Source organism: Nicotiana tabacum, chromosome 3, assembly GCF_000715075.1.
Source record: "Nicotiana tabacum cultivar K326 chromosome 3, ASM71507v2, whole genome shotgun sequence".
Lineage (NCBI taxonomy): Eukaryota > Viridiplantae > Streptophyta > Magnoliopsida > Solanales > Solanaceae > Nicotiana > Nicotiana tabacum.
This window is the reverse complement of record NC_134082.1, coordinates 17,535,326-17,607,414: the sequence shown is the minus strand read 5'-3', so window position 1 is coordinate 17,607,414 and position 72,089 is coordinate 17,535,326. Positions and strand designations below refer to the sequence as shown.

Genomic DNA, 72,089 nt, shown 5'->3' with positions numbered 1-72,089 from the left:
GGCTAAAGTCTACAAAACTTCTCCAACCTACGCTGCTCGTCATCAGGCATGACTGGTACCACATAATTCTGAGCAGGTGCAACCGGCTGGCCTGGTCGTGCCTCCGGTGTTCGTAGTCCCTAAATAACCTACTCGGGTATACGAGTGGAGGGAGTCTGAGTGCCTCCCCCGACCTAGAAAGTAGCTGCTGTAGTAGAAATAGCATCCGCCTAAGAAGGACTAGTGCACACAGTCAAGATCTGAGATAAGGTCTCCTGAAGACCTGGGATAGCAATAGGCACAGCAGGTGCCTGATCTGGTCCCGCTGGAGCATCCATAACTGGGACTTGATCATGAACTGGGGCGGCTGGTTGATCTATAGGTGCTGCCCTAACTGCTGTGCGGGCTACACCCCTGCCCCTACCACGGCCTCGACCACAACCTCGGACTCTCGCAGCCCCAACTGGGGGTACTGGTGGTCGTTTGTCCTGACCGATAGTACGCGTCCTCACCATATGTGAGAGAATAGAATAACATAAGTTTAGTTACCAGAATCCACATGACAAGAATTCAAGAATGTGAAGTTTTCCTAAATGTTCTTCAGCCTCTCGAAGATAAGTACAGACGTCTCCGTACCAATCTGCAAGACTCTACTAAACCCGCTCATGACCCGTGCGACCTATGTAACCTAGGCTCTGATACCAACTTCTCACGTCCCAAATCTACCATGTCGTGATAGCGCCTATCGTGGAACTAGGCAAGCTGACTCTTTCACCAAGAGAACCCAAAATTTCAATTTAAAGATTTCTTTAAGCTATTTAATAAATAAAACTTCATAAGATAAGTCTGAATAACAAAGTGCGGAAAGAAAAGCCCGACATCAGGGTGTCACTAGTCATGAACAACTGCTAAAAACTGTCCGAAAATGCTAAGATTAATACAGTCTAGAAATCAACTAATAATATCTATAGGAAGATCGGAGTGATAAGAGCAAGGTTGCGATCTCCATGCAGCAACTTGCTAACTCCAGAGATCCGCGGCGTATGAAATCAACGCTTGCTAGCACGTCCAGCAACCTCTGAATCTGCACATAGGGTGCAAAGAGTAATGTGAGTACGCCAACTTAGTAAGTAATAAGAGTAAATAAAGATCGAGCAAAAGGAAACATATAAAGTGTACATCATGAAATCTTAGTAAGTACGACATGCTTTCAAATTAGTATGTGAGTCAAATCATCTCGTTTAAAAATCTAGTTTCAATAAAACCATTTACAACATCTTTCAACAATTTTTCCAACAAAGTGATGAAACAGTGAGTAAAAACGATGAAAACATAAATGGCCCCTTCGGCAAAACATCACTCGCAAACAGCCCCTCAAGCAAACAAGAATCATAAACAGCCTCTCGGGCAAACCTCACAATCACTCGTAAACAGCCCCTCGGGCATAACATGAATCAAGAACAGCTCTTTGGGTAAAATATCATATCACTCACTCAGGGTACCCGCATTAACTGGGGTTGTACAGACTCCGGAGGGGCTCCTACAGCCCAAGCGCTATAACAAGTCACCTCGTGGCATAAATCAATCAGCGACCTCTAATAATCATAAGTCAGTAACAATATGCTGTGGCGTACAACCCGATCCCATAATATCCTCACAAATATAGACCCTCAACCTCACTCAGTCATAAACCTCTCAAGCCACTTGGGCTATCAGTAAAACAGGGTGCTCAGCCCAAAATAGCATTTTATGCATCAAAATAGGGTAATAAAGACTGAGTAATAAAATCAGTAAATATAGCATGACTGAGTATAAATTTCCAATCAAAACAGTGAGAGGATAATAAGAAAAGGCCCGTAAGGGTCCAAACAACTCTGGCACAAGGCCCAAACATGGTATTCAGCCCAAGTTATAGAAATTCTTTCTAAAACACATCAGTATCATATAATTTTAGTCAAATACGCAACTTTATAGTTGCTACGGGATGGACCAGGTCACAATCCCCAACGGTGCACGCCGACACGCCCACTACCTAGCATGTGCGTCACCTCAAGGTAGTAAAACGATGTGAAATCTGGGGTTTCATACCCTCAGGACTAGATTTACAATCATTACTTACTTCAAACCGGTCAAATCCCTACTTCGCAATGCCCTTACCTCTATAATCGGCCTCCAAACGTCCCGAATATAACCAAAAGCAATACAATGTAATCAATATAGGCCAAGGGACCATTCCATACGAAAAACTATCAATTTAGACAAAAATCCCGAAATTCACCCAAACCCGACCCCCGACCCCACGTCTTGAAATCCGACAAAAATCACAAAACTAGAAAGCCCTTTCACTCACGAGTCTATATATAACAAATTCATCAAAATCCAACATCAAATGGTCCCTAAAATCCTCAAATCAAACTCTCCAATTTCCAAGCCTTAACCCCTCAACTTCATCCCTAATTTCTACTAATTACATGCTTAAACAACTAAAAATCACCATAATTACGAGTATTGAGCTCAAGAAACTTACCTCAATGGAAAACCCCCTTGATTCCCTCTTCAAAACTCTCCAAAAGCTTCAAAATCCGGATAGGAATGATGAAAATAACCCAAATTTCGCGAAGGGTTCCTTATATATCTTCTGCCAGACATCTCGCACCTGCGGCCCTTTTCTCGCATCTGCGGGACCGCTTTTGCGGTCCAAACAACCGCATCTGCGATTTCCATTGTACCCCAGGCACCGTACCTGCGGTCTCGCAGATGCGTCAAACTCACTGCATCTGTGTCTCTTCTCTTAGTCCTCCAATTCCACATTTGCGGCTTCCCTACCGCATCTACGACCTCGCACATGCGGTCCCCAATCCGCAGGTGCAGAAACATTAGAAGCAGCAGCTTCAACTGCACAATTCCATTTCCAATTCCTCCGTTAACCATCCGAATTCATCCCGAGGCTTTCAGGACCTCAACCAAAAATACCAACAAGTCATATATCAACATACAAACTTAGCGGAATCTTCAGAGCACTCAAAACTACATCAAAACACCAAGTTACCCTTGAATTCAAGACTAAGAACTTCTAAACTTTCGAATTCTGCAAACGATGCTGAAACCTACCAAACCTCGTCCGAATGACCTGAAGTTTTGCACACACGTCGCAAATGACACAACGAACCTACTCCAACTTCCAAAATTCCATTCCGATCCCGAAATCAAAATTTCCACTGCCGACCGAAAAATGCCAAATTTCCATTTCATTAATTCAAGCCTAATTCTACCACGGACTTGCAAATCACATTTCGAATGCGCTCCCAAGTCCAAAATCACCTAACAGAGTTAACCGAATCATTAGAATTCACATCCGAGATCGTTTACACATAAGGCAACATCCGGTTGACTTTTCCAAGTTAAACTTCTAAATAGTAGACTAAGTGTCTCATTTCACATCGAAACCTCTACGGACCCGAACCAACCAACACGATATGATGAAAAATAGCTGAGGAACACATAAAGAAGTAGAAATGGGCGAAAAGGGGCTATAATTCACGAAACGACTGGCCAGATCGTTATAGCTTAGGAGGGTTAGTCGCTATTTCTAAATGTATCATACCCCTCCCTTAGCCTACATTACAACCTTAAAGTTGTAATTGATCTTAGATTTGGCTAGGTTAAATTAGTAGAGATATACACTACGGGCAAGCTTATGGTACGACCACTAGATGCATATGAATTCTTTGTGAGAGTGAGCGAAATTTTCTCAATGGTGTGATGTCCTTAATTTATATTCAAAGGCATATTCGAATGTGTGGACTAGTCTATATGCACTCTTTCATTATTGGTGAGGGCACATGATCTCATGAATGATTGGTAATATTGTAAACTTCCTTATTGGGAGAGTACGTGATTTGAGGGTGCTTATTGGTTACAAGTCGGCTTTTGAGGTTGGGTGGTGACAAATAGGTTGTTGGAATTGACTGAATTGAAATGTTATACTTGGGAGTGCTTAAACAGGAAGAATGTGAATTTTTTTATGTTCATGCTTGTTTGCCGGTATCGATCATAGTCAAGGGTAGAGTGTATGGTTAAAATATGAAGTGTTCCTCTATAGTTGAGACTTGTACATAGTTGGGGGCTTATTTGATAATCCTATTGCTCGAGGACGAGCAAGAGTTTAAGTGAGGGGTGTTGATATTTAGCTTAAAGTATATATATTTATATGTATATCGCCTCATGTTTTACTTTCATTTCGTGGATTTAGGATGTAAAATGTGTTGATTTATATTAATTTGAAGTGTTTTTATGTGTAGGAATGATCCGTGAGCAATTAGGGGCGAAAGGTGCGATATTAGAGCAAAAACGGATGAAAAAGCAAAAAAGGGAATTTCTAGTGCCACAGCCAGTGCCCAAACGTTACCTGTGGCACCATAGACAGTATGCTTCAATTAAAAGCACTAGGGACAATGCCTAGCACTGGGCTAGACGCTGGTGGAGTGATTTCTGTCCAACTTCGCCCCGGACAAGGTTATTTTGTCCCAAGACCCCCAACTCGTATATAAGGAGTCCTAAACCTAATTTGGAAGATATCTAACATACTTTGACGGAGAATTCACGTGGAGGAACACATGCCATGCTTGGAGGAGGCTTCTAACTAGTTTTTCTTCTCTTCTCTTCTTTTAATCTCATAGTTTATTAGTTCTAGGGTTTTGGGTGCTGCATGAATATTGTGGTTTGAAGCTTGAATTGTTCTTATTATTTTATCATATTGGTTTATTTATTCAATCTTGCGCTTAATTATTTGTTTGCTAGATCACCAATTGAATACTATCTATGAATCTAGGATTGAACTCGGGAGAGAAAATTATAGATTGCATATAAGATTGAGTAGAGCAAGATCTTAACTCTGTGTGGGGGGGGGGGGGGGGGCGGATTTGCGGTTAGGATAGGAATATACCTAATTGCCTTGCTTGGTTACTATACAGGAATTATTAATTCATTCTTGTTAATTCTAATTCCAAAAGAATATAGGCGTTAGGTTAGCTTGAATAGGCGAGTTGTACTTCGGGAGAAGGCTACGAGTAATATTAACCCTGTCAACCAATAAACCAGATAAATTAATTAGACGATTTAAGTGAAAAACTCAACGGGATTGTTAGCTAATCGATAACTCTAGAATATTCACGCACATTGAATTCATCTCTATAATTCGCCAACTTATTTTATTTAATCTCTTAAATTATTACTCTAGATTAATTTTAGTTAAATATTCATATGTTAGGGTTTGCTTGAATAGATTAATTGTTTGGTTTAATTTAGTTGATAGTTAATCATAAGTCCATGTGGGTACGATATCTGGACTTACAATACTATATTATTCGTCGACCACATATACTTGCATGTGCGTTTGGCTGCAATACAATGCTATATAGCAGTTTCTCCACTAAATAAATGACAGTTGTTGTACAACTGTCAGTTAACTACTTTAACAAACTAACAACTCTTAACTAACTTGTACACCCTATACTTTTACTATGTACACTTTGAACCTTATATCCCAAGACAAGCCGATTGAAAAACTCGATTAGGTGTTTGATTTGGTTTGGGATTGAGCAAATAATTCGAACCAACCCGACATATAAATATATAATTTTTATATAAACTTTTAAGATTTTATATAGAATTTTCTTTAGAAAATGTCTAGAACTATTTGGAATTATCTCATGGGATGTAATATTTAATAGAACTTGTAAAGTTCATCCATATTTATTTACGTTAAATAACGAGATAACTTTCTTATCAAGTGTTATAGAAATATTTGGGATTATCTCATGGGAAGTAATATTTAATAGAACTATAAAGTGCATCCATATTTACTTAATAATGAGATAACTTTCTTATCAAGTGTTATTAAAATGCGTCAATCTCTTTGTTCTTTCTTGTTCAAATGTCAAAATCTATTAAATACTAATACCTTTATTGAATTTGAAATGGTAGTTCAATAATTTTAAAATTAAATAGAATATATAACTATTTAGGTTTCGTATTGATTTAATGCTTAATTGTTAAATTCGGTTAACCTTGAAGGCGTACATCAACGAAAACTTATTGTTAAACAACTAAGAAAATAACTATCAGTGTTACTAAACTAATTCACCCAAAAGAATATATTAATAGATCATTTGTTTGCCGATTTTTTTTTTAAATTTTTACTAAGCAAATATTCAATTATCAAAACTTTATCTATAACTTTAATGAAGTAAGATTGAAATCATATTCATATAGCAAAAAATCCAAAAACCCGGAATAAACTAACAAAACCGAACCAATCCAAACCGATATTTTGATTTGATTTGATTTTGTTAAGAACCGAACCAACCCTGTTCATGTATACCCCTAATTCTATTCATACGACCAGGTGATTATAAATTTTTTTTATCTTAAAATTTTGTTAAAAGTTTATATTTTATTAGATCAAATAAATTTTTCTTTTAACTTATGTACATAATATTGAATATCTTTAATATAAGAAAAGATTGGTTTAGGTCACAAAATTCAAGTCCTAGGTATGGTACCTTAATCTTTTTTTTTTGTTTACATATAAATTTTTGGCTCCGCGACTACATTGATAAGGAAAGTTTTTTCTTCTTTCCTTTTTTTCTTGTTTCTTCTCTTTTGGGTCTCAAGAGTTCACTGTCACCAGTGGCGGAACAAGAATTTTGCGCAAGCGAGTTCAATCAAAGATGAACATGTCTAATAGTATAAGTGGTGTTGAGTATGAAAAGTAGAGTTTGATCATTTTATTATCCTTTTTTGTTCTTAATACATGGATCTTGTCCGAAGCATTTATATATGGGGATGGATCTTCCCCCTGTTGCATTGGCCTTATACAGTTCTTAGTGACTAACTGTCAGTTGCTATGTATATATTCGGGATGGATCTTCCCTGGGCTGGATTGACCATATACAGTACTGAGTGACTGAGTGTGTTGAGTGATTGAGCATGAAGAGCGGAAAGTGTGAGACAATGAGATTGAGTACTCTGAGATTGTGAGTACATGAGTTCGTCTTTGAGATACATTGCATTGGCATGCACACTTGGCATACACATATAGAGATGCATTTTTCTCATGCTGTACGGTATCACGTCATTCATGACTTATCACACATATTGACATATAGTCATAGAGATGTATTTTTCTCATGCCATTTTAAAAATGAAGAATTTTCCTATTGAAAGCCTCTTTGGGAAAAATTACAGTTTCCAAACTTACTTATATTTTTGGCAATTTCGGTAAAAGATTTGGGTTTCCGATGATTTACTTGAAAAACGAATCTATTTTTCTGGAACTGTGAATGAGCTGAGCTTTTTATCTCTGAGTTTCCTCTTTCATTACTTTCGTTCTGTTGTTATGAACTGTTGTTGGCTATTGGTATTGGACCCGACCTTTATTCTAGCTCGTTACTACTTTCAACCTAATGTTAGGTTTATTACTTATTGAGTACATGGGGTCAGTTATACTCATACTACACTCTGCACCTTGCATGCAGCTGTTGGATGCTGATGTCGTTGTGATTGACGGGAGCTGGAATTGAAGACGTACCTGCATTCCGGTTGTAGCTGCCTTTTGTTCATGGCATCCTTAGATTTATAACAATCTATTTATGTACATTTCAAACAGATGATGTTTTTTGTTTCATACCAGCTTTGTATTCTAATCTTAGAAGCTCATGATTTGTACTATCATTCCTTCGAGAATGTATAAGATCCAGTTCGTTGGAATTAGATAGTAGTTAATTGGCTTACCTAGCGGGTTGGGTTAGGTACTATCATGAGTAATTGGGCTTTGGGTCGTGACAAGTTGGTATCAAAGCTCTAGGTTCATAGGTTCTATAAGTCATGAGCAAGTAGTAGAGTCTTGCGGATCAGTATAATCACTTCCATACCTATCTTCGAGAGGCTATAGGGCATTTAGGATAAACTTCCCATATTTCTTTCTTTATCGTGCGACATTGATTCAGCTTGAAGCGTAAATCTTTGAATTCTTTCCACGAATTGGTATGCTCATGTGAGCGCTCGGTATCGGCGGTGTGCCAACGGTTTGTGATTCCATGGATGAGGTGGTAGATGTGATTTTTGTGTGCTGATGAAGGGCCAGTCTGGAGGACTTGAGGCTGGGTTTTGACTGTAGATTGCGCACGAAGGTTTTAGTTGTGTAAGCACATGCTTTTGCACTTATACATCTGGTGTCATCCCTTTGAATGGAATTCGTGGCTTGATGAGTGGATGGATGGCTACGTGATGAGTAGATGTGACTGCGCAATATGTTTATATGGTTTGAATGTGATGAGAAGAGTTTGCTTGAGATGTAGAAAGGACCATTGGGTGTTTGATTTCTATCTTGATTTGACATATTGGCTAGAGTTATGGGTGTGTTGTGGGAATCATTCACGTTCTTTAATTGTGGAGTGAAATAGATTTTCATGTCTTGTTGTGAGTTCAGACTCAGGAAGATTAAGTGATTATGTAGTAGTTGTGGCTATAAAAAGTTATAAAGATGGTTGTTTACCGTAAAAATGGTAACAACAATTAAATTTGTTGATGGAACTCTAAAAATACGTGATCTATTATTATGCTAGTTTGTTAACTAGTTGATGCTAAACGTATGATATCTAAAGACGAAATGGAGTTAAGGAGGGAGCTACAATCAAACTGTTAGGCTAGCTACTCGGGGCCTGAGGCTTGTCGATTCAGAGCCTCGAGGTCGATCCCGGGGCTCGATTACGAGCTATCGAAGACAATTGCTATGTGACTAATAGTTATAATAAAATCAATGGAGGCTGTTTATGGTTAATGACAAACAATAAATGATGGACAAATATGAAGACAATAAATGAAAGCAATAATATCAAGAGAGTGTATGAAAGAGTGTTCTTCTATATTTCTTATGGAGGGGATGGAGCAATAGGGGCCTTACAAAGTGTCAAGGATCCCCTTTATATAGGAGGGGAAATCCCAACATAGTACAAAATACATTAATGATAAAGAAATCGGGATGGGACAGCCGGCTAACTTTATGATGCAGGCTCAGACTAGCTTCAGACTAGCCTGACAGATTTTGCCTATCCTGACTGCACTCTTTGGGAACTCCCCATATCTGTTAGGGTCGCGGCCACGTTATCCCTAGGTCAGGTGTCGGTGGACCTTGAGAGAGGGTACTCGATCCGTGGTCTCAAGCCTTCGAAGTGATCTTCCGAGATGCCTTATCAACGAGAAATTGGTTCCTCCGATTTCACCGTATACAGATAGTCCCCGCGTTTTTTAGAGAGGAGCGACAAGAAATGATTTTTGACATCCCACTCTTCGGGCTTCCCGTGATCACGTTATACTGATGATGCAAGCCTTCATGATTACCGAAATATTTCGTCATTTTGATTTTCCAAGACCGTTCAATGTGTTGCGGTTTCTCATTCTTCAGAGCCATAATGTCTCTATCGATTCAGCTCTTAGGGACGCATTGAATGCGCCTAGCGTTATATTGTTCAAGGGCAATAATGGCGCCGTCGGTTACATTGCCCCTTTTCTATAAATGGGGGCCTCCTGGGATCAGCCTTTTATCCAAGTATCTTCCCGTACCTATCCATTCCTCCTTTCTCGCTATCTTTATTCCTTGTCGTTCACCATGTTTGAGGCCCATGGCCTCAAGATTGTAGGGCGTTACTTTTATCAGGCATGCTATGGCCTATCTCCTGGACCTTCTCTGGTCGAGCGAGTTTACGCTGCTTTTTTTGTTTGTTGTTGTTGTCATCATTGGTTCGGGACAACGAAGCAGAGGGACAATTTCCTCTGACACAAGGAAATATTTAGATTATACACCGCTGCTCAAGAGAGGGCTCAGATTATACACCGCTGCTCACCTCCCATGATCCGCCTCACTCCCTTTGCTTTCCATGGGGTGAGGTGGTACCACCTACTAACTATTGCATCCCGCACCGGGGCAATGTCTCAAGAAGTGGCTTTATAATAATAGCTTGACAAAATCCATACTAGCCAATTTTTCACCCAGCCACTTTTTCATTTCTTCCTGCCTCTTCCACGTCACTTTGTTCTTCTCCATCGCTTTCCTCTTCGTCGTCTCCCCTTTTGAAGATGCCATTCTGGGGATTCGAGATAAAACTCCTGAGGGGATTGTGCTTGGAAGATATTGTCTTTGAGGACGTGTGCCTGAGGGGATGATGCCCGAAAATGTTGTTGCCGAGGACATACCTTTGAGAATAGTCTAGGCCCCTAGGCTTTCACTATACGTACACCTTACTGCTTCTTTTTTTTGTGTAAGGACCCTTCGTGGGCTTTTGTAATCATATATAAGGACCCTTCGTGGGCTTTTGTAATTGAATGTTCATGAATACAGAGATATTTCCTCAATTTTTATCTTTGATGCTTGCTACATTCCTTTACGTTTGTGGAGATTCTGCATGCATGACTCTGTTTATTGTTGCTAATATCAAACCCAGGTGCGAGTATTACTTCTGTCCTTTGGTTGATAAAAAACGACTTCCCGTGGGATCTTTTGTCGTTCCTTGGGCCAAACCTGGATTGATCTGTTATACTCGGGACGTCGGGACCCTTACTTTGAGTCGAAAAGAAGTAGGGCTTCGAACCCCTAAACTGAGACTCGACCTTTAGACCTTTGAGAATAGTCCCGGAGTGAGGGTTGACTCAGGGCATTTGGAGACTTATCATGAACTTAATGTGTGCAATCTTAAGGCATGGTAGATAGGTCCTGGACGAGGGACTGCCAGGTTTAGGATGATATCTGCAATGCTTTTTAAGGCTTCTTGGAGCCTAACTTCTTTTGGATGGAGATCCACGAGGTCGGATATTGCCTCGGGGCTGGCGATGATATTGTTGGCCTTTTAAAGCCTAGCTTCTGTATGATGGAGGTCCTCAAGGCCAGTTATTACCTCGGGATTGGAGAAGGCGTTATTGGCTTCCTGAAGCTTAACTTCTTTTTGATGGAGGTCCTCGAGGTCGGGTACTACCTCGGGACTGGAGAAGGTGTTATTGGCTTCCTGGATCCTGACCTTGTTTTGATGGATGTCCTCGAGGTCGGGTACCACCTCAGAACTGGAGAAGGCGTTATTGGCTTCCTGGAGCCTAACCTTGTTTTGATGGAGGTCCTCGAGGTCGAGTACCACCTCGGAACTGGAGAAGGTATTACTGGCTTCCTGGAGACTAACCTATTTTTAATGGAGGTCCTTGAGGTTGGGTACCACCTCGGGACTGGAGAAAGTGTTATTGGCTTCCTGGAGTCTAACCTTGTTTTGATGGAGGTCCCCGAGGTCGGGTACTACCTCAGAATTGGAGAAGGCGTTATTGGCTTCCTAGAGCTTAACCTTGTTTTGATGGAGGTCCTCGAGGTCGGGTACCACCTTGGGACTGGAGAAGGCGGCATCAGTCAATGTTCTCAACCGGCTTTGAGGCAGGCGAATCATTGCCGTTTTTTCCATACATAAGTAGGGTTGTTTCTGCTTTTTCGGGGGTTCCACCATTTTAAGCAATTTCCCTTATTTTCTACGCCAGCCTTTCGGCACTTCAACGCTAATGCGTCTGCACATATTCCTGCTTTTTATTTCTCTAATTTTGTCATCTCCACGGCCGCTATGTCGGGGTCTGTCCGACAGGGATGGGAGATCTCCGCCTCCGGCCTTCAGGACCAACGAGAGTATGCCTTGAATACCACTTCATTGATAGGAGAAGAGCAACTTGATTTAGTGAGAAAAAATTGCGGATGGGGGGAGAAAGTGATGTTACAGGCATTTTCCGTGGGTGAGGGCATCACGGATCGTGCCGATGGGTTCTTGAATGTGTACATGTATCCTTTCACACTGGGCCCCCTTGATAGGGTCGTTTTGGCAAACGGTGTTGATGGTGAGATTTTTTGCGGAGAAGGCGGGGCTTGAATTTTCGATCAGTCATCTTATTAGGCTGTACCAACCCTTTCACCATCGAGGTCTGCTAACCTTGTGATGTCGATCGACCACTCCCTTCGTCGTTGATGATGAGGAAGATGGAGATCGGGGATAGATTAGTCATTTTGTCCGAGTGGGAACTGCTGATATTATCCCCGTGGAGCTTATGCCATTCCCCGAGGAATGGAATTATACACGTAAGTGGTGCATTTCGTGCTTTCTCAGTTCTACAACGAGAACTGGTTTCATAACCGTGCCTTCATTGCTTCCTCTGCAGTGGTTTCATGGGCACCGGGCGACGTTCCTGATCTGCCGGATTGGGTTCAAGAATTGGCGACCCACTCGATCTGTGAGGAGCGCAAGTGGCGAGCTTTGTCCCGGGGCAGATGGGAAGCAAAAACCATGGTAAGTGCTGTTCTATCCTTTCCCTTCTTTCATGTGGAGAAGCATATCCCTTTTACACTTATTAAACTTTTGTAGGCATTAAAGAGCCTTTCGAGGTGAGGCCGCACTCCTTCAGAGAGGGGGAAGGGTTGCCAACTTCCGGGCTGAAGAACGGTAACAATGAATAAGAGGTGCTTTCACAGGGCGATGGCGCTCAAAGTAAAGCGGAGCGGGACCGGGGCTTCGGAGCGGAAGCATCATCTGAGCTTGTCATGTCCGTGGTTCCTGGTTCTAGAAAGAGGGTTTCTCCATTGTTGTCACCTTCTTTTTCCGTCGATAGCATTTTGAGAGATACTAGAAACTCGGGGTCGCATATACCGAGCAACCGTGCTTTGACTGGAGTAGGCTCTTTAAGGGGTGGTGGGAGTGGATTGGAAGGTGTGCGTTTGGACTTCGAGGAAGCCCAGCGGCTTCACTTTGTGGTGAGTTTCGACATAGGTTTTTCGAGCTTTGTGCCTTCCCTTCCTTATTGAGTTTTCTTTTGTAGGCATTCGACAAGCGTAAGTCTGTACTGCTTCATTGTGAAGCCAGGCTATGGAAATCTCTGGATGTGGAGAGAGCCCTGAGGCTCCTTTGTGATGAAAAAGAAGTCGAGTTGGTACATTTGCAGTATGAGGTGGGCTGGAGCTTGAATTACGAAAACCACCTAAAGGAGCAGGTATTTCCTTGTCCCGGGTGAGTGTGCATTCCGCCTCCTAGATCCTGGGGCTAATACTTAGTTTATTTAAGTTGCAGAAAAAGACGGAGGCCCTGGAATGCCTTCGAAGTTGGTCGGGCCAAGCGTGAGCGTGATGATTTGAAATCTTAGGCGGAGGCTCAGGCTTTAGGGGGAAGGATGCTCTGGCCAAAGTTCCTGCTTTTGAAGCTCAACTTCACCTAGCTCGTGATAATGCTTTGGTTTAGATAGTAATGATTACAAAGTTTGAGTCCGAGCTTTCAAAAGTCAGGACTGAGATCGTTGATGCCCGGGCAGAAGCTACGATGAGCCGGACCAAGGCTGATAGGGAGATGTCGATCTATTCAAAGGATGCTGCCGATGCTCAAGCTGAGCTAAGAAGTATCCACGATCGTGAAGGGAGGGTTGAAGAATATACTCGCTGCAAATCTCGATAAGAGACCCTCGAAGAGATCTATGCTAGGGGCTTCGCCCTCTCGAAGGAATTAGTGCTAGCAAGGACGGGCGACCGTGATGCTCGGTTGCTTTTGCCCGATGCCAAAGAAAGAAAAGATGAGGCCGGCAGGCCATACCCTCCGGGGGGAATAGATTTTGCCATCTGTATATAGCATTTTCGAAGCATGTTTGTAGACGGAGATTGCGCTTTTTCGCACATGTGTATGAAAGAAAACCTTGCAGCTTTATTTCCTTTGTATCTCTTGCTGTCTTGAATTTGGCCATCGGGCTGGTCTTCGAGTTGGTAGAAATCTTTAGAGTCGTGATATGGCCCTGGGGCTCATTGGACTGGCCCATAGGCTCTTACGTTTTTTGTCGATTCGCCCTTTTAATGAGGGCTGGCGACAATGGATCTTACGTCATGGGCCGATGCGACCTTCTAGTGTATGTGGGCTGGCGACAATGACTCTTACTCCTTGCTCTCGGGCATATTTAGTTAACTATTTCAGGTCCGGTCTTCGAATCGGGTTATGACTTGAGCTCATTTTGACCCTCAAGTTTTCAGATTTCAAGTTGGCGACAGTGGTTCTTACGGTTTAGGTCGATGTGACCTTTTGTGTGTATAGCCCTGAGGCTCATTAGGCTGGCGACAATGGATCTTACGCACTTGGTTGATGCGACCATTTATGTAGGCTTTATTTTCCTCTCGTTAAGGTCTTTTGAAGTAATTTTTGCCTGACTCATCATCGGTTCGGGAAGAACCTTGATTTCAAGTAACTTGCGGCGATGTTCGAGCAGCTCAAGAGGTTTGTCTCGGAGGCTGAGTAGCTTGAAGCCTGTGATTTAGAGCTGACATGGTCGAAGCTCTTTTGCCTATAATGAGGGTAGGTTGTTTAACCGGTTTCTTTCCGAAGTAGATTCAGAGTAATTTGAAGGCTTGTGTGGGCTGGTACAGCCGTATGACCGGAGTCACTTGTATTTGGCTAGAGACTTTGATCCCGAGTGAAATGGTTTTGGCACATATATCGAGGGTATGACTTTTTAGGGGTCTTACAAGTTCCATATATAATCGAAACTTTGGGATCGGGTCTATGCCTTTAGTGAGGTCTTACAAGTTTTACATGTTGTTGAGGTCTTACAATCTTACATGCCGCTGAGGTCTTACAAGTTTTATATGTCATTGAGGTCTTACAGTTTTACATGTCGTTGAGGTCTTACAGGTTTACATGCCATTGAGGTCTTAAAGGTTTTACTTGCCGTTGAGGTCTTACAGTTTATATGTCATTGAGGTCTTACAGGTTTACATGCCATTGAGGTATTATAGTTTTTACATACTGCTTAGGTCTTACGATTTTTACATGTCGTTGAAGCCTTACATTTTTTACATACCATTGAGGTCTTACAGATATAGTTGCGATCTTATATAGGTCTTACGGGACCGAGTCTGCTCGCTCGGGGTCTTATGACCTCTGGTTTTGATAAGTCGACGGAGATGACGCTTGATGGAGTCTCCGAGTCATTGAGGGTTTCTCGACTCGGGAGCCATTATTTGCAAATTCAGAATTGCCTCATCGAGGGCTTACGATTTTGGAGATCCCGACCCTAAAGTCGTGCATTTTTTTTGAGATTTTGATGCCAGTCCCCGAGTATTTGGGGTACTTTCGGATTTTGGAGATGTTTTGCAATTTCCACGTTGCCTTATCCGAGGGCTTATGATTTTGGATTCCTGACCCGAAGGTCGTTTAGGTGTTGAATCTTTAACTCCAGTCCCCGAGTGTTCGGGACATTTTCGGTGGAGGAGTTGTTTTTGCGAAGGTGCTGATCCTCTTTTGGAGCGTGAGATGCTTTGGTAACAAATATTCTTCAATTATTTGGTATAAGTGTACACGTTTTCGCCATCGGGGGCCCGACTATACTGACACGGTTCGTTCGACCGTTTGGCCCCATACATCATTTTCCTATAGGGACCCGATTTGGTGTCTCTTGTCTTTTCTAAGCGGATGACCTTTGGGGGGATGCCCCTTAGTGTTCGAAGTTGATTGCAAAAGAAGCCTCAGATACTTGTTGAGTCTCCCTTAGGTAGCATGCAGATGTTGCCTCGTTAAAAACCTTGCCGATAAAATCTTTTCGGGATAAAAACTCGGTCAAAGGAAAAAGTGAAATAGATGCTTTAAAACCTCAAGGTCTTCGAGCTGGGTTAATGTTCTTGACTACTTTGATCGGGTGCCTACATAAGGGTTAGTCTGAAATATGAAATAAAAAGGGAGATAGTTATACCTTAGTGTGAGACGCTCCGACGATGTTTTGAGGACCAATATGTTCCAATCACTCGAGATGAGGATGCAGTACGGTCCTTTATTTCGTTTAATTGGGCTTAATCGAGGGTGTGGCTTGATTACCCTTTGGCGCTTTTGCGAGCGGAAGTATGGGTACCGGTGCCATGTCTTGCACCGCAAACATTTCCCTTGCTGCATGCTGTTCCCCGTAGACGGTTTTAATCCCATCCTTTGTTGGGAATTTCATCATTTGGTGTAGAGTGGATGGTACTGCCCTCATGCAGTCTATCCGCGGCTGTCTGAATATGGTATTGTACCTCATGTCTCCTTCGATGACATGGAATTTGGCGTTTTGGGTCGTGCCGACCACGATGACCGGGAGGGTGATTTCTCCTTTTGTTGTTTCACTTGCCATGTTGAATCTGTTGAGGACTAGAGTGGCGGGAAAGATTTGGCCAAGTAGTCTGAGCTACTCTATCACCCTTGACCTGATAACATTGGCCGAACTACCTGGATCCACGAGTACACGTTTTATTTGGAAAGAATTTACAAGGAAAGAGATTACCAGTGCATCATTGTGAGGTTGAGACAAGGTCTCGATATCCTCTTCACTGAATGTGAGGGCATCCTCGGGTATATAACCCCAGGTCACTTTTCTCTGGAGATGGATATTTTTGTCCTTCTCATCATGTGTTCCTGCGGGGCATCGACGCTTCCTATGATCATATGGATGACGTGTTGTGGCTCGCTTATTTCGTTCTTCTTGGATGCCTCTTCTGAGGCCCGGTCACTGAGGAATTCCCATTTTGTTAAGTAGTCGAGCTACCTCCTCTCAGAGTTGGTGGCAATCCTTGGTCCTGTAGCCGTGTGTGTTGTGAATCCTGGGCCACCTGGCGTCTCTGATTTTACCGATGGCGAACATGATGTCCGATACATCAATGTTGAAGTTGTATTCTGATAAGTGAGGTGCCCCGGTTGGCCCTACGTTCCTATCGAATCTGGCCCTGTTGATGAGTCCCCAAGGATCCTGTCCTTGGTCTATTCTTCGATCATTGCGAGGTGGGTTGCGCCTCGGGACGTTCCTCCTGTATTTAACGTATGGCTGATACATTTCTTTGTTTGGCTTTGGTTCCTTTGTCGGAAGCATACTTAGGTATAATTAGCCCGAGGGGGCTCCCAGCTAGTCATCTTCGACTCTGTTCTTTGACTGGTATCGGTTGTGCACGTCCAACCAAGTCACGACGGGATATTCGGTCAAATTTTGTTTCAACTGTTTTGAAGCCACTGAGCTTCGTTCATTCAGACCTTGAGTGAAAGCCTACACTTCCCAATTGTCGGAGACTGGCGGTAGTTCCATCCGTTCTATTTGGAAGCGAGATACGAATTCTCGCAGTATCTCGTTTTCCCTTTGCTTGATCTTGAAGACGTCAGATTTCCTTGTTGCTACTTTGATGCCACCAGCATGTGCTTTTATAAAGGAGTCTGCTAGCATGGCGAATGAGTCTATGGAGTTAGGAGCTAAGTTGTGATACCATATCATGGCCCACTTCGAGAGTGTTTCCCCGAACTTCTTTAGTAATATGGATTCAATCTCGCCGTTCTTTATGTCGTTGCCCTTTACTGCGCAAGTTTAGGCAGTAATGTGTTCATTGGGGTCTGAGGTCCCATTGTACTTTGGGAGTTCCAGCATTCTGAACTTCTTTGGAATGGGTTTCGAGGCCGCTTCCTCGGGGAATAGCCTTTGTATGAACTTCTCCGAATCCACACCTTTCAGGACTGGGGGTGCGCCCGGAATTTGATCGACCTTGGAGTTGTAGGTTTCGACCTTTTTTGTCAATTGCTTCTATCATTTTCTCACCAGATTCGATCCTTTAGTGAGGTCCTCGAGCATTTTTACGATTATAGGGTCGGCTATCGACCCGGCATTGCTTGATCTCTCCGGTACCTATTCGGCTGGGGGAGCTGTCCCCGGTGCTACCGTGCTAGGCATTTTCTGGTGACTTTGTAGCTAAGAAATAGCTAGTTGTTGTGCCTGCAACATCTCAAAAATAACATGAAGGCTAACCTCACGTTCTTCCCTAGTTGGGGTTTTCTATGCTCCTTGTTGATCCCCTTGGTGCACGCTCCTGTTAGTGTTCGAGCTTATGTCAATGCGCTGGGCACCGCGTGAGACCGCGTCCACGGGGACTGACTCCGGTGCATTCCCAGGGTTTTGTGGTGGCACAACAACACCTGGAACAGCCACACCATTTTCCCCATGGTCCTCAAGATTGTTGTTTTTATCTCCGTTTACCGAGTTAGACATTTCGACCTGAAATTGAAGATCTTGGACAAGAAAAAGTGTGAAAGATAACTTGCATTATGTAGTAAAACCAGCAAAAAAATAATAACTATTATTTTTAGCCCTACGGTGGGCGCCAAACTGTTTATCGTGAAAATGGTAATAACAATTAAATTTGTTGATGGGACCCTAAAAATATGTGATCTATTTTTATACTAGTTTGTTAAGAAGTTGATGCTAAGCGTATGAGATCTAAAGACGAATGGCGTTAAGGAGGGAGCTACAATAAAACCGTTAGGCTAGCTACTCGGGGCCTAAGGCTTGTCGATTCCGGGCCTCGAGGTCGATCCCGGGGCTCAATTATGAGCTATCGAAGATAGTTGCTATGTGACTAAAAGTAATAATAAAATAAATGGAGGCTCTTTATGGTCAATGACAAACAATAAATGATGGACAAATATGAAGACAATAAATGAGAGCAATAATATCAAGAGAGTGTATGAGAGAGCAAAGAGAGTGTTTTTCTATATTTCTTATGGAGCGGATGGAGCAACAGGGGCCTTACAAAGTGTCAAGGATCCCCTTTATATAGGAGGGAAAATCCCAACATAGTACAAAATACATTAATTATAAAGAAATCGGGATGGGACAACTGCTAACTTTATGATGCAGGCTCAGACTAGCTTCAGACTAGCCTGACAGATTTTGCCGATCCTGACTGCACTCTTCGGGAACTCCCCATATCTGTTAGGGTCACAGCCACATTATCCCTAGGTCGTGTGTCGGTGGACCTCGAGTGAGGGTACTCTGTCCGTGGTCTCAAGCCTTCGAAGCGCTCTTCCAAGATGCCTTATCAATGAGAAATTGGTTCCTCCGATTTCACCGTATACAATGGTGTTATTTAAGGCTAAGCAGGTTGGTTACAACCTGCGAGGTAATCTATGGATGTGTGATTTTTATGATGTTGTGTGAAGATTTCCTATCTACCAGTGGGTCATATTGGTGCGATTTGAGTTTGGATTGGTTGTAATAGTTGACTTAACCGTCATGAGGATGAATACCAAAGTTGCAGATGATTTGAGGTATTAGATGGTTTGTATTACATGAACTTATGAAGGACTTAGTTGAATCTCACTGTGGTAGTATGGCAGTAATAGAGTATAGGCATTTTGAGTTATCGAGTGCTTTGTCCTATGGCTTTGAGCCAAGTTGGGAAGTATGCTATTGACGAGTTGATTGCATGGTTATGTGTTGTATTGATTTCAGTTCGGAGGTATACTTGTGAATTAGTTATGACTTGCAGAGGTTGGTATCGGGGATGACTCAAGTAAGGAAATTTCTAGATATGGGTTGCATTACATTCTATGGGTAAATTGAAATCATGGAATGATTGAGCGGTTATTTGTGAAGGATGTAGTATGCATGGAGCAGGAATTTCTTGGATGCATTAAGGTGGGGTTACTTTTTTGGTGTTATCGTGCTAACAGGCCATATCTCGTTCGACTGTTTAGGCGGTGCAATTGAGATTTGAGTAGAGTGGATGACTCTCGAGAATGGTTCTAATGGACTCAAGATTTATATGTAGCAATTGGGAATTTTCAAGATTTGTATATGGCTAGAAACTAAGATCTACATTGGATGGTGTTGAGGCTCGTGGTATTTTTAAATCCTTATGAATCCTGCATTTCAATATCAGGAAGGTGAAGTAAACGACTTCAGATTCGCAGAAGGCCTCTTCTGAGTGGGTATCTCGGTTGTGGTACTTTTGGGGTGCTTAAGAGGGAATTCAGCGGCTTATGGGCCTTAAGACGGTGTGGTTCTATGCTAGAGTTTGTGGGGTGAGTTTTGGTTAAGGATCGTGGTGTTCTGGAAAGGAGAAGTTTCAACTTGAGGATTATTTGGAAAGAAACTCGGAGAAATAAGACAGTTTGATAATAGGTTGAATCATCACGGTAATGGGTATGATCGGTTCTTTGGGTACTAATGATGTGGTAAGTCTCTATAGGTGTTCGTGGCAATGCTCTAGGGCTTTGGTTACCTACATGTCTTGGTTGAGTTAGAAGGATTCGGTTCTGATGACTTGGTTATGTGCAAAGGGGTTTCAAGATGTTCTTAATGGTTTCTACCATGGTTTGAGGTGTATATTTCCTACCGGTATGTGGAGCATGTTGTGTATTGTGAATTTCTCTTGGATGTGATCAAATGGAAGGTTTCTGACTGATTAGATATGCATTCTGCGTCGGACTCAGAGTTGATTATGAGATTCTTGTATTTTTCACATGATGGCATGATTGATGTGGTGTGTTGTGTGGGATTAAGATTTGCATGTGCAAGGTCATGATTCAATTTTGAAGGGAAGGTAATGCATTCTTAAGCAACATAGACGGTTTCAAATGACTAGGTGAATGACATCCCTACTTGATATTGCCTGAGAAGGGTGCACATTTTAGAAGGCATATTGTGTTATGAGTTGCGGATGCTTCCTTAGTATTGTAGTGCTCGCCTGGTTGATCAAATGCTGATATTAGGATTTTTGCTATGTGGCATGGAATAATTATAGAAGTATTTCTCATGGGATGATCGTGCATGAGAGATGTGTTAGACATTTGTGCGGTGGAGTTGGGATCAGATATGGTGATTCACGTGTTTATGGATTTGGAGACCGGGAATTCTCAGAAGCATATTGTTTCATGGTTTTGTACTGTGAAGATGTGGCCAAAGCTAGCCAGATGATATTATATGTTATGATTCAGTCATTGTGGAATTTTGGAGGGTTATTTATCTATTGTAGGTGGACAGAGTTGACTTAAGGTCCATTGGTAGGCCCAATAAGGATGTGTATCCTACACCAGTCGGATTTGTTGACTCAGCACGATTAGTGTTGAGGGGTGAGTCAGTCGGTTAGAGTTGAGCTTGTTCGTGTTCTGATATATTCTATGAGTTACCCTTCTATGCTACGAGGGGTTGTGATTCGTTGGTTATACGCACACATGGTGCGGTTATATTAGGGCCTTATATCAGAATTTGAGTGAGAGGGGTATTTGGGTGTTGCATGATTGATTGCATATTGTTTATGTTCTTTCGAGTTTGCGTGGCATTGTATCATTTGCTTCTCCGTGGTTATGTTCATTCACCTTGGGTACTTGATGTCGAGTTGTGCATGGTTATTGATTTTGAGCAGGGTAACTTGAGGTTGTTTCATATGGACCAGTATTTAGATGAGGTCACGCATTGCAGCAGAGTTATGTTGAGATATGATCCCAAGTAATAGATTCATGTGCTATGGTTCTACGGTGTGTGATGGATTCTTAGCATTGCGTTGTGGTGGTACTTGTTGAGTTTGTAGGACGGTTTTCTCATTTGAGTCATTTTCTATGTTTGAGTACACTTGAATTGTTGCATATTGGTGCATAGACTGCATGGTTTGTGGCTTAAGGTTGTATTGGTGTGGCATGTCATTAGGGAGGCTGTATTTGATAAGATGAGGCCGTCAGACCTAGAATGAGTGCTTTCGTATTTGATTACAGTGTGTTTAGAGGAATAATATCGGGAGTCGGTTTAGGATTTGGCTTTTTTTTTCCTGATTGGACAAGAGAGGGCTCCATGACCTATTGGTCTGATGAGTGGTTATTAGTTTCTGCATGTTTCTTTCATCATTGGCAGTATACGAAGGTTTTAGAATGAGGTTTTGTTTGATATGAGGTTTATTACCAATATTGGGATGTTTTGAGCAGTTACTATGATTAGAAATCATAGCTAAAGTATTTGAGTTATTTGGTATATCATGCGATTGTGTCTTGCATTATGGTTGTGGCTCGATACACCTTGTTCAGACTTATATAATGTGTAGATTGCGGGCTTTGGTCTTGTAAAAAATTCTGGATGTTACAAGTTGGATTATGTGGTTTACAGGCTAAGATTGAAGTAATAATCTTTGGTATGTTGTATTGTCGGGCCTATATGGAATAGGGTGACATGGGATCACCCTAGGGTATGTGCATGGTAAGGTTACACGGTAGTTTGATGGCTTTGGGAACAACTCTTGGTACGTTCGAGGACGAATGCATGTTTATGTGGGGGAGGATGTAACAACTCGACCGGTCGTTTAGAGTATTTGCACTTTGCTTGGTAGTTTACGGTCATGAGTAGCTCTGTATGATGTATTATGACTTATGTGAATCGTAGGTTTTGATTTTCAGGTTATTCAGAATCGATTTGGAAGAATGAATTTCATTGTTGAAGCTTTAAGTTGTAAGAGTTTACTAAGTTTGACCTTTTAGCATTTGACCTCGGAAGGAGTTTTGATGGTTCCGTTAGGTCCGAGTTGTGAATTTTGGACTCGGGCGCATGCCCGGATTTGCATTTGGATATTTCTAGAAGGTTTCGGTACAAATTGGCGAAAGTTGGAAATTTAAAGGTTGGAAAAGTTCATAAGTTTGACCGAGAATTGATTTTGTGGATATCGGGTTCGGATTGTGGTTACGGGAATTGGAATAGCTTTGTTATGTCATTTGGGACTTGTGTGAAAAATTAGGGTTCATTCCGGGTGGATTTGATATGCTTCGGCGCGAGTTCTGGAAGTTGAATGTTCAAATGTTCATTAATTGGATTTGGGGTGCCATTTGTTGTTTCGATGTTGTTATGCGTGATTTGAGGCCTCAAGTAGGTCCGTGTTATATTATGAAACTTGTTGGTATATTCGGACGAGGTCCCGAGGGTCTCGAGTGAGTTTCTAACGAGGTTTAGATCATTTTGTTTCATGTTGCATTGTTGAAGGTATGTTGGATCTAGTGTTTCTGTATCTGCGGAAGAATGGACGTAGATGCGAGTCCACAGATGCGGATAGTTGGCTGTAGAAGCGAAGGAAGGCTTGGATGGGGATCATCACAAATCTGGAGGAATAGGCGCACCTACATGTGCGTAGAAACGGAAGTTGTGATCACAAAAGTCTCGCACCTGCGCTTGCGCAAAAGCTGTGCCACAGGTGCAGAAGAGCAGACCTCTAATGTTTTCCATAAGAGGGAGAATTTTGTCGCAAAAGCGATGCCACAGAATCGGACCTTTGTTTGCAAAAGCAAAAATCGCTGGGCAGAAGCTATATTGTTGAGGGTTGGTTGTTTTATTATCATTTTTAGACTTGGAGCTCGGTTTGAGCGACTTTGGGGAGGAGGCAATTTCATCACAAGGATTTGGGTAATTGTTCTATACTCGGTTTTGATCATATTTCATGAATCTATCTTCATTTTTAGCAATTGGTTGATGATTTTTAAAGAGAAATTGGGGGTTTTAGCCTAAAGTTTCATAACATGAATTTTTGAGTTTTGAACATCATTTGGAGTCAGATTTGAGTGAAACTAGTATGGTTGGACTCGTAATTGAATGGGTTATCGGATTTCGTGAGTTTTGTTGGGTTCCTAGGGCGGGCCCAGATTGGAATTTTCGGTCAATTTTGGGCTTTTGATTAAGGATTTGACTTTTATCATTTGAAATTGTTTCCTTGGGCTTTATTTGATGTATTTGAGTTTCTTTTTGCTAGTTTCGAGCCGTTCGGAGGTTGGTACGTGCAAGATGGCAGTTTTGGAGCACTGATTGGCTTGCTTGGTATTAGATTTAGCTTGTTCGAAGTAAGTAACATTTCTAAACTTGGTGCTGAGGATATGGAATCCCGAATTACGTGTTTTGTGTTTGGTCTTTAGGTGATGCACATGCTAGGTTACGGGTGTGTGGGTGTGCAACGTGTGAATTGTGACTCTGTTATTCTTGTGGTACTGTTTCGTTTCCTGATCTTATATGTAACTTTGGAATCACAGCATACTAGAGCTTTTGAGTTGTGATCCATGTTAGAAACCATGTCTAGGCTACATGCTTATTCTGTACCGAAGTCATATTGCTGTTAAATTATTTGTTTAAATTGTAAATTTCATACTCAGTCATGTTCATTCATTTCATATCATATCTCAGTATCTGTTGCTATTTATTGACACATCATATCATCATTTTGCGCTAGTTTTATGGCATTGTGAGATTGAGAGACTTGAGAGATTGATGACTGAGTGAGGTCGAGGGCCTGGGTTGTAAGGATACATTGATTATGATTATAAGTCACACCATAGTAGGTATCAGTGATTTATGCCATGATTGGTTTGATATAGCGCTTGGGCTGAAAGAGCCCCTCCAGAGTCTGCACAGACCCCCAGTGAGCGCAGTTGATTTATATTGAGGGATGGATCTTCCCTGAATATGGATCTTATCCGAAACTTTTATATTTGGGGATGGATCTTCCCCGGGCTGCATTGGCCTTATACAGTACTGGCTGACTGACTGTCAGTTGCTATGTATATATTCAGAATGGATCTTCCCTGGGCTGGATTGGCCATATATCGTACTGAGTGACTGAGCATGTTAAGTGATTGAGCATGATAAACGGAAAGTGTGAGACAATGGGATTAAGTACTCTAAGATTGTGAGTACATGAGTTCATCTCTGAGATACATTACATTGGTATGCACACTTCGCATACATGCATAGAGATGTATTTTCCTCATGCTCTACGGTGTCACGTCATTCATGACTTATCATACATATTGACATATAGGCATATAGATGTATTTTTCTCATGCCATTTTGAAAATGAAGCATTTACCTGTTGAAATCTATTTTTGGGAAAAATTACAGTTTTTCAAACTTACTCACATTTTTGGCGATTTCGGTAAAAGATTTTGGTTACCACTGATTTACTTGAAAAACGGGTCTATTTTTCTGGATCTGTGAATGAGCTGAGCTTTTTATCTCTGAGTTACCTCTTTCATTACTTTTATTATGTTGTTATGAACAATTGTTGGCTATTGGTGTTGGACTCGACCTTTGTTCCAGCTCGTCACTACTTTCAACCTAAGGTTAGGTTTGTTACTTATTGAGTACATGAGGTCAACTGTACTCATACTACACTTCTGCACCTTGTGCGCAGATGTTAGATACTGATGTTGCTATGATCGACGGGAGCTGGAATTGAAGACGTACATGCGTTCTAATTGTAGCTGCCTTCTGTTCATGGTAGCTTTAAATTTATAAAAATTTGTTTATGTACATTTCGAACAGATGATGTATTTATTTCATACCAGCTTTGTAAATTCTAATCTTAGAATCTCATAATTTGTACTACCAGTCCTTGGAGAATGTATAAGATCCAAATATTTTCATTTAATTAATTGTCTTATCAAATTTCATTGGAATTGGATAGCAGTTAATTGGTTTACCTAGCGGGTTGGGTTAGGTGCCATCACGACTAGTTGAATTTTGGATCGTGACACCATGATACCACAAAACAACAATATCAAGTGCCACAATATTACTATAATGATACCAAGTCACGTCGAGAAAAAAACTCACAACTTCTGACAATAGTGCACAATGACATAGCAAATAATCATAACAACAGAGGGGTGTTAAAATAAATAAAGCATGATTATAGCTAAATAAATGTAATGAGTATGATCACGTAGTCATAAAGTGATTTCAACTTGTTTCATATAGAGCTCACTATCACATAAAGGTATATTAATAGTCTACGGTCTAATCTGTTCGAAGCCACACATAGCCCACGTCTCAACAACAATGTGTTCAAGAATTTCAACAATAACACGATGAAATAGAAGGAATAAACTTAACAATGAAAGATATTCCATGAAATAACAACTTCAATTAAGTGCATATAAATAACCTAAGAGTCTAAACGAGTCAAGTACCACATATGAGCTGGTGGTCACGCTCGTCACCTCATGTACACATCTTTCACAATATTCAAATAGTGCAATTAGATCAAATTCTACGGGAAGTCCCCCCCCCCCAAAGTTAGGCAAGATACTTACTTCAATTAGGCCAATTCATCACTTAAAAATAGCTTTTCCTTTAAAATTCAACTTCACTCGGCCCAAATCTAGCAAAAATGACCTACTATTAACGAAGCAATACAAGAGAAACTAATTCCGATTAATAAAGTTAAGATATTTAACTAAAATAAAAAATTCAACCCCAAGCCCAAATCTTAGAACCTGACAAAACTCATAAATACCAAACACCCATTACGGCACGAGTCCAACCATACAAATATTAAATCACCATTTTACCTTTTAGAAAAGTTTTTACTAAAATCCCCAATTTCTCCAATTCAAATCATCAATCAAACACTAAAATCGATGTTAGATTCATGAAATATAATCAAATTCAAGTAAAAAATACTTACCCCAATCCAAATAGTAAGAATTGCCTAATTAATCGCCCAAATCTGAGCTCTAAATTTCAAAATATGATGAAATGAACAAACTCTCGAATTAAATACAATCTGCCAGTGATTCCACTTTTGCGGTCACTAAGTCGCATGTGCGACAGTCGATTTTGTGGCAGATATCTCGCATTTGCGATACCAGCCCCATAACCGACCTACCTCATCTGCGGTCAAAGAAGCGCAGTTGCGCACTCGCATCTGCACAGCTGCGACCCTCCACTGCTGATACGCTCCTGCTACTGCGCTCATCCAGCTGCATCTATAGTTCGTTCATTCCCGAATGAACTTCGCCTCTGCAATACTAAATCTATATATGCAGACTCACATATGCAACCAACCCTCCGCAGATGCGGAGACACCAGAACCAGAACCTACAGCAAAGCCAAATAACCCAAAAATGATCTGTAACCAATTCTAAACATTCCCGAGCCCCTCGGGACCCCGTTTCAACAAACCAATAAGTCCCAAAATACAACAAGGGCCTACTTGATGCCTCAAATCACACATAACAATATCAAAATTTTGAATCAAACCTCAGAAAAAACTTAAATAACCATTTCATAATTTCCAAATGACATAATGGACTCGGAATCACCTCAAATTTTGTACACAAGTCTCAAATGACATAATGAACCTATTCTAACTCCCAAAAGAACAATCCAAACCCATTAATATTGAAGTCAACTCCTGGTCAAATCTATGAATTTTTCAAATCTTCAAATTGCCAACTTTCGCCAAATGCAAATCCGAGCATACACCAAAGTCCAAAGTTACCATCCGAATCTCACAGAACCATCAAAACTCCGATCTGAGGTCAAATATAAAAAGTCAAACTTGGTCAACCTTTTCAACTTAAAGCTTCTAAAATGAGAATCATTCTTCCAAATCAATCCCGAGCCACTTGAAAATCAATTCGACCATACATACAAGTCATAATACCTCATTTGAAGCTACTTAAAACCTCAAACTACCAAACAGAATGCAACTACTTCAAACGAACAGTGGTGTAACGACCCGACCGGTCGTTTTGAGATCTAGAGCATCGTTTAGCAGTTTAAGGCCATGAGCAGCTTCACTTCAGGTATTATGACTTGTGCGCATGGTCGGAATTGAATTCCGGGAAGTTCGAAGTTGATTTAGAAAGAGAATTATCATTTTGGAAGCTTTAAGTTGAAAGAATTGATTAAGATTGGATTTCTGAGTAAACGACCTTGGAATTGGGATCTGAAAGTTCCAGTAGGTTCGTATGATAATTTCAGACTTGAGCGTATGCCCGGATTGGGTTTTAGATGACCCGGGACCATTTTGGCACCTATTGTAGAAGTTAGAATTTCGGAAGAATTTCATAAGTTTGGGATTCCGAGTCTGGGAATAGCTTCGTATGGTGATTCTGGTGTTGGGAGCGCGATCAGAAGTGAATTCGGAGGTCCGTGGGTCATTTTGGAGTCATTTGGCTAAAGATAGAAATTTGAAGGTTTTTGAGAAGTTTGAACGGAAGTGGACTTTTTGATATCAGAGTCAGATTCCAATTCTAAAAGTTGGAGCAGGTTTGTAATGTCGAATATGAATTATTTGCAAAATTTGAGGTCAATCGGACGTGATTTGATAGGTTTCTGCATCGAATGTAGAAGTTTGAAGTTCTAAAGTTCATTTAAACTTGGATTGGAGGTTGATTCATGATTTTAGTGATGTTTGATGTGATTTGAGACCTCGAGCAAGTTCGTAATGTGTTATGGGACTGGTTGGTATGATTGAACGGGGTACCAGGGACCTCGGGTGGATTCCGCGTGGTTAACGGATCGAAAATGGAATTTTGGAAAGGGCTGAAGTTGCTGGTTGCTGGTGTAACCGCACCTGCGAGACTAGGGTCGTAGGTGCGGAACTGTAGAAGCGGCCTTCGTGCTGCAGAAGTGGACATGGACGGCTAGGCTGGGACCGCAGATGCAGTCGTTTTACCGCAGATGCGGGACCGCATTTGCGGAGGAGAGGCCGCAGAAGCGGAATGGGCTGGGGGGCCTGGACTGCAGAAGCAACGTTTGGTTCGCACCTGCGAGACTGCAGGTGCGAAAAGGGCTGGAGGCAGTGGGTTGTTTTATAGTCGGGATTTGGCCATTTTCTTTCATCTTTCTCTTGGCTTGGGCGATTCTTGGAGGGTTTCAAGAGGGGGTTTTCATTGATTATGTGCGGATTTGAGCATGAAAATTTGGTAAAAACTTGGGGTTTGAGGGGAAACCTAGAAAATTTGTATTCTTGGAATTTGACCACGATTTTGGGTATGAAATTAAGAGAAAATCATATATTTGAGTTCGTGAGTTCACGGGTAAACTTTATCTTTGAAAAATTTCGAAATCTGAGCTCGTGGGCCCGAGGAAAATTTTGACAAGTTTTCGATCGGGTTAGGAATTGTTATAAATTAGATTGTAATGAGTAATTAAATATATATTAATGGATTTGCATAATTATTGTCTAGTTTTGGCAGCATTGTGCATCGATTCGAGTCTTTGGAAGAGCATGGAATGCCGGTTATGGATCTTCGGAGCGAGTTGAGTTTCTTTTCTAACCTTGTAAGAGGGAATTAGCCCCATATGTGAAATAATTGGTTATGTGCTCCTATTTTTGGAGGCTACATATGCACGAGGTGACAAGAGTCCGTGCGTAGCTACTATTATGTGGAAGTTCGGGTAGTCTAGGATCCAAAAGCATGCTATACTTGGAATACTTGTAACCCCGATGACCGTTTGAATTGCTTAAACCATATTGGATTAGTAAATGAATTTCTAAAAATATTTAAACTACATTTTCAAAAATCTTTAAAAGAGAATTGGTGTTCCTTTGGATAATTGTTCCCTGTTGACTTCTTGATTGACTCTCTGTGTGTGCTTAATTTCGGAGCGGGCCGAACGCCTCGGCAAATTAAATAGATGCATCTATGGTTCGCACTATTCAACCCTCTGGCAGTGCACAGTTTAAATATTTATGTATCGGGCCATACGTCCTCGACATGATTTGCGCATGCTTGTATTGCTTGCCTTGAGATTTATTGATATTGATATTTGCTCTCCCTGACTTGAGATAATTGTTAATTGATGGATTATGAATCTGAAGACATTTGATAAAAAAAGGGCTTTTACCTGATTCGTGACTTATTTGAATTTAATATTGTTCTTAATAAATCCGTGATTCATCGCATTAATAATATTACTATTGTACCAGAGGCTACAAGGCTGTACGGAGACGTCTGTACTTATCTTCGAGAGGCTACAAGGCTGGTAGGAGCACTTCCCTTCCTCATCATGCGATTTAATTCCTTGAGACTTATGCCTTTATTTCCTTCCTATCCAATCTTATGCGACGTGAAGCACTTGTTATAAATCGAGAATTGAAGAATCGTATTGGTACTACGGATGTGATGCGGGATGTTTCTCCCGGTATAATTGATTGGGCTATAGTCGCCGCCTTGCAGAAGGATATCTTGTCATTTCAGCTTAGTGGCTGTACCTCTGAGAGCTTTGAGTCCATGCACTGGTTGCTTTGATGCTCATGAATTATTATCGCACAGTAATGATGTGATGGTAGGATGTGTTTGATACCAAATTTTTCCCAGTATTTATTTTAAAACAAATATGCAGAATACCTTCAAAATAGCCTATATATGTGTATATAAGTATATCACAAGGTTACATTATTTTTCCTTAATTTTTCAGGAAATTATCATTTTTAGTGATTCATTTATTGGAGTCTCATGTTTATATTAAAATATAGCTAAGATATTTTTTACACATTTGTACAAATTTATTTGGTATTTTTTAAGGATAAAATTGTATAATTGCAATATTAGCCATTTTTAGGTTTAAATCCGTCTCGTAGTTATAAAATGGGATTTTATATTTTTTAATTGATAATTATATATTATAAATCATTTTAGAGCTTTAATTTGTTTTCAAAAATTTGTTTATTATTTTTTATAAATTAAAGGGAAAAAGGGCTATTTAACTTATAACCACATTTGTCCTTTTAATTTGGCCTAATTAAATCCAATACCCAACCCAATTTCTAATCAGATTACCCGACCCAAAACCATATTAAATCCTGGCCGTTGATCTGTTTAGATCAACGGCCCTCATCCGTTCTTACCATTTTAATTCCAAACGACCCCCCAATACCCCTCTCATTTTCTCACTCGTCTCTATCTCTCTATCTCTGGTTCTCTCTAGAACCTTCCCCCTTCCCTTACTCTCCGATGAGTTCCTTTCATCTTCTCCGGCCACCTTCAAACTTGAATCCATGGTGGTTTTCACCACCCACCGACCTCCTATGGCTCCTCACGTTTGGTTACTGGAGTTTCATGACTTGACCACGAAGAGCTGGGTCCAGACCTCTATTGATTCAAGCTTTACGGCCATCTCCGGCCTGCTCCGGCAAGCCATGTCTGTTTCGAGCCTGGCCTCGACTCCTCCCGCTTAGATCCAAGCCGTTATCACCGTTTGGGTTCCTCTGAAAACCCTAGCTTTTGAGGTTTTTCTGATCTCTTTAGATCTGTTCCAGATCTATGCTTTCCCTAAGATTTTAAACGATTTTCTGATATTTTTTCAAAAAGTTATGCTTTTAAAACCGTTATTTTCCGATCTAGGATTTTTAGACGTCTATCTAATTTTCTTTTTCTCTTGTGTGTTTCTTCTACTATGTTTTTCTACTGTGTTCTCGTTAATCTTCTCCAACCATGTTCTTATCAGTTTCCTCTACCATGTTTTTTTTAGTTTCTTTACGGTGTTCTGATTAGTTTTCTTCTACTATGTTTGTTATTAGTTTCTTCTACTATGTTTTCTTTGAGCTCTTCTACTATGTTTGTTATTAGTTTCTTCTACTATGTTTTCTTTGAGCTCTTCTACTGTGTTTCGCATGTTACTCTTCTACTATGTTTTTCATGAGTTTCTGTTACTGAAAGAACATGTTAAAGGGCTCAGTTCCTTTCTGAAACCTATGAACCTGTTTCGACTTGATTACTTGTCCTCTCATCTCTGCACTCGATTGATGGTACAAATCCTAGAATTTGGGGTTTCTTCCGAGTTTGAAAACTATTGGCTATGTGATTTGCTTGAAACTGGTTTTATTTCAAGAACCCTAACTCCTGTTGACCTATTTCGAGTCTCTGAACTGAGTTTTGAAATCTTTGTCTCTCATATGATTCTGACTTTTGCTAAACTCTTCTAAGGTCTTTTACAATGGACCTTTTGTATGTTATTTGATACTATCTGTCTTTTACACTGCTAACCTATGTGACTACCATGATCCTGTAGTCTACTATCTACTTTACCCTAAATTCAGCCTCGCATGTCTGATACTTGTGTACTTTTTATATGTGCTGAACTTCTCTACTATAGGGCTTTCAAATTTTGATTAGTTTCAGACTTCCTTCTGTATAGGTTTGACTAATTTCTTTCCTTGTTTGCTGATTTCCCTGTGACTCGATTTAAGTTAAAAGTTTTCCTTAGCTTTTCTGACCTGGTTCATTTATGGACCAATACTTACAAAATCTCTGACCCCTTGATTTACTACATACTGGAGGATCCTTGCCTTATTTGTTTTAACCGTATATTTCAAAGTCCTTCCCTTAATTAAAACCCCATGTATTTACCCCTAATTGTCTACTTTGCACAAGATGTTTATTTTATTCCTTTCCCTAATAGCTTTTACCGTTTAAGTCTGAATTCCTTGATTAAAGGAAGTCTTGTATTGATTGATTTTAATTGATATTCAGTTCCTTAATTGTTTTCTTACCTTGCTTCTGCCTGTTCTTCACACTATAAATACCTGCTCTTCATTGACACAAAGGGACCATCACTCATAGTCTTTCTGAACTTACACTTACGCTCGAAAGAAAATATTTTTTCTTGTTGCTTGTACTATGGCCTGTTTACAAGACCTACGGCTTACTTTTCTTTATTTGCTTCTTTGAAAACTGGTATGTCCTGATTTAAGCTTTTTAGCATCACAACAATGTGTTTATTTACTGTTTTTGTATCCCTGTCTGTTTACTGCTTCTGTGTGTTTCAACACTACTGATCTCTTTCTGCCTGTTCTATTATGGATCCCAAACCCCTGCCCCCATATGTGTTTAAGCTATGGTTTGAGGCATGGCAATACTACAAGTTATTGTTCATGAATCAAACTCGATCCCTTGGGATCCTAGCCTCTAAATAGTGTGTTCTACCAGGTTTGAGAGTATGCTAGAATCCTCCATGGCTGAGCATGCTTGAAGCCTGTCCTGGCCTAAGCAATAGGCTCTTCACAATTTCCCTACCCCCCTGAACTCCCTATGTGTGTTTATTAGTAGCTGTTTCCCTCTCCTTTTCCCCTTTAGTAGTCTATTCTGCACTTGCAGGGCCTTGCCTTGGGACCCTTTTAGTTCCCTCTGAACTTGGACACTTGAGGGTTGGCCCTTCCACACTGCACTTGTCCTAATCTGATTACACATTTGGGTGTGAGCATTGCCCGAAGTCCCTTTGAGGCTTTTAAGGAACTTTGACACACTCAAATGGGAGAAAGGCTTTGGATCGTGATCTCATGGAGTTGATTTACCTCATATTTCATACATGAAGTCTGAATCAGGATCTCCTTGGTTGTACTTTTATTTTACTGATGTATTTTTACTTTATTATAGGCTGTAATAAATTTGTAATAAACTCTTGGGGATAGATAGTGAAGAGGGGGGGATAATTATGTATGCAAAGGGTAGATATTATGCCTATAGGTATTTCTGAATTCTGCATTCTCACCTAGATATCATGCCTATAGGTATTTTTGCATTCCGCATTTCTTAAATAGATATCATGACTATAGGTATTTCTAAATTCTGCATTTCTCACATAGATATCATGCCTATAGGTATTTCTGAATTCTGCATTCTCTCATATAGAAATCATGCCTATAGCTCCTTCTGAATCTTGTATATCCATTTTTTCATCTAGCAATCATGTTCATAGGTCTTAAACAATCAACTACAATTAGATATCATGTTCATAGGTCTTAAACAAAATTCAGCACCTAGATATCATACATATAAGGTTTCTGTATTTTACCATGTCTATAAAAGGTTTAAAATCAACAACACATAGAAAGCATGTCTATAGGAACTATTAACTGAATCTGAATCGCTTCATTCATGTCTAGAGCTAAAACTAGTAATAACGAGTATCATCAGTGGCAGAACTTGTGACCTTCATAATAACTTGATTTCTTTAATGATCTGACAACCTTTTTAACTAGTACGTATTCAGTTTATTATTGCGTTCTGAATTTAGTAGATACCATGCCTATATGATCCTTGTCCAACGCTTACGCAAGCCTTAGGGCGAAGTTATAAACTGAATCCGTGCTATTAACTACAACCAGCAGGCAGGCCTGATTCAGGTTTCTTATCTGAATCATGTAATAAATCAGTCTGCATCAACCTTTAAGTTCTTAATCAGACCATAAACACTATGTGAAAGTCATGCTAATTATGTGCTTTCTTTGTTCAAGGAGGTATATTTGAGCCTTTTACTTGTTATGTGCTTTCCCCCAACTTGCTATACATATTTTCGTATGTCGCCTTAGAATTTTGCCTTTGAAACTACAAATAAGCCTAATATCCATCCCTCTTAGGATTAGTAGTCCTAAATGCCTCCGGGACTAATAGGATTGGGACGGGTAATAGCATGCGATAAGTAAACGAGACCATTCCGCGCTTTAGTACCTTAAAGGGGTGGGAAAAGGTAGATATGGATATGATGACCATGCGATAACGTCTCGTGTAGCCCCTCACTGAGGAGTGATTACCGAATGTTGTGTGGGGTGATCCAGATTATTAATAAACCTAGGACCTCCCCTTTTCCCTTTGTTTCTTTGTTTCTTCTAAAGATTTCAAACTATTTCTTTTAAGAAAATCAACTTCCTTTTAATTCTTTCCAATTTTGTTTGTAACCATTATATGAAAATCCCCTCTTATTTGAATTTTTATTTGCCTACATGTTATTTGCACCTAAATTCACAACAATAGTCTGGCCGGGAACAACACTAGTGGATCCTGAGTGGTGCCTGACACCTTCCCCTTGGGATAATTTCAAGCCCTTACCCCAATCTCTGGTTACTCAAATCAAACCTTCTTGGTGTCCTAATGCACCTTAATCATTAGGTGGAGACTCTTCAATTCAAACCCAAATTCCCAAAAAGGGAATGAGTTGTCCTCGCAAATGTCATAAACCCGATTTCACGAGAAAAAGGGGGCGTGACAGCATGGCGACTCTGCTGGGGATCTTTTAGGCTTTTACCATTTCTGACTATTATTGTGGCTTGACATTTTCCTTATATGCCTTTATTTGCTTTATACCTTTAAGCATTTAATTCCCCTTTTCAACTACAAAACTGACTTGTCTTTTATTTCTTTCCTTTATTTCTTTTACTGCTTTCCTTTATTACTGCTTTAAATTATGAAGAACTGTTGTATTTACTACTTTCTCAACGTGCAAATACATGACAACCTGCTTTAGTTGTTGTATAAACATGTTTTCAACATTATATTCCACTCGTGCCAAACAAAATACCATAGCAACGCTTATAATGAGTGGTTACGCTCTTCCGATATTATTACCTCTAAATCCGGCAAAAGCATATTTGCGGTAAAATCAGTCGATCAATGATGTAGTCGATGATTCTGTGCCTTTACCCCTTGAGTTGTCCGCTCAAGGGTACCAGTCTAAAACCCCATAGAAACCTTACTCTGTTTAACTGTGCATGCATCATGGTCAAACCTAGCCGAGTCAGTTATGTTGTCCGCATAATGACTCTTTAAGATATCCTTGTCCAAAGTCCACTGGGTTTCCCTAAAACCCAAAGGACACTACCACATTTTGTGCTTTTATTTGGAGAACTAAATGTTTTTATGCTAATTATTGATATTTAATAGTCGAGTCTAGTGGGGGTAAGGGCCTAACCTTTTTGTCTTGTAGAAATATGAGGCACGAAGTCTCCAGATTCGGCATGGTCACCAACATCCACCCAAAATTGCTATGATGGTGGGAGGATATTCATTCTAGTGATCAGACTCTTGTCTGGAAATATCTAGGAAATCTACCTTCTCTCATGGAAATCCAACCTAACAACAAGATTATAGAAGCTGCTACTCTGTTCTGGGATTGTGATAGGTCTGTGTTCTACTTCGGGGACATTGAGATGACACCTCTACTAGAGGAAATATGAGGATTAGCTGGTATACCGTGGGAAACTCCAGGTTTGTTAATGCCGAAAAACCGCAAGGGTAGAGGTTTCCTCAAATGATGGGTCTAAAGAATAATCCAGACTTGACATGCTTGAAAAAGTTGTATATTCCCTTTGATTATTTGTACGAGAGGTAGGTCACAACAAATCTTACCATACTTATCCTGACGAGTTCGCCTTCACATCATTGGGGCATATTCACCGAAGGGTCTTTGTCTTCGTGTTTTGTTCCTGGGGTTGATAATGTTTCCAATGAAGAAAGCAAGGATCCATACCAGGCTGGCTATGGTAACTAAAACTCTGATGGAGGGAATTAGTGGGAAACCTTTCAGCATTGTGCCCATGATTATTGCGAAGATATACCGAGCCTTGGATAAGCGTCAACGAGGAGCCGGACACTTCAAGGGCTACAATTTGCTACTCCAGCTCTGGCTCATAGAACATATCCAAAGGGGTGAATACCGGCAAGAGATTCAACGAAGAGACTGGGATGATCATATAGCTTTCCATCATCCAAGGCGGATGAATTACATGCCCAACATGTTCGCCCAACCAAAAGACGCCAAGGGATGGTCAAAGCTATTTGAAAACCTAACTAAGGATCAAATACAATGGATGTTCGAATGGTTCCCTACCGAGGAGTTTATCGCCCGATCCAGGGAGATGTTGTTTCTGATATTAATCGGTCTGAGGGGAACCTACCCTTATATCCCTCTTCGAGTTATGAGACAGGCTGGTAGGAAGCAGGTTATACCAAGGGTCGACAAGATGAGTCACTTCCGGGCCGACTTCCAAGCTGATGACAATCCTTATAAGTGCCAAGCTTAGCATATGTGGCATTGCAAGATCATCATGGGAAGAGATACTATCGAACAGATAGATACCATGCTGGTTTGAATCTAATCACGACGGTTTGGGTCAGCCAGGACTTCCTAGGGGCCATAGGATCATAGACGAGAGGGCCGAGGCACAGGTCAAATACAAGAAACTACGCAAGAGGATTCGGGAATGCGAAAGCGAGCACCGTGAGATACAGGAAGCCAACCAAAAGCTGATTGAAGAGTGGAAAGACATGGATGTCAGTGCCAACAAGCGGTTGGGATACTTGGAGTGGGGTTTACTAGAGCTGGAAAGAAAATTTCTCAAAAGAATCGAGGATTGCCAGAATGTTGAGGGAAACGAGAGCGGACATCTAGCCAGAGCCTACCTACTGTTGGGACTTCGTGAATTGGGAAAGCTGTTCGACAGAGCCAAAGATGCCAAGTCTGGGGAAGGTCCTTCTAGGACCAAGTAGATAGGAGTTTTTCCTTTTTCGCTTTAGAAAATGTAATAAGGCCAACGACCACTAGTGACATTTTATTTCCTGTTATTTAGTGTCGTTTTGGGATTCGCCTACTTTTTATCAATAAAATGAGGCATTTAGCACTCTAAGTTCTTCAAATCAATTTATCGCTAGGCCTACCTCGGGTACAAAGAGGTTCCCCAAGTTAGGACACGATTACATTCTTGCACTATGTGTTTAAATATCGCAACATTTTATTCTTATAATCCTCACTAACTTGTTACCTTTTTGTTTTTACTTTTTTTAATTTATTCCCCCTCCCCAAAGGTTAGTTCGTGCACTCTGGCAACATCATCTTATTCAACGAGATCCATGGGCCATCCACCCACTCCTTCTCTGTTACACCCCATATTTTCGTACATGTAAAATACACCATAAATAAATTAATGAGAGCCCGGAAATGAGATGTCACGTCCCGTAGTACTACATTACGACGATGTTGCACCATGTAGTGTTGTGCATTGAATTTGTTATAAGGTAACTGACAGCAGTCCAAGGAAAAGATTATTTGGAAATTATAAGGATTATGCAATTTCAAACAAGTAATAAGTAAATTCGTAAAGGTGAAAGGGGAAGCAAGTCAAAGGAAATGAACTTTCGTCCAAGCTTGTCATGTTGGGATAAAATAGGGCTCAAGCTAAAATACTCGATCTTTATGGACTAGTACAATACAAGGTACTACATGATCATGATAATAAAGTATATTATAGTAAGGTGTATAAAGTATATTAAAAGCGAGTGGTATTTTAAGTAATTTGTGTTAATTCTTAATTATATGGTTAAATTAGTAATTATCTAAAATGATTGGTAAGAATATTACGTGGCAAGAAGAAAAATGAAGGAAAGTGACTCATTAATTAATTTGCAAGATGGCAACTTTTAAAGAGATAAGTACTTTATCTCATTTGACTAAAGACTTTTGTTGTCTCATTTGGCTAATGATTTGTTATGGAGGAAGCCTAATGTATGGCAAACATTATTTTTCTTGCTATTAGAAAACAACCATTCCTTTCCTAAGTAATTACAAAAATACTACAACAAGTAAGATTTTCACCCTTCAATTTTCCACTGAATTCCACCTTTTAAAACGAAAACAGTGAAGTTAATAAGAACTCCTTTCCGTTTTTTTTTCACATACAAAGTAATTTTGGCACTAAAGCTAAAAGGAATGACTTATGAATACATAGAAGAAGACATGTCCAACAAAAGTCCTTTGCTTCTGAAATACAATCCAATTCACAAGAAAACTTCCTGTGCTAATCCTTCGTGAAAAGTCAGTCTGTGAATCCCTAGTCAACGTGAGTACGTCGACAAGACATGGCCACTGAATCCATTTCTTTTGACTGATCCCCATGAAGGAGTCATGGCTCGGTTTTGGGCTAAATATGTTAACGATAAGGTATGTTAAGGCTATCCCTTCTTTCTTTTGGCATGATCCCTACGATATGAACAAAACGTGCAAATGCACAAATTCCAAAAGTGACTCTACTCATAGAAGTAATAGAAATATCTATGTTCTTTAATTTCCAGGTGTCATAATATTTTATCATCTGTTCATGGGTCTCAGAAAAATACGAAAGTTCAAAGGATGTTACTTTGTGATATTGCTCAAGGGGCAAAATGGTCTTATGACATTCTGAATGGTTTTATTGACGTACTTTTCATGCATTGCATCCACGTGCATTTACCCATGACCAGATGGCGTTATATACGCGTATATATGTAAATATATGTATATGGGATATGGGAAAAGGTTATGACGTTATATACGCACCACCAATTGATCAGCTGGTATATGATGATGATGTTGCCCACAGTGGCTGAAATATGATTCAAACGGCGTTATATACGCATATATGGGTATGTATTCAAATGGCATTATATACGCATATATATATATATATATATGTATATATATATATATATATATATATATATATATATATATATATGTATTCAAACGACGTTATTTACGCGTATATATGTATGTATATATATGTATATGGGATATGGGAAAGGTTATGGTGTTATATACGCACCACCACCTGATCAGCTGGTATACGATGATGATTTTGCCCACAGTGGCCGATATGATATGATGGGATGCCCTCAGAGGCTGATGATGTTATGAAACATATACCTATGCATGACATGACATTCATACGCATATGCATGACGCTGAAAGTAATTTATGATTTACAAAGTTATTCAGACGTACGGGTTGAGTCATGTACTCCATATGTCTTCCATGTTTCCTATGTATTTATTTATGTGCCTTACATACTCGGTACATTATTCGTACTGACGTCCCTTTTGCCTGGGGACACTGCGTTTCATGCCCGCAGGTCCTGATAGACAGGTCGAGAGCCTTCCAAGTAGGCTATCAGCTCAGCGGAAGATGTTGGTGCGCTCCATTTGCTTCGGAGCTGCGTATTTGGTTAGTATGATTTAGACGTCTATTGTTTGGTATGGCGGGACTCTGTTCCGACCTTTATGACATTCATGTACTCTTAGAGGCTTGTAGACATATGCCATATATATAAAAGATTGTACGACATTGTCGGCCTATGTTTTGAGTTTATAAAGGATCATGTTGGCCTATTAGGCCCATATGTCATGTGTATATGATAATGTAATAAGAAAGATACGTTACGTTGGTACTCAGTCAAGTAAGGTACTGGGTGCCCATCGCGGCCCATCGGTTTGGGTCGTGACATTCTCTTAGTCCTGTCAGAAACAAGAATAAAGGGAAGATGGAAGATCTGAACAATACCAGAAAGGAGAACTCAACTGAACGGGTAGAGGTCAATCATGCCCATGGTACTTAGGTTTCCAAAGAGAATGCATCCCAACTGGAACAAAAACTGCTGAAGTTCCAAGAGGAACTTGATCAGGTTCGGAATCTGGCAAATCTGTCATTTTCCCTCACCACTCCAGATGCCAACTTCCCAAATGCTCAGAACCCCACACCTCCACAAAATATCCCAAAGCCACAAAACTATCCCGCTCCTCACCACCATTGCAACACCTGCCATACTTCCAACAATACTCCACTGCTCATCCCGAAACCCCAAAACTCCACAGTGGAGACCATGCCACACTCCACCCAACCCGTCTCAAGCACACTCGAGTCTGATGATAAAGACTTACTCGTCAGGAACTTGGCTGAAGAACTTAAGAAGTTGACTAGCCGAATTCAGGGCGTTGAAGGAAGTAAGAGGATTGAAGGGTTGAACTATGAAGATCTTTGCATACAACCCGATGTCGAACTGCCAGAGGGGTACAAAACTCCTAAGTTCGAGATATTTGATGGTATAGGGGATCCAAGAGTTCATTTGAGAACATACTGCAACAAGTTGGTCGGAGTAGGAAAGGACGAGAGGATCTGCATGAAACTTTTCATGAGGAGTCTGAAAGGAGATGCTCTATCTTGGTACATTAGCCAAGACTCGAAGAAATGGTCGAACTGGGTGAGTATGGCATCTAACTTTATGGACAGATTCAGGTTCAACACAGAAAATGCACCAGATGTGTTCTACATCCAGAACCTAAAGAAGAAGCCCACGGAAACATTCCACGAGTATGCTACTCGCTGGAGATCAGAAGCTGCTAAGGTCAGGCCTACTTTAGAGGAGGAACAAATGAACAAGTTTTTCGTTCGGGCTCAGGACCCACAGTATTATGAAAGGCTAATGTTGATTGAGAACCATAAGTTTTCTGACATCATCAAGCTGGGAGAAAGGATCGATGAAGGCATCAAAAGTGGTATAGTTACAAACTTTGAAGCCTTACAAGCCACCAATAAGGCTTTACAGTCTGGTGGTACGTCCAAGAAAAGGGACATAGGTGCCGTAATGGTGGCACAGAGAACCAAATCCCCTATCAAATACCAAACCTATCCAATGCCTCCACTCACATATCAGCCTACTCCGAACTACCAGGCACCCTCACTCTCTCACCAAACTCCACCACCCACTTATCAATTACCTCCACCTCCCACATGTCAACCTACCTCACTAAGATATTACCAACCTGCACATGTCTACCAATCCTACAATGTTCAACCATCCCACTATTAATCGCCTCTCACACGTCAAAACTATCCTAGACTTCGACCAAATTTTAACCGAAAACCTCCCAAACAGTATACCGCCATTGCTGAACACATTGATTAGATGTACGAAAGGCTCAAAGCTGCTGGTTATGTCACCCCTATCCCTACCATAACCCCTTAGAACCCTTCTCAATGGGTCAACCCAAATAAATCCTATGCATACCATTCCGGCATGAAAGGGCATACCATCGACGAATGTCGCTCCCTCAGAGACAGGATCCAGGCCCTAATTGATAACAAGATTATTGTGGTAAAAGAGCCTGCTCAGAATGTCCGCAATAACCCTCCGCCAGACCACAAGGGTGGAGGTGTTCACATGATTGAAATAAAGGATGATTGGGACCCCAAGGGATCGATCGGTTTGATCATAAAAGGCGACAATCCAAAGAAGCCAATAGTCACCCTTAATCCGATTGTAGTCCAGATTCAGCCTTCTGGGGACGCCAAGGTAAATATGTCCATTCCACTTAAGTTTGAAGCACCATCCTCTGCAAAGACTCAAACGCCGATTGAGGTCGAATTTATGTCACCAGCAAATGTACATACACCATTCAAAGTTGCAGTTTTACCACCCAAGGGACCTGCTTCGTTCGAGGTGAAGATAGCCACGCCGATCCCAATGGCGATGTCGGACGTGACACCATTCCATACAAAAGCTATACCCTGGGACTATACAGCCGAGGCAAGGACGAATGGCAAGGTTAGGTTTGAGAAAACTATTGTCGCACAGGGTATGACAAGAACTGGCAGAGTTTATACCCCTAAACACTTAGCTGAGTCAAGCAAGCAGGCCTCCAATCGGTCACCCATTATTGAGACAGGTCCAGACGACCTTTAGAGAAAGATACAAGCCAAGGAATACTCGGTCATTGATCAGCTGAACAAAACGCCGGCACAAATTTCTATCCTAGCTTTGCTACAAAATTCCGATGCACACAAGAATGCCTTGTTAAAGGTGCTAAGTGAGGCATATGTACCAAACAACATCACCAGAGGAGAGATGGCAAACATGGTATGGCAGGTATTAGAAAGCCACAAGATCACTTTCCATGAAGATGAGCTGCCACCCAAAGGGTTGAGTCACAACAAGGCGTTGCACATCACCGTGCAATGCGAAGATTATTTTATCACCAGAATCCTGATTGATGGAGGATCCAACCTCAACATTTGTCCGTTGGTAACACTCAAGACATTGGGAAAAGGGTTGCATGAGATCAAGGACGGGGCCATCAAACATCAAAGCTTTCGACGATTCCCAAAGGTCCACCATTGGGGAAATCAGCCTGTGTTTGCAAATGGGGCCTACTTGGTTCGATGCTAATTCTCAAGTGATAGACGTGTCGGCATCTTACAATTTGTTGTTGGGACGACCGTAGATTCATTCCACTGGGGCTATAGTGTCACCACTACATCAGGCGGTGAAATTTGAATGGAACCACCAAAAGGTGATCATTCACGGCAACGGTAGCAATCCCATATACAGTCGCCACACCATCCCATCAATCGGAGGCAGAAGAAAGATAGGCAGGGAGACCTATCACCACATCGAGCGAGTCAACGCCATCGACAAGGACAAAATGGTGGGACAATAAAATTGAAAGCATATTGAACTGGAGCAGATACGAACTTGGCAAGGGACTTGGCAAGAACCTCCAAGGAATCGCTAAGCCTATCAAACTAAAGAAATATGGCACCACCTTCGGTCTGGGATATGAGTACACTTAGGAGGAATTCAACAACTGGTCGCCACCATGGTGCGGTCCTTACTATCCGCTGAAGCCGCCAATACCACATTTGGAGCAAACTTTCCAGCCAGCCGATGTTATTTATGGGTCAGAAGAAGAGGAAGCACTGGCATCAGTGAGGAATTTGTTCTTAGAAGACGATGATATGGATTGTTGTATTGTCTTCGAGGAGGAGGGGGAGGAAGGCCCTTCCATACAGGAAGTAAGCAAAAGAAAATGCCTCAATAACTGGACCATCAGAACCACCAGAGCCCGGAAAGCCTCGGGGCAGCAAGGCTGAACAAGCATCATGCACTATCTTTTATTTTTACTAGTTGACTTTCCTTTCGAATTTTTAAATTTCGCAATAAGATCTTCAATGTTCAAAACAGTTATGGAATTTATCAAAGCATTTCGACTTTCCCTATAAATCTTACTCTTATTATTTTCTCTCATTACTTTACTTATATAGCATTACTATTACTTATCTTGATGAACCAATGACTGTGACATGCAACGAGACAACGCAACAAACAGACATAGATTCAGAGGAAGATGACATACCGGAAGAGATTGTTAAAGAAGTCGAGAATTTTGAGAACAGACCTAAGTCCAACCTGGACGAGACTGGGGTTTTTAACCTGGGAGATGCAGAAAATGTCAAAGAAACACGAATTAGTGTTCATTTGTCACCGTCAGAAAAGGAAGAGTACACAAAATTTCTAAGGGAATATGAGGACATATTCGCCTAGTCGTATGATGACATGACTGGTATAAGTACATCTATTGTGGCCCACAAACTGCCAACTGATCCGACATGTCCGCCGGTAAAGCAAAAACTCAGAAAGTTCAAGCTTGATATGAGTTTGAAAATCAAAGAAGAAGTCACTAAGCAGGTCAAAGCTAAGGTTCTCAGAGTAGTAGAGTATCCAACATGGTTAGCCAACATTGTGCTGGTACCAAAGAAGGACAGGAAGGTCAAAGTCTGTGTCGACTACCGGAATCTCAACCGGGCCAGTCCAAAAGACGACTTCCCCTTGCCAAACATACACATCCTGATCGACAATTGTGCCAAGCATGAGTTGCAGTCATTTGTAGATTATTTTGCGGGGTATCATCAAATCTGGATGGATGAAGAAGATGTTGAGAAAACGGTTTTCATTACGCCGTGGGGAATGTACTGTTACAAGATGATGTCGTTTGGGTTAAAGAATGTTGGGCCACTTACATGAGGGCCATGACCACCATTTTCCACGATATGATACACAAGGAGATCGAAGTATATGTAGACGATGTTATCATCAAGTCCAAGAAAGCCATTGATCCCATGGAAGATTTGAGGAAGTTCTTCAATAGACTGCGAAGGTACAACCTAAAACTGAATCCCGCAAGGTGTGCATTTGGGTTCCTGTCGGAAAACTACTTAGGTTTATTGTGAGTCGCCAAGGAATAGAACTGGATCTATCAAAAGTCAAAGCTATTCAAGAATTGTCACCGCCAAAGAACAAGAAGAACGTAATGAGTTTCTTGGGGAGACTCAACTATATCAGCTGGTTCATAGCACAATCTACTGTTATCTGTGAACCAATCTTCAAGATGTTGAAGAAGGACGCCGGTACCAAATGGACTGATAACTGCCAAAAGGCCTTTGACAGAATTAAGGAGTACCTATCAACACCACCAGTTCTAGTCCCGCCCGAGCCAAGTAACCTCTATTACTCTACCTTGCGGTACTGGACGGAGCTTTCAGTTGCGTTCTAGGGTAACATGATGAGACGGGGAGGAAGGAGTAGGCCATCTATTACCTCAGTAAGAAGTTCACCCCGTATGAGGCCTGACATTCTCTGTTAGAACGCACTTGTTGCGCTATGACTTGGGTAGCTCAGAAGTTGAGGCATTACTTCTGTGCCTATACTACATATATCATATCAAGGATGGATCCTTTGAAGTACATCTTCCAGAAGCCCATGCCCACTAGAAAGCTAGCCAAGTGGCAAATCCTGTTGAGTGAATTTGACATTATCTACGTAACTCAGAAAGGGATCAAAGGACAGGCACTAGCAGATCACCTTGCAGAAAATCCCGTGGACGGAGAGTACGAACCCCTAAAAATGTACTTTCCTAATGAAGAGGTATCTTTCATAGGAGAAGATATCGCAGAATCCTATGACGGTTAGAGAATGTTTTTTGATGGAGCAGCAAATTTCAAAGGAGTCGGCATAGGAGCAGTCCTAGTATCAGAAATCGGTCAGCATTATCCGGTGTCTGCCAAACTCAGGTTTCCTTGCACCAACAACATGGCCGAATAAGAAGCCTGCAGCTTAGGGCTCAAGATGGACATTGACATGAACATTCAAGAATTGCTAGTAATTGGGGATTCAGACTTGCTTATACATCAGGTCCGAGAAGAATGGGTGACCAAGAACTCCAAGATACTCCCTTATCTACATCATGTATAGGAGTTGAGAAAGAGGTTCACAAAGACAGAGTTCCAGCATGTTCCCAGAGTCCAGAATGAGTTTGCCGATACATTGGCTACCCTATCATCCATGATACAACACCCAGACAAGAACTATATTGATCCCATTCCGGTAAAGATATATGATCAACCAGCTTATTGTGTTCATATTGAGAAAGAAGCAGACGGAAAGCCTTGGTTTCATGATATCAAGGAATATTTGATGAAAGGAGAATACCTAGAACTTGCAAAACCTACTCAGAAATGCATATTTTGGAGGTTGTCCAACAATTTCTTTCACAGCGGAGGTATCCTGTATAGGAGGACTCCTGATTTGGGATTACTAAGGTGTGTCGATGCAAATGAAGCATCTAAACTGCTAGAAAAAATCCATGTTGGGACCTGCGGTCCACATATGAACGGTTTTGTCTTAGCCAAGAAGATACTCCGGACTGGTTACTTCTGGATGACTATGGAAACAGATTGTATCCAGTATGTCCGAAAATGCCACCGCTGCCAGATACATGCAGACATGAACAAGGTACCCCCAAATGAGCTTACTGCAACAAGCTCACCATGGTCGTTCGCCGCCTGGGGAATGGACATTATTGGACCAATTGAACCAGTCGCGTCCAACGAGCACAGATTCATCCTAGTAGCAAATTGACTATTTCACCAAATGGGTCGAAGCATCGTCTTACAGAGTAGTAACTAAGAAAGTCGTGGCAAACTTTGTCTGCAACCGCATTGTTTGCCGATTCGGGATTCTAGAGTCAATCATCACTGATAATGGCTCCAATCTCAACAGTGACTTGATGAAAGCTATGTATGAAACCTTCAATATCAAAAACAAGAATTCTACAGCCTACATGCCTCAAATGAACGGAGCCGTAGAAGCTGCCAATAAGAATATCAAGAAGATACTAAGTAAAATGATAGAGAAGCATAAGCAGTGGCACGAGAATCTATCATTGGCTTTATTGGGATACCGCGCCACAGTCCGCACGTCAATTGGGGCAATCCCCTACATACTAGTATATGGTATAGAAGCAGTCATTCCCACCGAGGTGGAAATTCCTTCCTTAAGAATCATACAGGAAACAGAGTTTGACAATGCAGAGTAGGTAAAGAGTTGTTACGAGCAGCTGACTCTTATCTATGGGAAAAGAATGAATGCAGTTTGCCATGGTCAGCTTTATCAGAATAGAATGTCCCGAGCCTTCAACAAAAGAGCCAAGCCAAGATAGTTCACACTGGGACAGCTGGTGTTAAAGAAAATTTTTCCATATCAAGATGAAGCCAAAGGGAAATTCTCCCCCAACTGGCATGGTCCGTACATGGTTCACCGGGTTCTAACAGGAGGAGCCCTCATACTTGCGGAAATGGACAGAGAAGTCTGGCCAAATCCGATCAACTCAGATGCAATCAAGCGATACTATGTGTAATCTTATGCTTTCCTCATATGATATAATTTGAACTACGCCTGACCTGATTCTCGTTTGAGAGAGGATACGTAGGCATCCCTATGGGTTCGGTCACAAGTCAATAAAATTTTCATTTCCCCTCGTAATTGGAAACTGGGGCAGAATTTTGAGGAGGACCCTCAAAATTCTGAAGTGATTTCAGTCAGTCATCGCAAGCAGCCGTCAGAAGCATCAACCCAGTAAAATAGGGCAGAATTTTGAGGAGGGCCCTCAAAATTCCGTAGCAAGAAAAGTTGTAGTGTCTTGAACCACGTCGCAGTCGTCAGTTCATCTAAAGAAAACTATTCTCGATTATGTACTTATGTTATATTTTTACTAAATCATGCATGTCTGTTACCAAAATTGCTTCGTTTAGCAATGCTAACCCAATGATACGTACAGTATCACCGAAACAGAGCCGAGCATATCGAGCAGAGCCAGCGGGGATACGAAATAACCTTTCCCCTATACAAAACTCACGATTTTCTTTGGATGCAGGCACCTGAGGTGCAAAATCATCGAACATATTATACACTCATATTGTTCAGGAATACAACTCTCAGAATTATTCACATTTACCAGCATTTGCTATCCACGCACGCCGACGATATTTCCTATATCGCAACGTCCCCAACAGTCACAATGTCGCAACCTACTATCAACTAAGAAACTCTATTATCATTTGCCCTTTTATTTTTATTTCTAAATTGCATAAGACTACCATTCTGCCTTCCGATACTAAGCATTGTCTCTATCTGCATTCTCTATATTGCATAAGGCTACCAATCTGCTTTGTGATACTAAGCACTGTCTCCATCTGTATTCTCTGCATTGCATAAGGCTACCATTCTGCCTTCTGAGACTAAGCACTGTCTCCATCTGCATTCTCTGCATTGCATAAGGCTACCATTCTGCCTTCTGAGGTTAAGCTCTACCTCCATCTGTATTCTCTGCATTGCATGAGGCTACCATTCTGCCTTCCGAGACTAAGCACTGTCTCCATCTGCATTCTCTGCATTGCATAAGGCTACCATTCTGCCTTCGGAGGTTAAGATCTACCTCCATCTGTGTTCTCTGCATTGCATAAGGCTACCATTCTGTCTTCCGAGGTTAAGCTCTACCTCCATTTGCATGGTTGAAAGATCGCTACCTTTACATTTGCATGGCTGAAATATCGCCGCTTTATTTACACTTGCATGGCTGAAATATCGCTGCTTTATTCACATTTGCATGGCTAAAATATTGCCACTTTATTCATACTAGCATGGTTGAAATATCGTCGCTTTATTTACGCTTGCATGGCTGAAAGATCGCCACCTCATTTATATCTGCATGGATGAAATATTGTCGCTTTATTCACACTAGCACAACTGAAAGATCACCACCTTCTGCATTGCATGGGCTGAAAGATCGCCAAATGCTGCATCTCATGGGCTGAAAGATGGCCAAATTATCCGAAGGCTTCATTGTTCGGAGGCACCATTTTCATAGCCCGAGAACGCCATGCCATAGCCCGAGGAATCTTTTTAATCTTTTGCATATCATTATTCAAAGTCATCATAGTTTGGAGGAATCATTCTCATAGCCCGAGAGCATCATTTCATGTCCTGCGAATCCTTTATCATACACTTCATGGCCCAGGACGACATGGTCTGAGGACGTTATCCTAACCGTCCAAAGACAACATTCATGGTCCGACGAGAAATTGCATCACGTTTAAATTTATGCACAATATATGCTTGTATTGCTTATTTGCAGGTAAACCAACGAGTAACGGCCATCTCAGCAGGAGCGATTCCGCTCCAGTTCCTACATCCCTATTAGGCCTTAACCATTCATCCCGACCTAAATATTGCGCCCGTTCTTGAAAAGGTCTTCATCGGCATACTCCACTGACGGATCCTGATCTACATATAGCCTGATTCCAATAAGACCAGGGATATGTAGGCAGCTCAGGAGCTAGAGCACGGCCAACCTCTTCAAACCATTTCGTTCGGTCAAAATTGGCCATCATATCTTTACCCGAGAACTCTTTCATCCTTCCCGGGTAAAGAGAGGCAGCTGTAGATACCCAATTTTTCCCTTTCCTTTTTAAAAACAAATATGCAAAATACCTTCAAAATATCCTATATATGCGTATATAAGTATATCCCAAGGTTACATTATTTTTCCTTAAGTTTGCAAAGATTTTTAAATCAATTTATTGCCCTATTTTATCAAGAAAAAAAACTCAATAATTATCCCCAAAATTATCATTTTTGGTGATTCATTTATTGGAGTCTCATGTTTATATTAAAATATAGCTAATATAGTTTTTACACATTTTTACAAATTTATTTGGTATTTTTTAAGGATAAAATTGTATAATAGCAATATTAGCCATTTTTAGGTTTAAATCCGTCTCGTATTTATGAAATGGGATTTTATATTTTTTTAATTTATAATTATATATTATAAATCATTTTAGTGCTTTTAATTTATTTTCAGAAACTTATTTATTATTTTTTATAAATTAAAGGGAAAAAGGGGGCTATTTAACTTATAGCTACATTTGGCCTAATTAAATCCAATACCCAGCCCAATTCCTAATCAGATTACCCAACCCAAGCCCAATTACCCCTACCCGACCCAAAACAATATTAAATCCTGGTCATTGATCTTTTAGATCAACGGACCTCATCCATCATCCATTCCCATTTTAATTCCAAACGACCCCCCAATACCCCTCTCATTTCCTCACTCGTCTCTATCTCTCTATCTCGAGTTCTCTCTAGAACCTTCCCTCTTCCCTTCCTCTTTGATGAGTTCCCTTCATCTTCTCCGGCCACCTTCTGACCTGAATCCATGGTAGTTTTCACCACCCACCGACCTCCTATGGCTCCTCACGTTTGGTTACTGAAGTTTCATGACTTGACCACGAAGAGCTGGGTCCAGACCTCTGTTGATTCAAGCTTTACGTCCATCTCCAACCTGCTCCGGCAAGCCATGTCTGTTTCGAGCCTGGCCTCGACTCCTCCCGCTTAGATCCAAGCCTTTCTCACCGTTTGGGTTCCTTTGAAAACCCTAGCTTTTGAGGTTTTTCTGATCTCTTTAGATCTGTTCCAGATCTATGCTTTCCCTAAACTTTTAAATGATTTTCTGATATTTTTTTCAAAAAGTTATGCTTTCAAAACCGTTATTTTTCGATCTAGGGTTTTTAGATGTCTATCTGATTTTCTTTTTCTCTTGTGTGTTTGTTCTACTATGTTTCTTCTACTGTGTTCTCGTTAAGCTTCTGCTACCATGTTCTTATCAGTTTCCTCTACCATGTGTTTTTTAGTTTCTTTACGGTGTTCTGATTAGTTTTCTTCTACTATATTTGTTATTAGTTTCTTCTACTATGTTTTCTTTGAGCTCTTCTACTATGTTTGTTATTAGTTTCTTTTACTATGTTTTGTTTGAGCTCTTCTATTGTTTTTCGCATGTTACTCTTCTACTATGTTTCTCATGAGTTTCTGTTACTAAAGGAACATGCTAAATGGTTCAGTTACGTTCTGAAACCTCTAAACCTATTTCAACTTGATTACTTGTCCTCTCATCTCTGCACTCGATTAATGGTAGAAACCCTAGAATTTGGGATTTCTTTCGAGTTTGGAAACCATTGGCTATGTGATTTGCTTGAAACTGGTTTTATTTCAAGAACCCTAACTCTTGTAGACCTATTTCAAGTCTCTGAACTGAGTTTTGAAATCTTTGTCTCTCATATGATTCTGACTTTTGCTAAACTCTTCTAAGGTCTTTTACACTGGACCTTTTGTATGCTATTTGATACTATCTATCTTCTACACTGCTAACCTATGTGACTATCATGATCCTGTAGTCTACTATCTACTTATTTTTTTGCAATTGCATGACACTTTCACTCTGTCCTAAATTCAGCCTCGCATGTCTGATACTTGTGTACTCTTTATATGTGCTGAACTTCCCTTCTAAAAGGCTTTCAAATTTTGATTAGTTTTAGACTAACTTCTGTATAGGTTTGATTGATTTCTTTCCTTGTTTGCTGATTTCCCTCTAACTCGATTTAAGTTAAAAAAATTCCTTAGCTTTTCTGACCTAATTCATTTATGGACCAATACTTACATAATCTCTGACCCTTTGATTTACTGCATACTGGGGGATCCTTACCTTATTTGTTTTAACCATGTATTTCAAAGTCCTTCCCTTAATTAAAACCTCTATGTAATTACCCCTAATTGCCTACTTTGCACAAGATGTTTATTTGATTTCTTTCCCTAAATAGCTATTACCGTTTAAGTCTGAATTCCTTGATTAAAGGAAGTCTTGTATTGATTGATTTTAATTGATATTCAGCTCCTTAATTGTTTTCTTACCTTGTTTCTGCCTGTTCTTCACACTATAAATACCTGCTCTTCATTGACACAAAGGGACCATCACTCATAGTCTTTCTGAACTTACACTTACGCTCGAAAGAAAATATTCTTTCTTGTTGCTTGTACGGTGGCCTATTTACAAGACCTATGGCTTACTTTTCTTTATTTCTTCTTTGAAAACTGGTGTGTCCTGATTTAAGATTTTTAGCATCACAACAATGTGTTTATTTACTGCTTTTGTATCCTTGTCTGTTTACTGCTTCTGTGTGTTTCAACACTACTGATCTCTTTCTGCCTGTTCTATTATGAATCCCAAACCCCTGCCCCCTATGTGTTTAAGATATGGTTTGAGGCATGGCAATACTACAATTTATTGTCCATGAATCATACCCGATCCCTTGGGATCCTAGCCTTTAAATAATGTGTTCTGGCAGGTTTGAGAGTATGCTAGCATCCTCCATGGCTGAGCATGCTTGAAGCTTGTCCTGGCCTAAGCAATAGTCTCTTCACAATTTCCCTACCCCTCTGAACTCTCTATGTGTGTTTATTAGTAGCTGTTTCCCTCTCATTTTCCCCTTTAGTAGTCTATTATGCAATTCCACACTTTCTTAGTCTTTAAGTTCTGCCCCCCTCTTGTGAGACTTGCCTTGGGACCCTTTGAGTTCCCTCTGAACTTGGATACTTGAGGGCTGGCCCTTCCACACTGCACTTGTCCTAATCTGATTATATATTTGGGTGTGAGCATTGCCCGGAGTCCCTTTGAGGCTTTTAAGGAACTTTGACACACTCAAATGGGAGAAAGGCTTTTGATCATGATCTCATGGAGTTGGTTTACCTCATATTTCAGACATGAAGTCTGAATCAGGCTCTCCTTGGTTGTAATTTTATTTTTCTGATGTATTTTTACTTTATTCTAGGCTGTAATAAATTTTTAATAAACTCTTAGGGATAGATAGTGAAGAGGGGGATAACTATATATGCAAAGGGTAGATATCATGCCTATAGGTATTTCTGAATTCTGCATTCTCACATAGATATCATGCCTATAGGTATTTTTGAATTCCGCATTTCTCACATAGATATCATGCCTATAGGTATTTCTGAATTCTGCATTTCTCACATAGATATCATGCCTATAGGTATTTCTGAATTCTGCATTCTCTCATATAGAAATCATGCCTATAGCTCCTTCTGAATCTTGTATATCCATTTTTTCATCTAGCAATCATGTTCATAGGTCTTAAACAATCAACTGCAATTAGATATCATGTTCATAGGTCTTAAACAAAATTCAGCACCTAGATATCATACATATAAGGTTTCTGTATTTTACCATGTCTATAAAAGGTTTAAAATCAACAACACATAGAAAGCATGTCTATAGGAACTATTAACTGAATCTGAATCGCTTCATTCATGTCTAGAGCTAAAACTAGTAATAACGAGTATCATCAGTGGCAGAACTTGTGACCTTCATAAAAACTTGTTTTCTTTAATGATATGACAACCTTTTTAACTAGTACGTATTCAGTTTATTATTGCTTTCTGAATTTAGTAGATACCATGCCTATATGATCCTTGTCCAACGCTTACGCAAGCCTTAGGGCGAAGTTATAAACTGAATTCGTGCTATTAACTACAACCAGCAGGCAGGCCTGATTCAGGTTTCTTATCTGAATCATGTAATAAATCAGTCTGCATCAACCTTTAAGTTCTTAATCAGACCATAAACAATATGTGATAGTCATGCTAATTATGTGCTTTCTTTGTTCAAGGAGGTATATTTGAGCCTTTTACTTGTTATGTGCTTTCCCCTAACTTGCTATACATATTTTCGTATGTCGCCTTAGAATTTTGCCTTTGAAACTACAAATAAGCCTAATATCCATCCCTCTTAGTATTAGTAGTCCTAAATGCCTCCGAGACTAATAGGATTGGGACAGGTAATATCATGCGATAAGTAAACAAGACCATTCCGCACTTTAATACCTTAACGGGGTGGGAAAGGGTAGATATGGATATGATGACCACGCGATAACGTTTCGTATAGCCCTTCACTGAGGAGTGATTACCAGATGTTGTGTGGGGTGATCCAAATTATTAATAAACCTAGGACCTCCCCTTTTCCCTTTGTTTCTTTGTTTCTTCTAAAGATTTCAAACTATTTCTTTTAAGAAAATCAGCTTCCTTTTAATTCTTTCCAATTTTATTTGTAACCAATATTTGAAAATCCCCTCTTATTTGAAGTTTTATTTGCCTACATGTTATTTGCACCTAAATTCACGACAATAGTCTGGCCAAGAACCACACTAGCGGATCCTAAGGGGTGCCTAACACCTTCCCCTTGGGATAATTTTAAGCCCTTAACCCAATCTCTGGTTACTCAAATCAAACCTTCTTGGTGTCCTAATGCATCTTAAACATTAGGTGGCGACTCTTCAATTCAAACCCAAATTCCAAAAAAGGGAATGAGTTGTCCTCCCAAATGTCATAAACCCGATTTCGTGAGAAAAAGGGGCACGACAGGATGCATACCCATGTGTCGGGGCAGTGAATGACTTGAAATGAGGTTTGTACAGTGCATGGTTCCGAGATTCAGTATCTTATTTTCGGTGGAGGAAAAGCAATTGGCCTATGAATGTCCATATTTGGGTAGGGGAAGTAACGAGACTTGGTATTTTCAAGCGTGTTGGAATTTTCATCTGCGATGTAGTGTCATCATCCTCGATTGTACGTGTTAAGTTCGTCGGGTGTTATGGTCTTCTGCAATTCGCCTTTGGGGCAAGATATTGTAAAATAATATTAGAGAAATGGATGTTAGATATCGCGGGGTGTGGTGGTTCAAGATTGAATCGGTATTTCTAATGTTGACGGCTCGAGAAAGATGATCTTCGAAAAGGTTTAAAGTTAGTAGCGATTTTTGGGTTCAAGTGCTACAAAAATAGATTTTATTTAAGGAAATTACTGAGCAGCAAAGGATGAGGAAGGACATGTGGGGAGTGTCGGGCGGTGGCTAAAATTTCTAGAATGTTAGGTATAAGAGGCAAAGGTCGAGTAGTCAATTAAAGGGGTGAGTTTTGCCAAAGTGGGAGAGTGACGGAGTTGCATATGGTCTTGGTGGTAGGATGACTATGCACGTTAAGGAGAGTTTGGAACGACTTAGGAGTTTTAGTGATTGGTGATTGGGGTCTACGAATTTAAATTGATATAACCGGAAGGAGCTGCTGGAAGTGAGGAAGGATACAACATAACTTTGAATTTGGAAGGATGTTGTCGTATATTTAATTGATGTCCACGAGGGGTGAATGGGATTGTGCAGTTAGGGAGTGAGCTCGGTCTCAGGATGGGTTATTGATGTTGTAATGATTGTACCCCGTGCAGCAGCGTTGGAAGATATTAACACGTAAATTTCATAGGTGGGTTATCTCTAGTGAGCAGATTGGCGGTCGCATGGTTGGCAAAGCTTCTGCGAAGAATTTTATTGGTTATACAATAAGAAGATCGGTCGTGCAAATGTGGTTGATGATTTTGAGTATAAAAAAGGGTTTTACAGAAAGATTCTGAGAATTATGGCGGTTGATTGCGTAAGGTTAAGTCAATAAGAGATAAAAAATCCTGGTAAATTCAAGAGTTGTGTAATAGTGGCTTCAGGCTAAGTGGGAGAGTCTCATCGCCTATGGTTGGGTTGCATGGTTACTTGCAAGGTTTCTGGTTATTAGCATATTAATGGGATATTTCAGCAACGGGAAAAGAGCATAAGTGATAATTTGAGCAAAAGAATTGTTAAAGGTATGCTATGGTTGGCCTTATTGGCTCATGCTCAGACTTGGGGAAGGACTAAGGATTTATGCCTTCTATAAGTACGGGTTTCAAGGGAAGTGATTCTGCCGGGTGCTTCGTCGAGGGGGTATGCATGTGCTAGAAGAATCATGGAGTTAATTACATTCGGGGCCAAGTCAGAGCGGGTGGCTCTCAACAACGGTCCTAGTGGATTTAGAGGGGCAAAATGTGGTGCCTAATGATTGCGAGCCTATAGGTACGGTTAAGAATCAAGCTTTGTAGCAGCTTATAAGAAGAGGCACAAAATGCTCTATGGTGTTTTGACTTGCAGTGTAGCATTTGGGAGGTATGAAATGGTTCGTGGAATTTGAGGCAGCATGGCCTCGTGATTCAAGGTCACTCGGGATGAGTGTGGATGGAGTGTGTTATGTGTTTAATGTAGTTATTATTATTTCTGAGGCAATCAAGGATAAATTGGAAGAAGATAGAATGGTTAGCCATAGTTGAATTGGCATATTGGTGGTAGTGATCAGTTCCTTCAGCGTGATCAAGTTATGCAAGGTATTTGTGGTGGTACGTACGAGGCCTGTCGGCTGCCGTAATTGATGTTATTCAGGAGTATTCTACTGTTATGGCCTGTTATGTGTAGGCGGATTCCAGAAGGGCTATGGTTGCTTAGACCACTACTTAGAGATTTGCATATTCTACGAATATGAGAATTCACATGTGTGTTGCTATGGTTCTCCTGAAGTGAGTTAAGTGAAAAGTTTTTAAATGATGAAGTGTTAATCTATTAGTGGTTCCGGAGTTATGATAAAAATCATGTTCTATCGTATATTGGCATGTTGGGTGCAGTGAGTGGTATAGAATTTGAAGTCAGGATCAAGGTTGCAGTTAGGCGTTGACAAGGATGTCACTAGCTCGGATGAGTAGGAGAGGAGTCTAGATATTTAAAGTAAGTTGGTATTGTCCTTAGCGTCACTTGAGATCGGTGTTTGGTGAAAAAGGCTTTGCATCCTGGTTAAGGATTCTTGATCGCTTTTTAGCGTTAGTGCTGCCGGTGGTTTGGATGTACATACCTGTTATCTATCACGGAAGGTTGTAGGAGCGTGCCCCATGGGAAGGTTGTATAAGTGTGGCATGTAGTCACTTGATTGATTGAAAAGTTAAACCAAGTATGAAGATTGTGGTGATATCGTTAATTTGGGAATTGATGCCTGGAGGGCACTTGATTTATTGGGTTGTGGACTGTGGATGATTACTCCGGTTATGATGGTTGTTCTTATGTGTTATGAGAAAAAGGGGAGTTATTATGGACTTTGGAAAGGTTATTAGCCTAGTTCAGTGCGATCAGAATCAGCTTGAGGTCTGTGGATGGATTTAAATGTGAATATGGGCTCTATATCAGGCCAGATGTGTTCATCTCAGTAATGCACTCCTTATGGAAAAGTAGTCAGTTTGTTATTTCGCCGTCAGTTATTTCATGTAATGATATATTGCGCCGTGTGAGTTATGAGACGGCTTGGTGAATTGCTTATGTGTTGAGGTTCCGCGTAGAGATGATGTTATATGAGCAAAATGGCTCTTGAGATTCAGATCATATATCGCACCTCAGTTGTGCTTGAGTTTTGTAGCTTATAGCGCTATATGTCCCCTTAGAGATGGTATTATGCACTTAGCGTGCTTGTGACCGATATTCGGTATTTTGTTGTAATGAGCAATTTAGCTCGATGTGCACCTCCTTAGGTGAATTTTATGTGTGAATCGGGTGGCACACCGCCATGGATATGTTGTTTGGATCGGGTTGCGCGCCGCAACAGTGTGATGTTGAATACAGTTTTCATACTTCATCTTATGTGTGTTTGTTTCCCATTTTCTGAGGAAAGTTCATATTAGTTGTGCGAGTTGAGTAGTCCCTTCCAGAGTTCGTTTTCTTTTTGTATTGTGTTCGAATTGGCAGCCTATTGGCGCATCATGGCATCATATGAGACTTTTGATCATGTCCGGGGTGGCCTATTGCTTGAGCAGTTCGTACTGGGTGAGACGAGATCATTGGATTTATGATCAGTGCAATTTGATTATATGAAGTATATTAAGGAGCTAAGACCATTATTTGGTTTAGAATGAGGTAATGGTTCTTGTCAGGAGTATAGACCCAATGATTTGTTGATTCAACAGTTGGTTATAAATTTCTACACATCTCCTCCATTGTGGCGGCATTGTAAGAGCTAGAGCAAGACCTATGTATGTCATGAGGTGCAATGGGAGCATCAGATTCATGGAATTTCGACTAAATGGATCAGAGAATATTATTTTGGTCCTATGAGTAAAGTGGTGCAAGGTGTGAATTCAGATAAGGTATGCAGTCATGTTTTGGTGTTGCGTGCAGTTATTGATTCGGTGAGCGTATGTTGGAACAGGATTGGCAGAGAATTCCGGATGTTGGAATTGGGCTCTAAGGCTTATTTGCCTAAGTGAAAAAGGGTATCTTCAGATTGATCGAGCTAGGGTGCCCAACTGAGTTATGGTAGCACGGGTAGGTGCTCGAGGTGTTAAACAGTGATCTCGGACAACTCCAGCACAGTTCTCAGCACGTTCGAGGACGAACGTATGTTTAAGTGGGAGAGAATGTAACAACTCAGCCAGTCGTTTTGAGCTCTAGCGCGTCGTTCAGCAGTTTGAGGCCATGAGCGCTTCACTTCAGGTATTATGACTTGTGCGCACAGTCGGAATTGAATTCCGGGAAGTTCGGAGTTGATTTGGAAAGAGAATTCTCATTACAAAAGCTTTAAGTTGAAAGAATTGACTAAGATTGGATTTTAGAGTAAACGACCTCGGAATCGGGATCTGAAGGTTCCAGTAGGTTCGTATGATAATTTCAGACTAGGGCGTACGCCCGGATTGGGTTTTAGATGACTCGGGAGCATTTTGGCACCTATTGTGGAAGTTAGTATTTTGTAAGAATTTCATAAGTTTGGGATTCCGAGTCTAGGAATAGCTCCGTATGGTGATTCTGGTTTTAGGAGCGTGATCAGAAGTGAATTCGGAGGTCCGTGGGTCATTTTGGAGTCATTTGGATAACGATAGAAATTTGAAGGCTTTATAGAAGTTTGATCGGAAGTGGACTTTTTGATATCGGAATCGGATTCCAATTCCAAAAGTTGGGGCAAGTCTGTAATGTCGAATATTACTTGTGTGCAAAATTTGAGGTCAATCAGACTTGATTTGATAGGTTTCGGCATCGAATGTAGAAGTTTGAAGTTCTAAAATTCATTTAAGCTTGGATTGGAGGTTGATTCATGATTTTAGCGATGTTTGATGTGATTTGAGACCTCGACAAGTCCTAATATGTTATGGGACTGGTTGGTATGATTGGACGGGGTCCCGGGGGCCTCGGGTGGATTTCGGGTGGTTAACGGATCGAAAATGGCATTTTGGAAAGGGCTGAAGTTGTTGGTTGCTGGTGTAACCGCACCTGCGAGACTAGGGCCGCAGGTGCGGAGCCGCAGAAGCGGACATGGACGGCTAGGGTGGGACCGCAGATGCGGTCGTTTTACCGCATATGCGGGACCACATCTGCATAGGAAAGGATGCATAAGCGAAATGTGCTGGGAGCCCTGGACCGCAGAAGCGGCGTTTGGTTTGCACCTGTGAGACCGCAGAAGCGGTCAAGAGACTGCAGGTGCGGAAAGGGCTGGAGGCAGTGGGTTGTTTTAAAGTCGGGATTTGGCCATTTTCTTTCATCTTTCTCTTGGCTTGTGCGATTCTTGGAGGGTTTCAAGAGGGGGTTTTCATCATCAGCGACAAGGTAAGCTAACCCCACCTATATTAAGTTAAATACATTGATTACGTGCGGATTTGAGCATGAAAATTTGGTAAAAACTTGGGGTTTGAGGGGAAACCTAGAAAATTCGTATTCTTGGAATTTGACCACGATTTTGGGTATAAATTAAGAGAAAATCATATATTTGAGTTCGTGAGTTCATGTGTAAACTTTATATTTGAAAAATTTCGGAATCCGGGCTCGTGGGCCCGAGGGCAATTTTGTCAACTTTTCGATCGGGGTTAGGAATTGTTATAAATTGGATTGTAATGAGTAATTGAACATATATTAATGGATTTGCATAATTATTGGCTAGTTTTGGGAGCATTGTGCATCGATTTGAGTCTTCGGAAGAGCATGGAATGCCGGTTATGGATCTTCGGAGCGAGGTGAGTTTCCTTTCTAACCTTGTAAGAGGGAATTGTCCTCGTAGGTGAAATAATTGGTTATGTGCTCCTATTTGTGGGGACTACGTACACATGAGGTAACGAGAGTCCGTGCGTAGCTACTATTATGTGTAAGTCCGAGTACTCTAGGACTCAAAAGCATGTTGTACTTGGAATACTTGTAACCTTGATGACCGTTTAAATTGCTTAAACCATATTGGATTAGTAAATGAATTTCTAAAAAGATTTAAACTTCATTTTCAAAAATCTTTAAAAGAGAATTGGCATTCCTTTGGATAATTGTTCCCTATTGACTTCTTGATTGACTGTCTGTGTGTGCTTAATTTCGGAGCGGGCCGAACGCCTCGGCAGATTAAATAGATGCATCTATGGTTCGCGTCATTCGACCCTCTGACAGTGCATAGTTTAAATATTGTTGGATCGGGTCGTACGTCCTCGGCATGATTTGTGCATGCTTGTATTGCTTGCCTTGAGATTTATTGATATTGATATTTGCTCTCCCCGACTTGAGATAATTGTTAATTAATGGATTATGAATCCGAAGACTTTTGATAAAAGGGGCTTTTACCTGATTCGTGACTTATTTGTTTTACTATTGTTCTTAATAAATCCGTGATTCATTGCATTAATAATATTACTATTGTACCACTAGTAAGTGTCGAAATTGACCTCTCGTCTCTACTTTTTCGAGATTAGAGGAGATACTCATTGGGTACACGTTGTTTTCGTACTCATACTACACTTGCAATGCATTTTTGTTGCACAGGTTCATATGTGGCTAGTGGCTTAGTGGCATAGCGGCAAGGTTGATACGGAAAATTAGGTGAGTTGCATTTATCGAGACGACCCGCAACCAACAGAGTCTCCTTCAGAGTATTGTATTGTATTTTCATTTCTGTCCTCTTGTATTCTGGATAGTCACTGTATTTTATTTCATTCACTGGTAGATGCTCATGCTCTTGTGACATCGGGTTCTGGGAGAATCATGGGGTATCTTGTATTAACTTCTTAACAATTATATTTGACTTAAAGCGATTATCTTTTACTGGTAAAATTGAAGGAAAATTATAGTTTTCAAAATTATTAAAACGAGAATTTAATTAAGTAGCTTGGTTGGCTTGCCTGACAGCGGTGTCCGACACCATCACGACCCTCAGTGGATTTTGGGTCGTGACACAAAGAAGGTTATCTTTTTGCCATTTAAGAATTAAGCGTACGAAAATTTGTACTCTTTATATTCATTCATTTTCCAAGTTTTTTTTTTTGTTTTTGATTCTACTTTAAGCTCTAAAGAAGATTGTCAAAGAGATCCATTGTCGAGAATTTTTTTTAGTTGAATTTATTTCCAAAATTCATTATACTGCGACAAACTACTACTACTAAGCTAGTAAACCAATGATACTACTAAGCAAATGCCAAAAATTAATAAGCTAATAATATTACTACTAACTATCTACCCGAGAGAACTTTCCTACCTCACATTTAAAGAGTGTAGTATTCTCAATGCACAATAAAAATAAAACTAGTAAGGGTGTAAAAAGGAAATCCCTGCCACTCAGAGCCGTCCATGAAGAACGCTCTATCCGGCTTCTCAGCCAACTCAAATCCATCATCAATAGCATCCTCATCATTCGTGGCATCATCCGCCTCCTCCTTAGCAGCGTCCTCATGAACAGATGACTCGAGAGTGTTTATTTCCTTCTCTGGAGGCACTCCTCAGCCAAACCCAATGCTAACCAACTGTTGTGCATGAATGTTGGGCAGAAATTGCTCATGAAACTAAGTCATAAAGCTTCATTCCGAGCATGATGCTCAATAGAAGTCAAAGTATCAGCTACGCCCTCATTTGCCCATGTATACTAGTGATGTCAGTAGCTCGCGGTTTTGCCAGAATAATGACGTCACAATCCAGATCCTCAAGACACTTTTTGAAGTCCTAAGTACTGGGTCAGTACATTGCCAAAGAACATCCTAGAGAGCTTGCCAGCTCTTGTCTACTCCATCTGCTCGCGCATCAAATAGCCCACATTCACGGGCTGCCCAATCATCAAGAAATAGACAAGGCACACACGCTCCCTCAAAATATATGTATCATGATCACACGGTAAAATTATTGTATTCACCAACTTCAAGCACACCTTTCACGGCCTTCAAAAAACTTCACATTTGGCATAGTACCATGCGTTCTCCCTTTTTTCTTATGCATCCACGCAACATTTGAATTGATAACACTTAAAGTGCATCTAATATCTTGATAAATAGGGTGTCCAATGAACTCATACAATATCACGCTAGGGAAATCATGATTGTTTAGAAATTTGCACAATGCACCAAGTGAAAATATAATCAACCTCCTGCGAATGGATACCAAATTCTCTGGGTCACCAACATGCCAAGAAGTGTAGAATTCTCTAATAATGCTCACATTTTCCTCTCTCAAATTTTTGAACACAAAGCCCCACTCCATATTATGCACGACTTCCCATATGTTGTTATACTTCGCACAAAGTATTCTCACCAATAGCCGTATTAGGGGTGTACTTGGCTGCGCGAAACTTCTTGTATCATGCCTTCCTGTAGGGTCGAACATGCTTGGTATCAAAGAGATATTACTTCTTTTCTTGCGACTGAGCTGGAGCTGATGTGGAGGCCGACTACTTCCCTTTTACCTTGCCACTAGATACAGCCTCAGTGTGATTCCTCTTTTTAGGTGGTGGTGTTGAAGTGGAGGTCTTAGCCTAAGGCAGAGCTTTGGTTTGATCCAAATACTTAGCCTTAGCTGCACTGGATTTTGGCGAACCATTTTTCAAAGTACCTGAATCAGTTTAGCGATCCAAGAAAGAGAGCATAAACGTGTCAGAATGGCCCCACACTTTAAAGAACATATGCTAACTAGATAATCACAAGTTACTCAGGTTTTATTTGTTTAAATTTAGCGCATTAGCATTAAAAAACTAGGGCGACACTAGGAACCACGAATTATATGTAACGCTTTCAACACTTACCCGACTTCATTGATCCACCCTACACTTAATTCTTATGCTAAGCATTTTCTCAAAATAGAATTATATCAATCTTGGAGATTCGGGCTCCAATGGGAACATGAATTTCCTTTGAGGCAATTCATCAAACACTTAGCATGAAAAATTTGTCTGTGAGTATTTTTGTGAGTGAGGAAATACCTCACCCTCCCAAATTGGCTTGGGAATTGAGCGTGAAACACCCCCCTTATCAATAATCAGAACAAGTAGGGGGGAAAAGGCTTGGGATCAATTTCACCATGTTCCACCATTGTAGAGCCATAACAAGCTAACAAGTATATGCTATATTTTTAATATCATAAAACAAGAGAGAAAAAGAAATACTAAGAGAGAATAAACTTACCGTGCTTATAAGGGGAATTTGTTGAGAGAAGAGGGGTGTGCGCGTGTGTGACTACGTTAATTTGTTGAGGGTGGAAGTGAGTTTAGAAGATAGAAGAGGCTTAAGTTTGTTTTAAGAGATGAAGGGAAAATCAGGGGGGGGGGGGGGTGGGGGTTCAGTCGAGTGAAATAAAAGATATGGGGTCGGTTTTGGTTTAAAAATAAAAGAAAAAGGGTCAAAGCTCTGTCAAACCTGTACGAGTAGTGAAGAAGTATAGAGCACTTTGGTTGGTTGTTAACCAACGGTAAGCATGGGAGAAAAAAAGATGCACAAACGAAAAAAGGCTAAAAAAAAGGACGAAGTAATTTCGTATATAAAGATATGGGTTTGCGGGTTTAGATCGAAATTGCAAATTAGTCCCGCATTAGTATCTGAAGTAGTCGAATAAAATTATAATATAATATAGTAAGGTTCGAGGCTCACTATCATAGGCGGATAAACAATCCTTTCCTTTGACACTGGTCCCGTAAACGAGTGAAAAATACCTTGTACAGTTTCCCCTTTCCCTTTCAGTCAGCCCAAGAGTTCAGTTCACTCGAAAGCGGGTAGCCATTAAGGAAAGCAGCTGTTGGATATTTGGTTTTAACCGGTTGCCCCACCCCTTATAGTAAGTACCGGTGAGAGACCCTCCTTGGCGTGGAAGGTCGCAAGATAAAAGAAAACTTTTCTTCTTAGCAGCTTTTTCAACCTACCCGAGGTAAGGAAGAGCTTGTGATATAGCTACACCTAATTAAAGACCGGTTAATGCAAGAACTATAAATAATGGACATTGGTCTGCCTATCATTGTCCATGTTGGGCTGACTCCGTTAGGCAAGTGTCAAGGGTCTTTGATTTCATGCTCCTGAAGATAGGAATCAAACGTGAGCTATCGTGTGTTCATACTCTGCTGCAGAATGGGGTCATTTCATGTATTTTTGTTTTGTTTTGAATAAAGAAGTTTCTTAAGACTGATTCCCCGTAGACCACCTTCTTGTGACTATGTTGAAGAATTCTTTCCCCCCTTTGAGTTCTCGAGTAACGAAATGATCTTGTTTTGTTCCTCGGTTGAAAAGAGATGTCTTGAGCAATCGGAGAAGCACTTTGGGAATTTTATATCCTTGTACCACTGAAGGGCTCTGGCTCTCTCAATCAAAGGATGGTCTCTATCAATCTCCTGGCCGAAGTCAGTGTTCAACTCCGCGGGGGATTCCAAGTCCAATCCGAGTATTCGCGCCTATGGACTCCCCTTTTGAAGGAAGCTTGCGAAGGGTTGAATGAGAGATAGAGCTTCGATCAAAAAGAATAAAATTGTATACTAGACCTTCCCTCACGGGAGAACCAAGCAAGGAATGCATTCCGAATGCTAAAAATTTTCGGTTCATTTTATTTACGATTTAAAAGATGCTAAAAAAACTAAAGATCTGAGCCATAGAATTTCTCAATTCTAACACAAGGTACTTATTAGATCGAATGTACTTATTCGATCTAATAGAATGATTTTGCCGTATCCAGACTAATACCAATCCAAGCCATTTCATGAATAAAATGTGACCAATTAACCAACCAACAAAACCACAGGAAAGGAATACAAACTATCTAGCCTTTCAAGCCCTACTAAGTAAAGGGGGATGAGTTGTTGGCTGCTTTAACCCCACTTCTGCTCAACATTTATCCTCTCACATACTTTCTCAAGCAGTGGAACACGTCTAGTTGGTCTCCTTCTTGGCATCAAGAGTCGTCAGTACTGAAAAGGCCCTGGCATTACCTTCGGGAAATCTAGGAGGACAGCTCGCCGAGCCTATGGTGGACGTCGGTTGGGTTGTCGACGATTACGACCATTCAAAGGCATTTTTCCATTAGCTGGAGTAGGAAGGGGGCTGACGTCGATAAGTTATGGCAGAAAGGTTGAGCGGAGGCAGGCAAGTTTGTAAAGTAGAGTTTTTCAGGATAAATAGTCGAGTTCAAAGGAGAGAGTTATCTCGCGCCACTAGGTTTTCTCTACCTAGCCCCTGGTCTTGCTTTCGGGTAGAGGTAGGCTCTTACAAGATGCAAGATGCTTAAAGCCTTTCGAGCTGTTGTCGCTCATTCTTTCGTTGTTGCTAGCTTGCGGTCATTCGTCTCTTTGTTGCTAGACGAGGCTTTTCCTTCGCTCATGTCGCTTGCCGGTCACCCTGATTCTTTATTGGTTGCCAGCCGGTCGCTAGTCCGCCTCACTCTTGATTGGTTTGAAGGCTTCTTTAGCAGCGTAAGCAAAAGACTGTTGAAAGTTGACGAAGGCTAGACAATGTATAGCACTCTGTCAGCGAAGCCCCTATACTGCCTAGTGTTGATTCGGCAATTTTTGTCTAGTAGGGAGCTTTATCATCTCAAAGAATAAGCGGATCTTAATCTTAAAGTCGTGGATCTCCTGATGGCGGCTAGCTGCTTTCTGCTCTCCTTATTAGTTTAGTGCCAACTCCGCTAGGTATAGGTAGGGAGTCTTCTACTTCCAGTAATTGTTCTTGCAGTTGTAGTAGTAGCTATAGTATCATCGAACGGGTTGGGTTGGTGTAGAAAGAACAAGGTCTAAAACTTACCTAGGGTCGGGTATGTGCGAGGGGCGGTATGAGCCTCCCACAGAATAGGGCGTGAGGGCACACTAACCACGATTGAACTGGCACTATGTGAGGTGAAATGCAGTTCTAGAACATGGTGGAATTGTCGCGCCCCCTTTTTTCCCTCCACGAAGAGTACGGGTTCCGACATTCATGGGGGTAGTAACTCATTTCCTTTTGGAAATTGGTATTTTTAAGAGTCGTCACCTAACGAATTATGGTGCGTTAGGGCACCTTGAGTGATTAACTCTTGGATTGGTTTGCATTACTAGAGATTTAGGGTAACAGCTTGAAATAACCTTGAGGTGAAGGTGTTAGGAACCCTCTCGGTCTACAACTGTGGGTCCCGGCCGAACTTATACTTGTGAATTAGTCCTTTAACAAATAAGTAGTTGAAACAAATAATTACAAATACAGCATGTTGGACATTGTATGACTCAGATAATAAGACAAAAGATTTGAACAAGTTGTGTACATAAAATAAAAGTTTTAATCAAAAGGAATTTGGGAAAGGAGGGGTCCTAGGTTGGTTAGCCTACAGGATCACCCCACGCAATGTTCGGTAAACAGTCCTCAATGAGGGGCTACACGTGACATTAGCGCGTAGTCATCATATCTTATTCTACCCAAGTCCCACCCCTTGGTCATAGCCTAAAACATTCAAGTAACCTTGACAATGTCCTATGCGTGCACTACCCATCCCTTCCTCGTGGCCCTGGAGGTATTTTAGGACCTCTAAATCTAGGTAGTTCTAGACAACCCCTAAGGTTTATAAGGAGAAAATATTAGGCGACATACAAGAACAAATAGGACTTTAGCACATAAGGCAGAAAAGAAGCAATTAGAGGCTCAGGTTTACCTCCGTAAATAATGCACATAAGCAAAACGACTCAAACACAAATAAGGGCAATATTATTAAACAAGATCCTAAGGCATGATGTCTAAGTGGATATCAAACATAGAGGATAGGCAGTTTTATTTTATGAGCTCAAAGTAGGGACCCTAATCAGTTTGCCTACTGATTTTAAGCCTGTCAGTCATTAAGCAGTAAACACAGAGGAGCCGTTTTCAGTTTTTATAAAAGTTGATTACCTAAGGCTTGCCTAGGCGTAGGGTAGTGCATAGTTATTACCAGAACCATTAGAAGTTCAGAAGTCGTTTGGCCTAAGAGCATGTTGTTCTAGGTGTTACAAAGATACGGGGTTATTACTAATTTGTTTAAAGCAGGATGATACTGTTTATATTCCTTTTCATGCATCAGTAGTTTAACTAGGCATAGCTGAGTGAGGGTGAACGAGGACCTAAACATGGTATCTAATATGCAAACATAAGGTATAGAGTGATTGATATGAAAGATTCCTAAAGCAGAATTTTCGAATGCACAACATAATTGCAGAATTTTCTAAGAGCAGGATTTCTAAATGCATAAAGGTTACAGCATTGTAGAGCATGCTGTCAAGTGTGCAGGAGTAGTAGTTCTTATTTTAATGCCCTTTATCCTAGAACAGGATCTCTGGATGATAGCAAGAATGTCGAAATGAGATGTTTAAACAGTATACATGAAATCTAAGAGCATGGTCTCTAATACATGATATGCTTTGTACATGTTGGTCCTAAACATGGATTCTATTGCGCATATAGGAAATGTAAACCTAAAGCATGGTTTCTACCCCTTTTACGTTTATAACATGCATAACTACCCTCCCATTTTCACTATCCATCCCCAATATTCGTTTACAACAAATTATTACAAACCAATATTTCATAAATTACATAAGTAGAAAAGAAAACAAGAAGTTACATTATAGGGAGCCTGAAAATAGGCCCAAATAATTTTCCCAAGCCTCCAATAGCCTCAAATGCCAAATTCCATAGACAATATCATTGACTAGGTGTGTCAGAGTTCCCTAAGGATCTCAAGGATCCCGGGTAGTGCTCGCACCTAGACTTTATAACCAGAACTGAGTAAGTGCAGTATAGAAGAGCCAGCTTTAGTGTATCAGAGTTCAGAGGGATCTCATAGGGATCCCAAAACAGTCATACACTGGAGGGACAGAACTTAAGGATCTAAGAGTGGAGTGAGAGTACTTGACATAATTATGAAAAGGTTTTAGCAGGAAAGTAGCGTAAAAAGAGACTTAGTTGAAATAATTTTGTAAACAAGAGAGTTGTTTCGTAAAACAACTTTTGAAAATAGTTGTGTAATTAAACAAATAGCAGGTCATTCAAACAAGTTCAGCAACACTCAAATAACAGTCCTTCACACAAGGGAATGTGAATTGGGGACACATAGAGCACATAGTATACAAGAACATAGCAGTTCTTGTGGGGGTTTAAGGGATTAGGGGATAGCTATTGGTACCAACACAGTAGGAATTCCAGAAACAATCATAGAATCAGCCATTTAAAGTGACATATCAGTTTGCATATCAAAACTGGATAACAAGTAGACAAGCATTCAAAACAAGGTATAATCATGTTGAGATAGACTACTATGGGGGAGGTAGAACATGTTCTGAAAGGCCCTACGAGGGTTAGACTAGCATGCTAGATGAAGCAGTAATGTAAACATGTCAATTACATGTTGAACAACAGAACCATAGATAGAAACAAATTAGAATCATGATAAAATGAAGCAGTAAAAGAAACATATTGGTTTTGGGACTTGAATTGAAATCAGAACATACCAGTAGAGAGATAGTAAACACAAAGTGTGGAATAGGAGAGCACAATAGTTAGCCTTGGCTTGCAGCCAGCTAACTCAGAATAATAACAAGTAACCAAAGAGAGAGAGAGCATAAAAGTTTTGAGTGTGAGATAGTTTTGATCTAATGTGTTCGTGTGTGTCGACTGTTAATGAGAGAGCATATATATACTATCGAAACTAGGTAAAATAAGGTAAGAATCACAATTGTATAGTAATTATGGAACTCAAAACTAATTAGAGCAAAATCAGTACAAGTACTCCCATAATTAAGGGAATCAGTTCAAACGGTAAGGACAGGTAGCAAATAAGGAAAGAAATTAATGTATAACTGGAGCATAAAAGACAAGGAAATAATTCAAACATAGTAGGTATAGAGTAAACAATTAGGGCTAGGTTCAGAAAATTCCCATTAAGGAGATAATCGATAAGAATCAAGTAACCATGCAGACAAGGTAAGGAAAGTTAGTTTAGGCAAGCAAATCAATCACATTGAGTAGGAAGGTAAGAATCCAAGGTTTAAAGGAAAGTTTTCAAATCAAACCAAGACACTGGGAATTCATAATCAATCAAAGAAAAAGTCATGAAAAGAGTTAGCGTTTAGCATATAAATAAAGTAAGACATGGGTAGTCAAGAGTCGACATACAACTCTAGCAAACATGAAAGTTAAACATAACTGATTCAATGAGAAAGAGGCAAGTCTTGAACAGTCAAGATGAATACAAGCACATAGAATCAGTGTAAATTTTGGCTAAGAAACTCAGTAGAAATATATCAAGGCAAGATAGTCCCAAGAAATCACAGAAACTCAAAAACGAGGACCGGTCAGTCATGCTAATACATAGCACCAAACGAAGGAGCCCTAAAAATTAGGGCTTTCAGAATAAACGAGTTAAGATGTAGTAGACTCATAGAATTAGTCAAAATATGTAAGAAATAGAAGTTTAAACACAAAGAATCAGTTAGACAAGGTTTTAGAAAGAAGTTCTGAAAACCCTGGTTTTAGAAGAAGATGAAAAACACTTGAAATCACTCGATTCTTGTAGAGAATCTCAAGGATAGAGTAAAATATTCAAGAAATAAACTCAAATCAGCCTAGATCTGTATAGATCTAGGAGGTGTAGAAAAGAAATTAGGGTTTCGAAAGAAACCCATATAGAGATGAAGAAACCTGTCTAGAATCCCAAGGATCATAGCAAATATAGAATGATTCTGCTTGAAATCACACTGGAATATCCAGGAACAGGCAGGAGATGAACCCTAGGTGCAAGTTGGTGTGACCCTAGGCCCTTGAGGACCTTAGAGAAGGCGAGAATGGCATGAGAAAAGCCATTAGAGGTGTAAGAGACGATGAGAGGTCACTGGAGATGGACGGAGATGGGAAGTCAGTGTTGGAAGATTAGGAATAGGTTGAGAGTGTTTTGAGAGCAGAGAAGACCTTAGGGCGGCGGGGTGGATTGAAATGATTAGGTTTGGGGTGTCGTTTGGAATTAAAAAGGCAAGTTTTGATGAGGGCAGTTGACCTTTTAGATCAACGGTCATGATCTGATGGGGTCTTGGGTCGGGTAGGTGTATTTAGGGCCTGAGTTGGGTAATTTAATCAGGAATTGGGCTGGGTATTAGGTTTATTGATAATTTGACTTAACTAATTGCAAATAATAAAAGTGCAGTCAAATTATCAAATAATTACACAAGAGTAGTAGACAGATTAAGGAGGCCAAGAGTTATGATTTCTTCAATTGTTGAAATTATTCTCGCTACGTTACCTATTTTCTCGTTGATTTATTCTCTACTGATCATGAACACTTTATTTATCAAGATTCTCTTTCAAGCAATCTGAATAATATAATAGATGTATTCCCTCAAACTACTCTAGTTGATAATTTCTCATAACTCACTACGACCATGCCAAAGCTTCATTATTTCTAATCCCGATTTTAAACCTGCAATATTAATCTTTCATATACCTAAAGAGTGACATTTTTCACTAAATACCTAAATAAGTATTCTCTCTCGATCAACATATAATAAACAGGCACAGTTAATTGAGGATTCTTCAACCATCTGAAATAAGCACATAGTTGAACAAGCAAAAATATTCAAAGGCTCGACTATTTTAAAACATAATAAAAATTCATCTTTAAAAAGATTCCATCAAAACCCTAGATAATGAAATTAGCTACTCATAGTTATGATAACAATCATATCACTATGGAAGAAAAAAAAAGAATTATGTGATCTTGTGCTCCCAAAGTGCTCCAGCAGCCTTGCACCTCCAAACAAGTCTCTCTCCTCTCAAAAATGACGTTAGGGATTATTTATATGGTTAAGAAGATCCCTAGACAAAAACAACCAAGTCTAAGTAAAACTAAAAGAAGACAACATCAGACACGTCCCGCAACCTCGCACGCCTGTAAGGTTTAGCCATCGTCCACGACGCCTCGTGCTTGGTCTCGCGGCTGAATCAACTGTCTGTAGTGGCACTTTGTGCCTAGCCTTCTCCCGCACTCAACCTCTTTTTTTTGGTATAATAATCGTGCAACTTCCTCTATTTGACTTCCAAGTGCTCCTGCATGCATAAACAATACACTTAAAGCTCAAAACGTCACCATACCATCAATATTATAGTAAAATGAAAGGCAATTAATGTTATAAAACATGTAATTCTATCCGGACATCAATTAGTGTGGAAAAAATAAGTCACGACCCAAAATTTCACCTTAATAATCATGATGTCACCTAGTCTCTATGACTAGGTAAGCCTAACACATGACGAGATCAACAGAATTAAACAACTTAAACTATTAAAATAAAGCTGAAAAATGTCATAACAGACTTAATAGTAGAATACAATAGTAATACATTCCAAAACCAGTAGTACGGAGTCATAAGTTCTACTTAGAGTACACTAGAAACCTCTAAATACAACACTGTTTGGAAATAAAGTAAAGAATAATAAAAGAACAATAGAAGGGGACCCCGCCTTCGAGCGAATATCACGTATACCTTGGAGTCTCCACAACAACTCAGATATCAGCTCCCTAATGATCTGCACGCTCTAAGGTATCCGGATCTGCAAAAAAGTATGGAGAAGCGTATTATGAGTACACCCTAAATGGTACTCTATAAGTATCAAGATTAACTTCGGTGGAGTAGTGACAAGATTCAAGTCAAGACACTCACTAGACATATAACTTGTGCAGAGTATCGATATAGAACTAACAACAGAAAGCATAATCAATAAATGGCAACAAAGAGTAAGCATGTGATAAAACGACAAATTAACTAAAACAAGTAATAACAAAGGGAAATCGGTTAAGGAAACAACGATATGTTCAAATCGTCAAGTTATTCCAACACAAGAATAACAACAAGAATCACCTCGAGGTACCTCACCTCAAAATCAGAAATCACAATACACCCTTATGAAGCCACGTGAGCTTCATATTTTAAAATATTTTCCCCAAAATAGCTTCACGCGCATAAGCCCCCTTATCTCGCCGCGTGTACATCATAATGAAGTATTTTTTCTTACTAGAAACATGCGCATAAACCTCCTTATCTCGCCGCATGTGCATCAATATACACACCACCCTTATGTCGCCGCATGTGCATCTCAATCAAAACACAACCATCAATCACACACCACGTGCCCATATGCCACAACATTGTTCAAATAATAATACCAATGCCACAACAATACATCGCTCACGGCTCAACACCAATGTATACAAGAATTACAACAACAACAATAACACATGAGTACAGGAAGTAAATCAACAATGAAGTATGATTCATATGACAACAAATTCAATTTAAGGCATATAATAGCCTAAGATTCTAATCAATCAATTACCACACATAAGCCTGCGTACACACTCGTCACCTCATGTATACATCTTTTCACATAGTACTAGTAGTACAAATAGACCAAATATTAAGGGTTAGTTCCCCCTCACAAAGCTAGGCAAGATACTTACCTCAATTAGATCAATTCAATACTCTAAAAATGCTTTTCCCTCTAAGTTCACCTCCGATCCGCTCAAATCTAGCCAAAAATGACTTAATAATATCAAACAATGCAAGAGAAACTAATTTCAATTAATAAAGTTAAGATCTTTACACAATTCTGAAAAAGTCAATAAAAGTCAAGCCAGGGCTTGCCCGATCAAAATTCGAGCCGAAGGGAAGATCTCAACTACCCATAACCCCACAAGTCCATTTATGTATTTGGTTTTCAAATCTGCGTCCAATTCGGCTTTCAAATCTCAAATTTTATTTTTTAAAACATAGTAAAAAATCTCCAAAATTTC

The 72,089-nt window shown here is 40.4% G+C and overlaps 1 long non-coding RNA gene across 1 annotated transcript; it reads right to left on the bottom strand.

Moving 5' to 3' along the window:
- Positions 1 to 60,487: 60,487 nt before the first annotated feature.
- On the bottom strand, positions 60,488 to 62,593 carry LOC107816324 (uncharacterized). Its single transcript, XR_001654913.2, has 2 exons — positions 62,459 to 62,593; positions 60,488 to 61,889 (listed from the first exon to the last, which is right to left on the bottom strand). It is a non-coding gene; the product is annotated as an uncharacterized LOC107816324 (long non-coding RNA).
- Positions 62,594 to 72,089: the final 9,496 nt, after the last annotated feature.